Raw genomic sequence first — 72089 nt, 5'->3', positions numbered from 1 at the left:
CCACAACACTCATAAAGATCAAACTCAGTTCCTTAACAAGCAACTTGATAATAAGATGGTTCTCCCATCCAAGAACACATAAAAGCTCCACAAAATAAACTTCATAAATATAATCTCCAATATGATTCACAATATCCATTGGTTCTTAACAAGCAACCAAGAATATCTCAAAATAATACTGATCAAAGACTCCAAAATGGTTGAGTCAAACATGTCACAACATGACATCATCAAGATATAAATCAACGTTTCAGTCCCATCATGGCGACTGGAAGCAATCCGAGGATAACTGATCAATGAATAAAAAATGGTTAAATCAAGTGTCTCAAATACACATAACTAAACTTCACTCAAGAAGACTGATGAACAATAACAATCAGTAAATATAAACATCTCATAGAGCATTCTATCACATAACCATGGTTGGGTTTATAAAGATCAGAATACGACATCATCATGACATCACAATCATAACCCTTGAGTCTTTGGTAGACGTCCTATAACTGATCAACACTAGTCAACCCAAAACCCAAAACAAGAAGCATAGAGAAAACACGATGCAAACACATGTTTTGGTTTATTAAAATCACATAGCTGAATAATATGTAGAGCTTCAGTTTTTTGTTTCAAATATAAATGTGTAAGGTTCTTCATTTGACCTACACGTCAACCCGTTTGTTTCCCCGATAACATTATTCTTTCCATCATTAAAATAATATTCTAAGAATAGCTGAAGGATAAATATTAAATCATTTGACACTTAATAAAATCATTCACTTTATTTTGCTAAAATCAATGTTACAAATTGAATGACTCTTCTTAATGTTACCTCAACTTTTAACATAAATCAAGGATCATTAATCATCTAAATTATAAGAGAGCCAATTACTAGTCTTCGAATAAGAAGATTATAACTTTATTAAAATGATCAATTTAATCAATCAATTAACATAGGTACACCATCCATGACCTATTAACATTCTAATAGTTCTCAATTAAATATTACTAAGTCTCACTATTAAAATATCTAATGTCATTATTCAAGTCATGAGAGTACGACTTGTCAACTTCAATGTAATTACTTAACAACTTCACTAAAAGAATCGATATTAGCATATCAATTAAACTTTATTACATAACTTAATTATTAATTAAATCTAATTAACTCTAATTACTTTAATTAATAATTACATATCCATGGCAACGTTCCAATTAATATTAGTTGACTAATAACTAACTATAATTTTGTAAGTTAAAAGTCAACTGTAATCTAGTACACAAATATTCATATTCATAGTTCAATAATAATAACTTGTTAATATTTAATAACAAGCTATATTGAGAATCATATTAATAAATCTATAATCACCACATTCGTCACTCTACAACAATGTTCCCATTTATATTTTAATAATAAAAAGTTATATTAAATCTTCAATACCAAGTATTATTATCTCAAATAAGTTTCCCTTATGTACGTTGATTCAATTAATTGATACTCTTCCAAATTATTAACCAATTCAATTTGATTAATATCTTTTACATTACTTCAATCATTAACTAATCTCCTCTAGATTAACTCTGATCGTATTAATTGATAACTATTTAAACTATTTATACTATTATTTATTAATAGTTTGTTAGACCCAACAAACATTAATAAATAATAAACTCATCAAAACTATTATTAATCGATCTAAAGAACTTTACATAAGCTTCATTAGCTAACTCTTAATACCATTAAGGTATATCAATAATTTAGTCAATAATATATAACGTATTAATAATACCATAGTAATTCAAATTATAACAATGTTATAATAGTGACTCCATGTCAATTAAATCTTAATCCATTATCATTAAAGTCTCCTCATTTAAAAACGTAATATAAAATTACCATCTCTAAATTATTTAATATATATTAAATAGTATTTAATATACATTATAAAAAGTCCACTATATAAACTATATTAAAATCTCTTTTCTTTTAATTTTCTCTCATTTAAAAATCCATTTACTTAGATTGACTAATAATTAATTACACTTCTTCTACTATTAACTAATCTTAATTAAATTTGATTTAATTAGATTAGATAATAAACCATATAAAACTAATGCATATTAATAAGATTCTAATAAGGGAAGATTGCAATAATATCTTTAATTCATTCTATGCTTTGATATATTATTTTTGTAAAGTTTAAGCATAAAGAACTCTTGGTGTTGGGAAATGGAGAAATATTTGTCTTGGAATAAAATATTCTTAGTATGAGGGCCATATCTCCCTAATGAACCGTTGGATCAGGCTGAAATTGAAATATGTTGGAGAGAGCTAAGTTTCGCCACTACTGACCGAAGCGATCGAATAAATTCAATCACGATAAAAAGTTATGAATGACTGAGTTCGAGTCTATCCAAGAGGCAGCGACAGGACAATTTCTGATGAATTAAGAATTTTCTCTTAAAATAATTGTTCTCTAAATTTAACCATAAAAAGTTTTGTTCATACGCATCTAAAAATATAATTGATAGAAAGATTACATCTAATCATTCAAATTTTTACCATAAAATTTCTATTTTAATTCCAAATCTTGTCTTTCTAATTTAATATAAATTCAAACCCAAACCCGATTCATATCTAATTATTTTTCCTTAATTGGATCTAGGGTTTTTCTATTGTTTTCTTCTCAACCAAATAGCATATCTAGATTCCAATTTCAAAATTGCAGATCCAATCACAGAGAGTATTCAGACACATATAGCAGACATGATGAAGACAGGAAGAGAAAGAGTGCAAATAAATTATGTGATTATCATGAGTGCACCTAGACACTGATGCTAATTTGCCATGCCTCAGAAGTCCATAGAGAATCTTTTCCTTCTCTAACATTCGCAAATCCTCCAAGATCCAAGCCAACCGAATCCTCCAAGTGACTAGAAGTGCTAGAAGAAGCATGGAAGCATATAGAAGCATATGAGCATGTAAAAATATATGAGCATGTAGAAACATATGAGCATGAAGGAGCATATGAGCATGAAGAAGAATATGAGCATGTAAGCTTGAAGCTTCCATTTTTAGCTTGAAGCTTGTAGCTTGTAGCTTCCATTAAGCTTGTCCAAACACACTAGGAGAGCCTCTATTTAAAGGCCTCTAAGATGCATTTAGAGTGTCTCTAGAAACAACTAGAAGATAAGCATGACAACCAAGCATGGGTCTTCTCCAACCTTCTAGATAAGTCTTAAGGTTGTAGAGACCATGTGCTCAAATAAAATGCTAACTTCTAAGTGTAGACAACTTGTGCATTCTTAGAGTACAAACCCCTGTGTTGTCTACATGACAACTCCCGAGAATTTGCCAACTCCTATGTGAGCAAATATTAATATAATATTTAATTTACTTTTTTCAATTTAATTTATTTATTTATTAAATCTCATGCACTAACTTTAATAACTCCACTTTTCAATCTTAATATATTTATATTTTAATCACATGAGATTTAGAATCTTTTAATAATTTTAAATATATTTTCCACTTTTAAATTTCATTTTCAAAACGTAATTGCTAAAATATTTATTAGCTTTAATAATAATATTATTTAGTCATTTATTTAAAAATGAGCTCCAAATATATTATTATTAAAATAAATATTGTCACATTCCAAATTTAATATTATAACTTTTATTTTCTAATTTAATTATTTTATTTTATTAATTTTCCAATTAATTAAATAAAGTAAATATTAAAATATCATATTAATTTTTCATTAAATTAAACCATTAATTAAATCTTTTAATTAGGTTTAATTAATAGAAAATACATCGAAGACTCACAAGGTAAAAATATGAAAATCCATCATAGCCAAAATACATACAAAATCAAACCAAGGGTTAATATCACGAATTACGTCATTCGACGTATTCGGAGGGTACTCAACTTGGATACTTGTCCTAATTTCCAATTAGAACAAATGGCTTAAAGGGTTGGGATTTGGACTTGAGAATTTATCTCCCCTCTCTTATCATTGAGATGATGCGATAGGGTATGCTCATCTTGGCAATTCAGGGAAGTCGATACCCGGTACCTGCAACCTGCATAAAAACCATGCATGTACAAGCACAATATATACTAACTAAACAGGCAATGGTAGGAAGTGGTGCATTGTGTAGATCCCGACTAGTAGGTGACTACGACTCCCTTCCTTAACCACATCAGACACGCTATACATAATAGCAAACACGCACACCATACACATGCAAGTATGGGGTAAGTAACCATAAGAAACACATATGATAATAAAAACCATCTAGCTAATCATCATCAATAACTGAAAGCAATGTAATAATCATCATGCAACCATGAAATATAAAGTACCAAATAATCTCATCACATATCAATGGAATCCATAGCACAATATTTGATAATCTCAAAAGAATGCTGCTAACCAACAACATAAAACTAGCTCTAAAAGAGTTCAACAATGATAACAAAATGCAAACCAGGGGCAGACACTACAACTTAACAATTTTTTTCATGTAGACATAGTAAAACGTTACACTATAGATACACATCTAATATAATGATTCACAATAATAATTGAATCATTGATTCTATTTCAAATTAAAAATTTGTACAAAGTAAGACCAAAATATCATCAAGTTCATAGTACAAGAGTGTAAGAACAAAATTATTAGAAGTAGATTGTTTCTCAAAAACAAACAATTAGGAGTGTAATGAGTCATAATCGTAGATTATACACAATTGACATGCTCAACTTCACAACTTCCTAAGTATAGCAATATCAAAATATGAAGTTTGTACATAGCAAAAATGAAATGACAACACAAGATACAAGAATCTTAATGAGATAAGGAGCTCCTTTGGCCTAAGCTAATTTTGGACCAAGAAAGCAAAGGATGTTCAAAGTGATTTATTAGTTTGCAATGATTCTTTTGTTTGGCCGATGGTGCAGCAAGGTCCTCATCCATTCAGGATATAGGTAAACTATTTATCTCCTACCTTGTGATATTTCATTAAATTAGAGGCAATTTTGTACTCATTTTGTGGTGTTGACTCTTGCCAAGGATCCAACAAGACTAGCAATTGTTATCTCAAGCACCTACATCAATTCTTTTGATTAAACTTGTGGCTAATTACTACAAGAATGCATATGACAAGGGAGCAACTTCATATACCCAAATCATAATTTCAGCGTGTAGAGTCATTTAATAGAGCACAAACTTGGGGGAGGAAACCATATAAAGAAAATGGGAAATTTGGCACTAAAATGATGCCATTGGTGTTCACATGCTACCCAACTTACATAGCACACAAGGCACACATGATCAAAGAAAAATACCAATACACTCTTAAAGAAAAGTATTTCATAAAATATGTGCATTATGTTCATTTCTCTTACCACATGGTTTGGTTGAAGATAGAAATTAAACATAGGACCAACAAAACAATCAATGCCTAGAATGCTTAGGTTTGAGCGAACAAATTTAGGAAGAGAGTGTATAATACTTTGCATGTTTGAAATGATGGAACACAAATTCCCTAAAGAGATGCAGCTTTGAGTAAAGATGTGACACGAGTTATGGCTAAGGAAGGCTGTGACAAGAAAGAAGGTCAAGAACATGAGCAACCTAGTTCTAGGCTTAGTCCACGTGATAGGATGATGGTAGAATACAAAGTTGTTAAGGTTTCAATCCTTAGTAAAACAACAGAGCTTATGTGTCTGGCAGTTCACAACACATCTTCCAATTTGTGTAATGGTTACAAGAATTTTGTTTGATGCATGATGCCCAAAGGAGCTACCATTCATTTAGGTGTGGTTTATAAAGAGAACATAATTGACTTTAAATTTGTAAACAAGGGATAAATTGTTATGGTAAAACCCTCTAAACTAACACAACCAAGCAACAGAAAAGTGATAAAACCCACCGTAAGGATGATGTTTCCATGCACTTCCAAGGGAGCGCATAGATTACCAAATCTCAAACTAAAACACTATGTCTTTGTATCTTTAAGAGCTAATTTCAATGAACAAAACTATTTCAAGATTTCTTTACCCTATACAAGAAACGACATAGTCAAGATCCATATAGGCAAGTTTCCTAGATTACTTCTACAAATCCATAGAGTTCACAATCTTAAAAATCTACACACTTGGTTATGCAAGGCTATAAAACTTAGAAAGAACCTAGATGTATAATAACTCTGTTCTTCCAATTCAGCTTTTGCTTGCCTCCTTCTAGCTACCTCCTAATATCTCCTTCTCTTTTTCCACCCCCCTCCCCAAGATTCAGTTTCTCCAAGGTTTAAAATCTTTTTCTTCCCTTTTGCCGATGAGATTGTGCCTCTTTAATTTCCTTGCTAGTTCCCACAATTTTTTTGGTTGAGTTCGTTATTATTTTATTTATGAAAGAACAATTGTTGGTATTCTTCACATTCTAATTCCATTTGTAAAAGCCGCACATTGTATTTATTTTAATTTTTAGTTTACACATCAATTTTAATTAAAATAAAATAAAATAATGTGGTTATCATTCCATGTGGCAACCAACACATGTTTTTCTTTTCAAGTAAAACAATGTGGGTTGTGACATACCTGCCCACTAAAGAAAATGCATTGTCCTTGATGTGGATTTATAGGAAATTACATTCATATTAAAAAAAATCATGAATTTTCACAATGTCATGATTAGTAATCTAACTTTAGTTATCCATAATAATCCCTATAACAACATTCAAATCAACAATTTTGACTTACATCTAATTATCAACATCAAAATTTTCATTTCCTGAAATGAAACCTTCTTTTCATTTGAACACATTCTAATAAAATCAACACACAAATTCTCAAAGATGGTACCAACACATATTTATGTAGCATAATTTAAAGAAAGATAAACAAACACATTAAGTAGACACAAATAGTAATTAATCATTCCAATAACTTTTCTACATTAGTTTGTGAATTCCATTACCATCCTTTAGTTTTACAAGTTTAAAATTACCTCTCTCTGACAATATTCCCCCCTTTCTAATAATGTGTTGTTCCCTCTATTGCATTATAGGAACAACACCAAATGTCAGTCCATCATATATCATAAATCAAATTGATTTTTTTCCAATGAAATATCAAATCAAATACTTTCTAATCTGAATGATTCTCAAAATTAAGTAACATATTACCTTAAAATCACATGATATCACACAATACCTATGCTTACTTATCATACCTTGGCATCACATAGATTTGACCCCATTGGTAGGTACTTCCTATCTAGCTCCTGCCATACATGTACATGTACACTCACAATACCTTTAGCTTATCCATAATGTCAATAGCTAAAGAAGATAAGTTTTCATTTATAAATATCAAGACCTAACATTTTCCCTGAAAACTCATCTTTAATCACACCTTTATCATGAGTAACAAAATAATCAACCATTGTGGCTTTCACTCTCCCGTTGGGTTTCCAAACAAATAATTTTACGGAAGCCAACGCCGCGTGCAATGTTGTTAATCTGGCTTTTGAAATTGGGGTCACCAATTTATGGCTGGAGGGGGACTCGAATAACATTATTAAGTGCATTAATGGCAATTCATATCCTTCTTGGACGATTGCAAATCTTATCAATGAGATGAGAGAGACACTTGCCAAATCCAAAAAATTCCATGTCACCCATACTTTCTGGGAATCAAACCCTATTGCTGACAGGTTGGCAAATATAGGGGTCGGCACAAACCAAAAAATGACATGGCTTCCCGGAACTTCTTTGCCGGCGAACGTCAAGTGTCTGATTGACTTGGAGAAAATCCAAGGAAGTATAGAGGATATCAAGTTGTAATTATGAATATGAAAGGGTTAAGATATATGGGTACTTTTCATAATAAAAAAATGGGAATTCGTAAATGCAGATATCCTTCTTTGATTAATTGCCACACTTTGTGGGTTGTTTATTACATTCATTTTAGGGGCAACAAGAGAGTTATTGTTCTCTGCTCCTTGCTTAATCTTGGCGCTCCTTTCCAGTTTCATAGTGAAGAGCTTATGAGTAAAGCAGGTGTGCAGAGTGAGGAGATGGTGGGCGAGAGATGCAAAAAGGAGCCAGTGGGGGACTTTGAGAAATGGAGAAGCAAGCTGAAAGTTTGGGAAAAGCTGGATGAGGGTGGGGTAACCAAGTATCTCATGAAGCTGCACGGTTATGATCAGGAGGTGACTAATAGTATGATGGGGTCATGGAAAGAGGGTAGGGTTAAGGTGAACAACATCAACTTACGGATAATAGAGGAGGTAATTGCGACTATCATCGAGATCCCTATCGAGGGTTTCAAATTCTTCAGGGATAAGAAGCTCTCGGCCAATGCATTAAGGGATTTTGTGGAGAGTGAGAAGGAATTGAAAGCGTTAAAAAAGATCGACACCTACTATGTCTCTGACTCCATGAAGAAGCGGTGGAGGTATGTGCTAAAAGCTGTTATTGAGTATATCACTTTGGACCCAAGGTTTGATAGAGCCTGCACCCACCACTTTGTTATTTTAAATCATTTCCGGAAGAAAGCCAAAATTTCTTTTCCTTTTTATTTGTTAACCTCTATGAGTAAGGCGATGGACAACTTCAAAAAGAAGCCCATTGCAAACCCAACATTGCATAAAGGGCTGCTGCTTCTAATCCATAAGCACTTCAAAGCTCGGACCATTAGTAATGCCCCCCCTTAGACCAAGACTGTGGAGCCTGGAAGTTCCAGTTACTCCTCTAACTCGGATGACATTCAGAGCCTTAGTTTTGAGAAAGGCGAAGTCTCCTCCTTAGGGAAAGTTGTGATTGTTAAAAAATCCCCCTCCCCCATAACTCGAAGTAGAAAAAGCCCTAGGGATCTTGGGTAGAAGCAGGCTGAGAAGGCTGAGGAGGGAAGCAACAACGATGAGGAGGATCCAAAGTCTAAGGAGGTGGTGAAGGAGACGCAGGAGGAAACAAAGGTCGATAGTGGAAGGAAGAAGTGCAAGAGGGAGAGCCTGGAGGATGTGCGCTCTCATTATGAGGAGATGTTTGCATTGCCCCTTTCTCTTGTCCATCCCCACCTTGAGGAATAGAAATAGGAGAAAGCTGGGCATGCAGAAGGGGAAGTGCAAACTAGTGGCAGGAGGAAAGCATGGATTAATTTCAATGTCAAGACTGCCAAAATGGGAATCTTTAGGAAGGCCATGAATCCCCAAATCCTAGTGGATAATCAAGAAGAGCAGTGGCTAGAAGAATTAATTGATCCAGTGATTGTGGCCATTTTGGAAAGAGCTAGGGAGACAGGGATGAATCTTTTAAATAATGCTCACAACATCATGATTGATAATTTTAGATCAATCAAATGGCTTTTCCACGAGCTTGAGGAGGTTAAAGACCAGGTGAAAGACATTGGGGCAACAAGGGAAGGAATGGATGCCAACAAGAGGATAGATTCGGCTGATAGGCTCACTCTGGTGGAATAGAGGATACACAATCTAGAAAACTACAATCACAACCTTGCTAATCAAATGTTTTCCTTGTTAAGCTCCATCAACAACAACATCATCTCTCTCATGGGCTAGATCAAAGACAGAGAAACGCACAATGATGAGGATGGAAATGACAGAGATGAGGCCAGAATGGAGGATGACCCTACAAAGGACAACTCCACTCCTTCACAGGACTAGGGGAATCAAAGAGGGCAACAGATGGAAACAGAGGAGAATCAACAAGCCTTTGAGGCTGCTCAAGTGATGTAGGATCTGGAGCAAAAGAACGAGGAATAACTCTTGCCTATTCTTTTATTTTTCGCTGTCTTTTGGCTTTTTGTGCTAGCTTTTGGCCGTGGCTTTTTTTGTTTCCTTTTCTTGGTCTTTTCTCAGTACTTTTTCCTTTGGCTGGGCTTAATGCTTATTATTAGCCTTTGAACTTATACTTTTTTGGCTGGGCTGTCACGCTTATTTTCAGCCTTCTTATGTACTAACTTTTGGGTTTCAGGTTCCCTATAAAACCTGTTTATCTAATCAAAAACAAAATAATCAACCATGCGTACCATACATACCATCTAACATGTGGTTCTTGCTAAGTGAGTAAGTGTGCACATTAATAGGTCAATTACCAAAAAAACATATTTTATTAGCATTTGATTCATCATGAAATATAATGACATACTAATATAAAATCATCAATGTAAGTTCATTAATATTTACTAATCATTATGCATCTAAAATGCTTGCAAAAGTTACAATTTTACATCAAATTGCATCATTTAGTTCAAAATTACCAACATATATTTAACAAATATAATAGAAAGATCAATGATAGAAGGTCACATAATCAATTGAGTCAAGTAACATTGAAACAAGTTCTACATCAATAAATAATTCAACCAAATCCCACACACACATGTCAACCAAAGGGTCTAAGTCTCGTGCATAGCTAAGTCTATGTTGAACAATGTATGGACTAGGAGTCAAACAGATAACTCAAGATGACCAAATCGTTGGTTGCCATTCATTGACCAAGTTGACTATTAAAATGAGTCAACAACTTTCTATAAAGTAGAAGTCACATGCATGGTGAATCATCACATATACATTACACCAATACAAAAATATTATCAAAAGTAAATAAAAGAGGGATCTATATACATACCCTTTTGCATTCTCATAGGAAGACCACATTTTCATACACTTGCCACATAGGCCAAAATGTCAAGTCAGGTTAGTCAAAAGTCAACTACAACAAGTAGATACAATATCTTCCAATTAATTATGCAACTTCATTCTACTTTCCAACTTACATGTCGAAATGATAGGTGTAATAAAAATTACATTTCATAAGCCAATTATCAACCAAATTGTTGAGCACAACATATCATCACATGAATATGACATGCAAGAATATACTAAAGAAGTTGATCTACATGTCAAACTTTATTTCATTGTATGTAAGAACCATGTCCTACTAAACAATTATCACATCATCAGTTGCAAGAAATACATAAATAAGCAAGCAAATCCTAGTTTGAGTAGTCAACAATTATTTCATTAACCATAATCAAGTATTAACAAATAATTATCCATTTAAGAATGCAACATATGACATTATCCAAGGATGATGACCTAAATGCCGTCCATCCATCAAAATGCATGATTCAATAAATACATGAAGTGCAATTTAAAGCATCATACCTCAATGGGCATCATAGAAAATGTCGACCTACATGTCGGACATGGAACAATAAGCACATCATACAAGTGTAATACCATCTAGCATATGATTTGCACCATTAAGTAAATATTCTAGGTATGCTCACCAATCACCTACAAGGATCAGTAAATCTAGTTTTTATCAATTCAGTGACCTAGGATCTCAAGCCCATCTTGTCACCACAGTGTGCTTAACCAAATTATAAGCACAAGTTTTGATGTATGGCCTTCATGCCATTAAATCATCACATAAAATATGGTTGAGATGCTTTCCTGCCCAACCATGAAGCCTTACACTACCTTGGGATCCTACCTAACTCATAGAATACCCAACCCTATAATGACCAAATATTACCAATAAGCATTTCCTTGGGATCCTACCTAACTCATAGAATTACCAAACCCAAAAATGCCCTAGTAATACAAAAGGTACTTTCTTGGAATCCTACATAACACATATAATTCCCAACTATGGAATGCCCATACAGTACCAAAGATAGGAGGTATCTTGTGCAACCATAAAACATATTACCTGACACATATGTCTAACCCCACATATGCCCATATAGCCATAATCATGGATGTGGAAGGGAGATGAAACAAGGGAAACATAGCTTTGGCCAAAGCATTTTGTAGTGCTAGTATTACACTGCTAGGTAGAGGGGAAAATGAATGCATCACTTCTACCCCTCCATGTCTGTCCACATTCGGCACCCACACTAGAAGGTAAGCTTCTAGAAAAATGGATTAATTAATGCAAAATGAAATTATGGGATGTTCTTCAAAATCTACTACTTTCAACATCCGATCAATGTTCCAAAATAAACATGATAGATGACATCACTTTCAAATCACATGACTAGCATCATCAAAAAATACACACACCCTAGCCACCTCAAAATCAAAGAAATCTTGAAAAGAAGATTCATAATTCTCAAGTCAAAGTCCAAAAAGGAGGCACAAAACCAAAAATAAAAGTGAACAAGAGTCACAGTAAATAGGTCACATAAGAAATTGGTGGCTCAGTGGTCAGAAAGAACATAAAATTTCAAGCTAGTCCTTCATCACATCCAAGTTCATGAAACTAAACGTAATAAAATGAAAACCCAATTCACATAAAGCACAATAACTCTTACTAGTCACCAAGAGGGAGTAGATGTTTAGTGACACCTTGCATCCAAGGGCTACTAAGAACATAATCAAACTTCACATGCATCACATACAATTTATATTTGGTAATCAATTATTTCTAAATGCACAATGGAACATGCAATACTTTTTAAAATGAAATCTATGTTCTTCCTACTTATCATACTAGGTTACTCAATGAACCTCATGAATATGGCTCAAAATTAAAATAAATAAATAATTTTGTTGCACCACATGCACATAACATGTCATTTACACAATAAAAACACATTTTAATTGCTATCACAAGCCAAATCTTCATTTGGTAGGCACTCATAGCCTAGTGTAAAAGTCAACCATCATTTGACTATCTCAATAGTTAACAAAATTTTAGACTCTTCATGCATCACACTTGCAAGAAACAAATACTTCAGGTATAATACAAATATATGCATATTATACCACTACATAATTTAAATCAAAATATAATCATAACCATATGAGATAGGAAAATTAGCAACCATTCCAAACTTTCCATTTTGATAATCTTTAAAGGAATGCAATTTCAACTAAAAATCATGACATGCATAAGGAGCATCATATTGTTCTATGTCAAAAGTAGTCATGACTAAGAGACACAACATGCAACCCATGTCATCAAGTCACACAACATAAAGTAAACTAGTTGACTTATAGTTGTGTGCCTAGCATAGTGAACTCAAGGCCCAAGCATGGAACTAGAGCTCTGATACCATATGTAAAAACTACTGCTGCAAAACTAATGGTACGTTAGCAATCTCCATAAAATGGGAAAAATTCAACTCAAGTCAAAGTTAAAGAATATTGACCAATCAATAGTAGTTGGTTAACTATCATTAACTTAAAAAAAATGATACACATACATATATGCTCAAATCTAAAACAAACTATAATTTCATTACCAGAATACCATGATGTACCAATTATGTCGACCATTTTGACAAAAGCTCCAGAACTTGTCTAAGAACACAAGGGAAAGAATATTGTAGGAGTGCTTTACCACCCTACCACAAATTTGTTAAGCTTCCCCAAAATTTTTCTTGACATGAAAGATACCCAGCCCAACATCGAGGAAGTCTAAACAAGAAAAAATAGGAGAGTAATGAAGTAAGTGCTACATGATACATTCACATTCTATCATCAATATAACATATTGACATCTTCAATAACATGTCTTGTAAATATAAGGTTGTTTCGTACATAAAAAATTTAATGCAAGGATTTTCACTCGATGCTTCACTCATCATGATCCAAATTTGCATTCTTCACATATTAAAAATTGAACAAGATTCTTCATGGACTATCTACACATAGTCATACAATTTATTACATGCTAACTAAAATCATGAAAATTTACTAGATACAAATGAATGTATTCAAACAATAGGTATCAATGCATACAAACTTATACATGGCCATTCACATTATGACTTAGTCGCTAAGAACAATTGTATTGTTTTCTCTTTTCCATGCTTATATCTTTTTCTAATATGCATACAAATCTCAACCTTTGTATCCACAAATGACCAATCAGAAGACACATTTCTAAAGCAAGAAGTAACTTCTCCATAATTAACCATTCCATTGTCACATAAGCTAATGGTTTATGTAATCATTATTTCAATTACCATCATTATGTTGGTCAAATTTTTTACAAAATAAAACTCTTCTAGTCCAGGTATAAAAAATCAGAATCGAATCCATTGCTTGCCTGCTAGGGTTTTTGGTTTTTTTGCCTTGCACTTTTAATAACCTTTGAAAAAACCTATGAAACCCTAAGTCTTGCATTCTTTTTGAATTTATTTAGGCGTGAAGCCTTTCAAATTTTGAATGTTCCTTGACCTATTTAAATCTTCCATTGTACCAAGTGCCTTTTACCTATTTTGTTCCCACCGTTTGATCTTTATAAGATCTACGACTATCGTGTCATCACTATGTGAAAATGCAAGATTTTTAATGACAACGACATAGTGATTTTCATGAAATAGACTGGTGGTGTTGTAAAGTGGAGGGTTAGCACCAAAAAACTACATTGTTTCAAAAGGGTTCAGTCACGTGCTTCATGTCAGAATTGTCAAAACTAGAAAAGGAACCAAGTGTAATGAATTGCAAGTAGCATCACCAGAGTCTAGTTTTTCTAATGAGTCACTATGTCATGATCAAAAAAAGTTTGCACCTTGCCAGTAGCAACATAACACCTTATCAGAGAATATAGAGGATGATAGATTTTGAAAATGACTGTGACTATGAATTTCCCAAGTAGTATTGTGGACGTGTGCGTTTATTACTTTGTTAATGGTATTGATTATGGTAATCATGTTTGAAAAGAAGGTATCTTTTTGGCACTAAATTTCAATTGTATTCATGAGGTTGCTATGTTGTGACCGAAAAAGTAATGGATTTCATCGGTAGCAACATAGCGACTTGACGAGAAATGGTTTTGTGGTGGAAAAGTTTGAAGGTGGGTCCCAACATATGCTTCGTCAGAAATGAACCATGAAATCTCCTAGACATAGTGTCATCCTGTTGGAAACACATATGCACTAGAAGTTTTCAGAACATCGAAGGTCGATACGACATGACCAAAAAATCTTTGCACCTCGTCGATAGTGACATAACACCTAGCCTAAAAATGTGCATGTAGCAGGACCCAAATCATGTGATGTCACAACAAGGATTAGAATATTAAATTATATTCTAGTTTTACAAGAAATTTCCATGTCATCAGTAACATGGACCCACACACAAGTCAAAAGTCAAATGAAAGATTGTGATCACTGGATCAAAATTAGATCAATGATCATCACCAAGTTGCTATGAGAAGTTGTGCACTATTTACCCAACGCGACATGGTGACCAAGGGACCCACCATAGTTTATATAACTCTAATGTAGTTTCCTCACCTTTAGATCAAGCTTAGATCTATGATTGTCACTTCGTCGCTATGGAGAGTTGCTTGAGTTTTAAGGATAGAGACATAGAGAGTAAAGAAAATGACTAAGGACCCACCACATTCATATTAAGTAATGAATCAAATATTTGCCAGTCGATCAAGATGGAATCAATGGTTGTATCATTCTTTATGTATAGCGATGTAGCAACTTAGTGACATGTGTCCTCAAGGATTAGTGGGTCCAATTTGAAATGCCAGTAGTGAAGGAAAAGTATAGGTGGAGAATTTTCATTGGATTGACTGCTAGCATGTCAAGTGGAAAATGAGTCATCCTTGTTTTTGCTCCTGAATCGTAGGATTTTTTGAGATCAACGGTGTGAATTTAAATGTAGAAGGTGGTGCCACTCTGTTTCCCTTATAGTTCATTTATGAGGAATGAAAGCTTTGTGTGTGAGAAAAAAATAGAGTATATTGTAGAAGATCTTGCCATTTCCATCCCACATGAACAAGATTTCAAGCTTCTAAAGTAGAAGAAATTAGTGAGAATTTGTGCTGGGCTTGATCAAAACATGCAGTAGTTTCCCATTGTTTGCAAGATATTGTAGAATTACAAAGAAGAACAAGCAAGAAAATCAAGTAAGTTCCTGTATACTATAATCTTTGTAGAAATTTAGTTTTCTACAAACTATATCCAATATGCCTCCCAAGAAGGTGTTCTCTAGGCAGGAAGATTATTTGGCCAGGAATATCCATGATGACATGCTTGAATTGCTCCCCGAGTCTACAAAATGAAACTATGAAAGTGAAAAAGTTAACCTTGTTAAACCCTAGGCTCAAAATCATAGATGGGTTATATGTAAGGGCAATTGGGTCTGGGATGCCACAAATTCTCAAACTGGTCTTTCTTTGTTTAAGAAATGGTTTTCAGAAAGGAATTTATTTGTCCCACATGCCAATATTTGGAACTTTGACTTAGGAAAGTTAGTAGTTCCAAGTGTTTTTATGAATTTTGATCTTTTGGAAGCTATTGCAAATAATTATGATCAAGTAATCAGAGTAGTGAGAAGAATTGATGGCAAAATTTTGATCACAATTAGCCTAGAGGAAATTTGAGAGGTATTTGGTTTAGGGCCTTTAACAGACTATCATGTGCCCATTGACCTACAAGAATTAGAGAAAGAATATATGTCAAAGAAGGATGCAATTAAGCAGGGTGCACTGAGGGAACATATAAGCAAAATTGGAAATTTTCTAGTGATTACAACATCCTCTAGGGAACCTTTCAGAAGGGTGTATTTCAGTACCAGAGTTGTGGAGGCATATAGGACTCTATTTAGAATTTTTGGTGAAAATGAAGAGGATTTTATGCCCATAGGTTTTATGTATATGATCACTTAGATTTCCTCTTTTGTTGTGGATGTTATTTTTTATTTTGCCTCCTATTTAGTAGAAGAAATTCACACTAGCTTGGTTGGGATTGCAAGAGGCAAGGTGGAGAAAATTTTTGGTCATTATTCCTTGTTGATGCATATGTTTTTGTTCAAAGGAGCAACATATTTTGGTGAAATGAAATTGAACAAAGAACAAGATGGGGAAGCACTGCCAGTCTAGTTATGGAGTGTAGATATGACTTGGGAAACAAAAAAGGTGAGTTTTGTCAGGTTTGATAGGTACTTTGCTTCAAAGTTGAGGTGCCTATTATTAAGTGACAATCCCAAAGTGCCTAAGGCACTGGTAAGTCTTATTAGGCCCCTGGATAATCTTGTTGGTTCAAAAATGTCACATAATTGGGGAGACATCATCCCATACTTAGTTTCAACTATCTTTAGGATTTATGGTTTTAGAGGTACTCCTCATGTATTACCTTACCAGGTGCCATTAAAGGTAGGGGTAGTTGAATTTTTGTGGCAGCTAGGAGGATTGGAGGAAACCTATTTGTTGAAAAGGAAAAGAGGGTTAATATTCCCAACTTGCACTATAGCCCACCAATTTTTGATGATAAAAGGGGGTTGGCTTTCTCTATATAAAATACTAGATTAGTACAAGATGGCTGTCTCTCATCCCCATTTTTGTGACATTGAGGGATTCTATAACTTGGCCTTTAGGCACAAAGTCAAGCTTGGAAAAATTGATCATGAATCATATTTTTCCTGAAGACATAATAAGAAATGAGTTCTCCTTGCAAGAATAGGAAACCAAGAAAGAAAAATGTAGAGTGTTCTCAAGGGTTTTGGATTTTATTCATTGTTTTGATGAAAATTATAGTCCTCTAGGTAATGCCATCACGGAGGTAGATAGGATAAATGAACTCATGATTAGTTTCCCTAAAACAATGGAAGCTATGAATGAAAAACAACAATTTTTTATTAATACTTATCCAGATAAGGCTAAGGAGGTAATGAGGAGACTGAGATTCACTCCCAACCTAGGGGTAGGACAATTGATTGTTTAGAAAAGGCTAGGCTATAATATAATTCAAAATGAAAAGGCCACTATGGATAAGGGCAAATAAATAATACGATTCACTAGTGTTTCCCTAGAAGAAAGACCTGATGAGCCCTCTCTTAAGAGGCAAAAATTAATGAAAAAATAGGGTCCTCACATTGAGGAACATTCACCTACACAATCCCCTTTGTGTATTGGAGAGAAACAATTTTCTGAAGAACATATTGAACAACTGGGGTCCCAAGGTGGAATTTTTATCACCTAGGTAGAATTAGATGAGGGAACTCCCCAAGAGCCCCCTATGCCAAGCCTTGATCTAATCATGGCAGATTTCAAGGGAAAGGAATTGGACCCTATGATAGAGTAGGCCAATCATCAATTTTTGTCAGATGACAGTTTTGTTAATTCCAGAGCCTTCCAACCAATTTGCATGGAGGAAAAACATAGGAAAATATGAAGAAAGATGCAATAAATTGAAGGCTAAGCATCTAGAGATTGAAGATGAAGCCATTTAGAAAAAAATAAAAGAGGAAATGATAAAGGAATTTCAAAGCTTGACCCCTGTGGAAGGGAGAGAAATGGTAAGAGTATCAGGTGTTTTATTTCTTCCCAATTGGAATATAGTAGATACTCTAATTTTTAATTTTGTTTCCAATAAATTAGAGATATTGGACCAAGATAAAAAGGAGACCTCAGGTGCTAAGTTTAGTTTATACCAAGCTACTTTGGTTATCTGGTCCATCAGAAAAGAATCTAGAATAATGTCTCTACAATCAGATAATATTGGGTTGATTGGAAATTTGATTGTAAAAAGAGTAGAGGATACAACTTCTATAGAAGTAGCACATTTAGGTGTTGATACATCTCAATTAACTTTGGCTACTACAGAGAAAGATGAGAATAAGAGATTGGAATTGCAAGCCAAGTATGAGAAAGTTTTGGAAGCATATAATAAAGAAGTTCATAAAAGAATTGAACTTGAAACTAAGGTAATGGGGGCATCTTCTAGGACAAGAATCACATATCCCCACCCTATAGTGGAACCTTTTAAATCCAGTCCTCTCATTGAAATACCAGAGACCCCACAAAGGCCACAATACTATACAACAAAAGATTTTGAGGAAGAAAAGAGTAAACTATGGGCATCACATGTAGAGCCGAATATACAATATAAAGACAAATTAAGAAAGGCTCTCATGTATCTGGTAGATAAAATTGAATGGCCATTATTTTATGATCAATTAACAAGAATAATAAACATATGGGAAGAAATAAAGGCTAGTGAAGAGACTTTAAAACCCATCGTTAATAAGTGGGGTAAAAGAAGAAAAGAAATTACTTTTTTGTGTTACTCTGTCATAAGGTTTTCCCATGACCATATTGAAAAGACATTTGATGTTGCCAGTGATCTCTTAGATTTTGATGACAAAAGACATTATAGTTGAAAATTGTTGCTTATCTGAGAAAATATAAAAGTGAAAAATTTGATTTATTCCCTTGTGCTTTAGATAGAAAAAATAAACTAAAGAATAAAGATGAGTGGGCCAAAGAATTGGATGACCTATTTTGTTTGAGAATGAATAAAGTCATCAATGAAAAAGGGCATGCATGGTGGGATACCAAAATAGAGGAATTAGTGAAGGTCTAGATATTCTTTGATTCTTTTAAAAAATATTTTGTTAATATTGACAAGGAAGCTGAGTATGTGTTTAAGAAGCAACATGACATATTGCACTTCAATTGGCCAGATGACACACTTTTTGACAAGTGGATGATAGATATTGCTTTTGATGAATAGTTTGAAGAAGTTGAAACTGATAATGATAAGGTGTTGGAAGATGAAGTACGTATCATTGATACAACTACACAAGACCAAAGGGAAGAAGAAAATAAAGGCAAGCAACCAATTTCAGTTGTAGGTCCAAAGGTCCAAGATGTTGATAGGATTGAGGAAGAAAGAAGAGTAAAAGTAATTTTTTCAGTCCATGATGAAAATAGTGAAAACCCTCGAGTTGAGATTGATTTACAATTGCCAGAACAAACTTCATCATTGGCTAGTCTAGTAGCTGCATATACTGAAGATTCAAAATAGCAGCCAATCAAAAAATCAATAGCACGAGAAGATGTAATAGAAGTGCGACCTACCAAAAGAATAATATGATGTATTACCTTTTTGTTACATGAAATTTTGTCTTTTCTTATTAAGAAAAATGTAAATATCTTTTGTAAAAGGACACCTGTCAATTCTCGATGCCTGAAGCTTGTTGCATCTCACTCTATATAAGTGAGACTCCAAGGCTAGAGAATAGTCCAATTTCTAATACAATTTTAGTTTATATTGAATATAGTTTAGTCCAGTTAAAAGTATGTAAAACTTATGATGTATTCTCTTTGCAAATACTTGGAATACATTGATATTATAGGGGTCTAATTTCTTGTCTAGATTTATTCAGAGTTTTATTACAATCGTATGCAAATCTTCAAAGGAGATAAATATAAAATTGAACTATCCCCATATCTATTCTTGCCAAAGTTTGTCTCCATTGTTATTACCTAGTTATTCTGATATTGTGTGAGCAAAGCTTGTCCACTTGAATGCAATTCACTTAGGTTGTATGTCAATTCATTATTTCTATTAATTCAATGAATTAAGTAAATGCTTTGGTGAATTTGATGGGATTACTATGGTAATAGGAAGGATGTCTATAAGAATGAATTCTAGTAAGAATTGCTAATAATTTTTTTTTGCAATGAAACAAGTTAGATCTATAAATTGGAGTATACTTTGAATCCCAATGGAATAGGCATTGATCTAATTAATCTAGTCTGAAAATAGGTAGACCATGAATAAGTACCAAGTCTAAAATCAAAATTTAACTTTATTTTACTATTTGAAGAGTTTAAGGATGGTCACCACTTGTTTGCATGTAACCTTTAGGCTTTAGTTAGCTACTATTACTGGAAATACTTGCAAATCTAAGAAGAATTGTGACCAAATCTTCTTATAAGGGGTGTATATCATCTTAAAATGTCAAGAAATGGATATATATATATATATATATATATATATATATATATATATATATATTAGAGATAGAAGATGAGGATTAGAATGAAACTAATAAGATTCTCATACAAAAACATTCATTTTGAATCATCCCTTAGGTATACCCACCTTGGTTCTACAAAGCCTAGAGAGTAGAAAACCAATCTTGGTTTTGTTGAAGTTGAACCCAAATGGTATGCACACATAATTGTTAATTGGAATTATCTAATCCCTATATTTGTGAGCATTATTACTTTGGTATTGAGCTTTTGTTGTTCAATAGTTGAAAAACACCAACCCATCACAAATTTCAGATAGATAAAATATACCGAGTGTAACTACATAACACTTTTGCACATGACACCTTATTCAAGCATATATCTCCATAGTGGGATATTAATGATTGGTTATTGTCAACCATTTTAAAAATAATAGTAATCAATTAAACATTAAACATGATGCATAACATTTTCTTTCATGTAGACACAGTAAAACATCACACTGTAGATACACATCTAATAGACTGATTCACAATACTAATTGAATCATTGATTCTATTTAAAATTTAAAATTTGTACAAAGTAAGACCAAAATATCACCAAGTTCATAGTACAAGAGTGTACGAAGAGAATCGTTGGAAGTAGATTGTTCCTCAAAAACAAACAATTGGGAGTGTAATGAGTCATAATTGTAGTTTATACACAACTAGCATGCTCAACTTCACAACTTCCTAAAGTATAGCAGTATCAAAATATGAATTTTATACATAACAAAAATAAAATGACAACACAAGATACAAGAATCTTACTGAGATAAGGAGTTACTTTGGCCTAAGCTAATTTTGGATCAAGAAAGTAGAGGATGTTCAAAGTGATTTATTAGTTTGCAATGATTATTTTGTTTGGCTAATAATGTAGCAAGGTCCTCATCTGTTCAAGATATAGGTAAACTATTTATCTCCTACCTTGTGATATGTCATGAAATTAGAGGAAAATTTGTGCTCATTTTATAGTGTTGATACTTGCCAAGGATCCAACAAGACTAGCAAGTTGTTATCTCAAGCACCTACATCAATTCTTTTGATTAAACTTGTGGGTAATTACTGCAAGAATGCATATGACAAGGGAGAAACTTCATATGCCCAAATCACAATTTCAGTGTGTAGAGTCATTTAATAGAGCACAAACTTGGGTGGGCGGGGCACCATATAAATAAAATGGGAAAATTTTGACACTAAAATGATGTCATTAGTATTCACATGCTACCCAACTTTCATGGCACACAAGCTACACAGGATAAAAGAAAAATACCAACACACTCTTAAAGAAAAGTAGTTTATAAAATATGTGCATTATGTTAATTTTTCCTACCACATGGTTTGGTTGAAGATAGAACTTAAACAAAGGACTAAAAAAATAATCAAAGTCTAGAATGCTCAGGTTTGAGCAAATGAATTTAGGAAGAGATTATAGAATACATTACATGGTTGAAATGATGGAACATGAATTACCTAAAAAGATGCAACTTTGAGTAATGATGTGACATGTGTTATGGCTAAGGAAGGCTATAACAAGAAAGAAGGTCAACAATGTGAGCAACCTAGTTCTAGGCTCAGTCCACACGGTAATATGATGGTAGAATATAGAGTGGTTAAGGTTTCAATCCTTAGTAAAAAAATAGAGCTTATGTGCCTAGTAGTTCACAACACATCTTCCAATTTTTGTAATGGTTACAAGTGTTCTATTTGATGCATGATGCATAGAGGAGCTACCATTCATTTAGGTGTGGTTTATAAAGACAACATAATTGACTTTAAATTTGCAAACAAGGGCTAACTTATTATGGTAAAACCATCTAAACTAACACATACAAGCAATAGAAAAGTGATGAAACCCATCGTAAGGATGGTGTTTCCATGCACTTCCAAGGGAGCACATAGATTTCCAAATATCAGACTAGAACACTATGGCTTTGTTTCATCTATTTAAGAGCTAATTTCAATGAATAGAACTATTTCAAGATCTCTTTACCCTATACAAGCAATGACATAGTCAAGATCCATCTAGGCAAGTTTCCTAGATTACTTCTACAAATCCACAGAGTTCACAATCTTAAAAATATACACACTTGGTTATGCAAGGTTGCAAAACTTAGAAAGAACCTAGATGTATAACAACTCTATTCTTCCAATTCAGCTTCTTCCCACTTCCTTCCACTTGCCTCTTGATATCTCCTTCTCTTTTTGCAAACCCCCTCCCCAAGATTCAGTTTCTCCAAGGTTTAAAATATTTTTCTTCCCTCTTGTCGGTGAGATCGTGTCTCTTTAATTTCCTTGCTGGTTCCCATGATATTTCTGGTTGAGTTTGTTATTATTTTATTTATTAAAGAGAAATTGTTAGTATTCTTCACATTCTAATTCCATTTGTAAAATCTACACATTGTATTTAGTTTAATTTTTATTTTATTCATCAATTTTAATTAAAATAAATAATAAATAATGTGGTTATCATTCCATGTGGCAACCAACACATGTTTTTAATTTCAGGTAAAACAATGTGGGTTGTGACATATCTTCCCACTTGCCTTTTAGCCTTCTTCTATCCAAGATTCTTAGATCTATTTTCTTTTAGTTTTGTTTGGGTTTTTCTTTGGTCTTTCAATACATTATTTTATTGCTTACTCTTCGTTGTATGGCAACTTTCAAGATTTTAAAGCTTTACTAGTTATCTTGTAAACTATACTTCTTTTTTCATTTCTTAGTATCTATATTTAATCTTCCTATTCAAATTTTATAGCCTTAATAATATTTTCCTTGATTTAGAAAGATATTATAAGGTTAAACTTAAAATAATCCAATGGAAAGTATTATTTATGTTCTCAAGAGGATCCTTTTTCTAGTTTTCTTGCATTAGTTTTGAATCATTCTTAGCATGTCTCAATGACATTTTAAATTGATGGCATGCATATAAGCATTTAAGTCTATTCAATTTCACCTAATTTTTAATCTTTCATCTTTATGCTTATTTATGATAATATCTATTTTAATTTAACTATTAAAGAGTTAAAATTAATCTTCGTTAGAATAATATGTGAATTTAGGAAGCATAACAATGATCATATTCTTGACAAGTTAATAGACAATTTTTGTTTTGTTTTTAGTCTCAATTGATAAGAAATTCCATTATAAACAATTTTTTTAAAAAAATATATACCTTGTAGCAATGATCTTAGCCTTTGGTTTTGATATTTAAGGACCCAATCTTCATAAAGCATGCAAGTTCATCGCACAAAAAAATTTCATGGAATAAAAGATTACCTCATTTTAAATTAATTAATACTTATGTAATAGAAGAAATGTCTTTCTAATGGCAAGAGATTTTGAAATAATGTGCAGGCTTTCCCTCATCTAACGGTAAACTTTTATTGTATTTACATGCAATGATGAGAATTGATAGTCAAATTTTGGTAAAAGAATAAATTATGGAGGGAAATAAGTTGCATATCCCTAGGGAATGATATTAAGCTTAGTCTTTAGAAAGGGTGTGATGAGATAAAAATTGATTGTACTAAATTGTAAAATGTTGCCAAGACAATTTTAGAGGGATGGTCTACATTTTTTGAGGTCATTATAGGGGAGAAGAGTGAAATGGATGTTCAATAAAATAAAAACTTAAAATAAATTTTCTCCAAATATTGGTACTCTAGTTTCTAAGGATAATTTTGAGGATACCAATATTAACTTCCTATGATAGTTGTTGATCCTACAATTTATGTTGAGGAAGGTAATAATTCTTATGGGAATCTTAATGACTGGTGGAGACAGTGTGGGTTGCTAAAAAACCTTTGGGGTTGAGAACTTGATTCTTCATGCTTTCAATTTGAAGGAAATAGAAATAAATACTGAAAAAAAAACCTAAATCTAAGGGATCTCGTCACAAGATTTAGTAAATTTTTGAGTAGCTTTAGGAATTATAGATCTAATATTGGAGAAAAATATATTGTTAGAATGATTAGAATAACCAAGAGGGGGGTTAGTCAATTATCCTCAAGCCCACATGTACCAATTCAAATTTTAACAACTTCAAACAACTTAATCAAATGCATAAATCCACTCGATCAAAATAACACATTATTTGTATTCCAACTTATTCATATCAACACTTAGCTCTTTGTTTTAGTGTTTGTTGAATTGTAGAAATATATAATAGTAAATAACATGAGACATGAAAATTGTTAGAAATAATAGTCCACCAATATAACTGAGATGGGGGGTTGGGGGTGAATTTTTTATATGACAATTTAAAACATTTATCCTCTTAAACAATATTGACCATTCAACCAAAGTAAACAACAACCGTAAAGAGATGCACATATACAATTACACTAGATATGTTGACTAGGGAAACCCTTGATCAGAGGGAAAACCCCGGTGGGAATGATGCCCACAAAATGATGTATTAATATGAATATTCATTGTTAGAGGATGGACCCTATTAGGAGTCTTATTATAACATCTAGTACAAAGAGTCCTTGTTAGGAGACTTTGATTCCTTGTTAGGAGTTTCCAACCCTATTAGGAGTTGTGGAAGGTAGCTGCCCATTGTCCAAATAGCTTCAAGATTAGATCAATGAACACACTGTTCAATTGACCTCGATACTATTCCTTTTAGAATAATAGATGTGTAACAAGCTTTTACTTCTTTCTTTGTCTAGTACATCAGACTTTTTCACTGTTAGATCATGCAATCAGATCTCAAACTCTATAATTAGCAATAGTAACCCTTAAGGTCACTTACACACATTAGTAAGTCACTCTTATTTGCTACTTAGTAATTCAGAAGTCTTCTCTTTCACCATTTGTAAAACACAGAAAAAATCTTTCCTTTATACCACACTCGATAAATAAATCCTTGAGTCAGCTTCACACTTTATTATCATACGTTAATTAAATGAAATACATTTTTAATTAATATTGTTGGCTCACAGTTATACATAGAATTTTACATGTGTGACTTTTGTACATGCACACTCTTTGATGTCATCAATAGTCAGTATATTATCTCCAATTAACTATGCAACCCTTCATTACAAGTGTAATGAGCTATAGCAATCACACAATAGAAACTACTTTCCTAATACTCTATTTCCATGTGGTTCTCTATAGATCAACCATAACTTCTATACACTACTAGTTCAAGTTCTATGCACTTGCCCATGTAACAAATACACACTATAGTATGTGCTGGTAACTGCACATAAGCAGATAAGTGATACATGCCCTTAATACAAAAATAATAGTTTGTTTCTCTATCAGTCTTTTACAAACTCATTACTATATTGTCATCAATGACAAACATAGTTATAAATACAACATATCAATGTTCTGCAATGCTCCCCCATAGTATTATCATTCATGCTAACAATCTCCCCCTTTGGCATTGATGGCAACATAGGTGAAAAACATCTAAGTTCCTAGAATACCACATATTCTGATTTCTTGCCAATTAAATGTTTTTCATGTCACTCTCTCCCCCTATTGACATTAATGTCAAAGATAATACACAAATGGTTCAATTTTTTGAACACACAATAATTTATCAATATGGCCCACAAGATAGTCTGTTGCTTTATAACTTTTGCATATAACTCCATAAACAACTCAAGTTTCTAAAGACACTATTATTTACCAATTACTAATTACCAAGAGTCCTTTGTTGACTTTGTTCATCATAGATACTCCCCTATTAAGGAAGCATCAACATTCAGTCTAGTCTAACAATGATGCTATGTACCTTGGACTGATGCACTTTTGCATCTTCTATTCTAAATTAAGCTAGGGCATAACCCCAAGCATACCTCTTAGGTACTCAAATGTATCCTTTGGTGGGGCCTTCATGAAAATATTTGCAATTTATTCCTTAGTGTTAATATATTCCAGTATGATTTCTTTCTTTGAAACTTTCTCTCTCAACACATGATACTTTATAGTGATGTACTTAGTCTTAGAATGCAAAACATGATTCTTAGACATGTTAACCATACTTGTGTTATCACAGTAAATGATAATAGGTTCTTTCAATGTAATTCCAATATCCTTCATCATCTACTTCATCTATATGACTTGATTACAGTTGTTCATTGCTACAACATGTTCTACCTCTGTAGTGCTTTGTGAGGTGTAATCTTGCTTCTTGCCGAGCCAAGAAACTAGTCTTCCTCCAAGAAAGAATGCTCCTTCATTGGTGCTTTTTCTATCATCCATATCTCCATCCCAATCAACATCAGTATAAGTGCAAAGAGTAAAATCATTACCTATCATACCAAATGCCATAATCAAATGTCCCTTTTAGATATCTGAATATCCTTTTTATAGCTACATAGTGATATTCTTTAGAATCAACCTGAAATCTTGCCACAATTCCAACTGCACTAGCTATATCTAGTCTACTATGAGTCAAATACTGCAATCCTCCATTCATAGATCTATACTTCTTTTGTTCAAAAGTAGGTGTCTCATCCTTGCTTGATAACTTGTGACCATTTATCATAGGAGTTGCAATGGGTTTACAATTTTCTAGTCCAATTCTTTTTAGCAAATCTTTCAAATACTTGGTTTGAGAAATATAGATACCTTCTTTGTTTTGAACAATTTACAATCCTAAGAAAAATTTCATTTCTCCTATCATGCTCATCTCAAATTCATTCTTCATGTCTCCTGAGAATTTGTTATTGGATTCATCATTTCCTCCAAAAATGATATCATCAAAAAATACAATGATTATTAACAAAACATTTTCTATTTCTTTCAAGTACAAGTTACTATTTGCTATTCCTTTAGCAAATCCAAGTTTTGCTAGGTATTTATCCAATCTTGCATACCAAGTTCTAGGTGATTGCTTTAATCCATACAAGGCTTACTTTAATCTACAATCCATAACCTTCTCTTCTGTCAAAGAAAAACCTTCTAGTTGCTCAATATAAACTTCTTCTTCAAGTTCTCCATTCAAGAATGTTGACTTAATATCCATCTGATATACCTTAAAAAACTTATTTGCTACATATGCCAAGAACATTTTGACTACTTACATTCTTGTTATAGGTGCATGTGTTTCCTCATAGTCAATTCCTTCTTGCTGAGAGTAGCCTTTGCATACTAGTCTTGCTTTGTTTCTTATTACTTCTCCTTGTTCATTCATTTTATTTTTGAATACCCACTTTGTGCCAATCACATTTTTGTCCTTGGGTCTACGAACTAATTTCCATGTGTCATTTTTTATTATTTCCTGAAGTTCTTCCTCGATTTCTTTTATCCAATGATCATCCTTGATTGCTTCATCTACACTTTTTGGTTCTACTTTAGATATTAGGCATAGTTCTTCATTGATTCTACTTCTTGTCATTACTCATTTTTCTTTACTTCCTATTATTTGATCAGCAGGATGATTTCTAACCCATTCTTATTTGGGGTAGGAGTTGCTACTTCAACTCTTATTTTAGGTATTATGCTCTATTCTTCTCTTACTTCTTTAGTTTTCATATTATTCTACAAGTCATTGTTAGTCTTGAGAAATAATTCATTACATCTATTGGTCATCTTAGAATAATTATCCTCATCAGAGTTATAATCCATCATCTTCTCTTTAGTGCCAAAATTTAATCTATTCTCACATATGTGCACTCTACTATAGTTTTTGTTCTATAGTTGAAACATCTGTAACCTTTACTTTTTAATGAATAGACAAGAAACATATTGTCATCACTCCTTGGATCAAACTTACCGATATCATCATTCATCATCTATTTTGATGTAGTATTTGCTTCCAAATATTATAAAATATTTGAGTAATGGTGAGTAGCCAAACCATAATTCATAGGGTTTTTTGTCCATACCTTTCCTAATTTGTACTATGTTTAGTGGGTATACTATTGTATTGACTGCTTCTCTCCAAAAAGTCTTTGGTACATCATTCTCAAATAACATAGCTCTTGCTTCTTCAACAATTGATTTGTTTCTTCTTTCAGCAATCCCATTTTGCTTAGGTGAATAAGATGAAGATAGTTGTCTCCTAATTCCATGTTCTTCGTAGTAGATATTGAATTCTTTAGAAGTGAAGTCTCCTCCTCTATTAGATCTTAAGCTCTTGATTTTAACTCCACATTCATTCTCTACTTTTTTCTTGAATATCTTGAATTTTTAAAATGCCTCTGATTTTTCCTTAAGAAAAGCTACCCACATCATTCTGGTAAAATCATCAACAAAAATAATAAAATACCTTTCTCCATAGAATCCTCTTGTTCTTGTAGGACCACTCAAATATGTATGAACAAATTCTAGCTTTTTTTTAGTACCAAACTTTTTTCTAGGAAATGAGACTTTCTTCTACTTAGCCAGGATACATTCCTTACAAATAATGTAAGTGGGCTTAATGATCTTGTGTAAATTTCTCACAAAAAGCATATTACTATCTTTCACAATGTTATCAAAGTTTTTGTGACAAAATCTTTTGTGCCATAACCAACTATTGTCAACTTTAGCTACTAAACATGTTATTTTAGTGGAGCTTAACTGAAATACATCATCTCTAGTTCTCGTGCCATTACCAAGTAGTTTTCCTTGTCCTTGACAATGTATGTGTCATTACCAAATTGTAATTGGTAACCTTTTTCCATAAGCTATCTAACACTTAACAAGTTATGCTTCAGTCCATCAACAAAATAAACATCATCAATATTTATTTTACCATATAATGTGATAGATCAAATTCCTGTAATGTGATAGGCTGCATTATTCCCTGCTCTAGCAATTCCTCCATCATGGCTTCTGAATTTGACAAATTTTCTCATATCACTAGTCATGTGATGTGAATAACGACTATCAATGATCCAATATTTCTTTTCAAATTGTGAGATTAGAACACTTTCTTCTCTGATTTCTCTATCAAGATCATCCTCCTTTATAGCTATGAATCCTGATTCATCTTCACTTTTGTTTTGATCTGATTCTTCTTCCTCTTCTTCTTCATCAGCATATAAAAAATTTCTAGGTCTTCTAGATTTGAATCTTCCCTTATACTTCCTTTCTCTTTTAGGACACTTAGATGCAAAATGACCATATTCATTATATGTCCAAAATTTAAAGACATTCTTATCATCTTTTTCTCTTTCCACAAGAAGATCCACTCCTTCCTAGATCTTTTCATCAATAGACTTGCTATTGCTAGCAACGTCTCCTTGCACTTTTGTGTTCCTTCCTAGACCAAGTTTGATATTCAATGCACTAATTTCTATCTCAACTTTTGTTAATTCTCTAGATTGGTTCAAATTGAATATTTTAGCTTCCAATCTACCAAGCAATGTGTATCATCAGCTAAATCATTTGTGTTACTATCTTGAAAGGTGGTGTCAAACTTTTCAAGATCTTCCATATCACTTCATCATCAAATTTAATTCCATCAAGAGATATGATTCCTACAACAATATCATATATTGTGCCAATACAGCTTCTTACATATTCATCTTCCATCATTCTAGCATATTGGAATGCACAATGCAAATTTTGTAATCTAATATTTTTGTGTGTGTATCACCCTCATAATTAATTTCTAAAGTTTTCCAAATTTTGTGAGATGTTTTGAGTTGTTTAACCTAACCATACTAACTTTTAGGTAGAGCTGACAATATTTCTTCTCTTTCCTTTGTGTAGCACATAAATACTTCTCTCTGCTCCTCTGTACAACTTTCAAGATTGTATTCTTCCACAATGTTTTTAGATGTCTAGGTTACAAGCCAATAGCCTTGACCCATGCACAAAAGATGAGTCTTTATTTTATCCTTCTAGCTATCATAATTTGTGCCATCAAATTTTGGACTTTCCTTTCTGAACAAGTTTTCCATGAATCTCCCAAAGTTGTTAAACTTGTTCTTTAAGGACTTGATGCTCTAATACCAATTGTTAGAAATAATAGTCCACCAATATATCTAAGAGGGGGCAAGGGAGGTGAATTAGTTATACGAAAATTTAAAGCATTTATCCTCTTCAAAAATATTGACCATTCAACCAAAGTAAACAACCATAAAGAGATGCACATACACAATTACACTAGATATGTTGACTAGGGAAACCCTTGATCAAAGGAAAAACCCTAGTGGGAATGATGCCCACAAAATGATATACTAATATGAATATTCCCTATTAGAGGATGGACCTTGTTAGGAGTCTTATTACAAAATTTAGTACAAAGAGTCCTAGCTAGGAGACTTTGAATCCCTTTTAGGAGATTCTAACCTTGTTAAGAGTTGTGGAAGGTAGTTGAACCCACTATCCAAATAGCTTTAGGATCAAATCAACAAACCCACTATCCAATTGACCTCAATACTATTCCTTTTAGAATAATAGATCTGTAACAAGCTTTTACTTCTTCCTCTATAACCATATCTTCTACACACTATTGGTTTAGGTTCTATGTACTTGTCCATGTAACAAATACACACTGTAGTATGTGCTAGTAACTGCACATAAGTAGATAAGTGATATGTTTTCGTTAATACAAAAATCATAGTTTGCTACTTTGTTGGTCTTTTACAAAATCATTACTATATTGTAAATACAACATATCAATGTTCTACCATGCTGCCCCATAGCATCAACATTCATTGGCTATCCTAGCAGAATAATGTAAGTCAAGCTCATAAATAGGATACTAGACTATGCCTATCCCCAATATTGCACTTTGTGGAAACTTAAGTTATAGATCTGAGTTCTCCCATCTAGTATGCAAGGTGAAATCAAAATACAACATGAACAATGCAAATAACACAAACCATGGGTTTGGTGGGGCGATCTTCCCCAAGTATGCTTGATTCAATAGTAACTGACTTACAAAGAATAAGCAGATAGGATATAGTATTAACATATAGATTGCCTCCTTATAATGGAATGGCTAAAGCCACTTAGCTACCCTTATTATAGTGAGCTTCACACTCATCCAATTACAACAACCCAATATATATTTTTGACAACCCAGTGAACAAGACCATCTCCAACACTTGATGTCCTCTACTACTTCACTATCTACTACCCAAGATCTAAATTCACTGATTGCTACCTAGATCTCAAATTCCTAATAATCCAACCTCAACTATTGCTTGCCTTATCTTTCATTTCCTTGCCACTCCCTTCCCATTCACTGGCTTCTTGTTGTTAATTGCTTGCTTTCGCCCGTCTTGCCAAACTTCACTACTTCATTTTTCTAGCTCAAATTGACTACCTTCAATCTAATTTGACTTGACTCTTATCAACTTCCTTGTCAACTACACTACCTTTGCTACCTCAAGGATGAATGTTATGCCTCCTTATTTAGTGGAGCCTCTCCAACTAGCTATTACAATTTGTGCCTAGGTCCATTTTAACTCCTCATCCAATATAATAATGCTGGGACCTAAAACTGCTCAAGTCAACTGCCAAGTGAACATTGCTCAAGGATATAATAGAAACCCCACTAGTCCTATTTAGTACAACATGCATCATCATGCCTCAACAATCTCCACACTTAGCACATTGCCCATGGTGTAGACCTAAATCACCTTAGCCTTACAAAGAGTTATTAAGTCAACCATCCAAGTTGATAAATTTAGCCATCAAGTCAGTCTCAAAGTGTAGATCCCTTATATCCTCCCCCACTAAACTAGTGGCATCATCCTTGACATCAGCATAGCCTACTTGTGCTTGAGAGGTCCAAACATGTAATCATTCATTCTACCTGATGGAGTCCCTCCACTAGGGAAATCCAACATCTCTATCTAGAAAGATCTCAGTTCTACCTTTGTCTGACCTCCAATCTGATTCATCCATATGCTCAACCTGATCTTGAGGAGTCATAGGAGTGAGTTGGTCAAATTCCCAATTTCTCACCACCTGACCATATCAATTTGAGACCTCCATATCTCTCTATCACCTCATTCAATCCAAGTTGTTGGCTTCATGTTCATCAAATGCCCCATATTCCAAACTAGACAAAACACCACTATCCTAGATAGTCATGTTCTGATCTCGATGCCAATCATCATGAAAATCAATGAAGTTAGCATAAAATTTCCCCAAGTCAATCTCAATGTCTGGTGATCCATAGTGAGTTAGATTACTTTGAAATATACCAATCTAAAGTGGCATCAAATTTGGAAACACAGTATGAGCAAATGAATCAGCCCCAATTGTTGTCTTATCAACAACACCATCCATCCATCCCAAGGATAAGATATTTTGACCAATATAGCCAGGAACCTTGCTCAAATTTCCTGACTCATCTTCCAATATTGCAACCACTAAGAGCAATCCTCCATATCTAAATTTTTGGTATTCAACATCATGAATTACCCCAACTAGATGTATTAATCTATCTCTTAGAAATTTTCTTGAAACATCTTCCCAATCCACCCATTCCCAATTGTCCAATGCTAGTGAACATTGACCAAATTTTTTTGCATCATCCATGGTAGAACTAGTACTTGTTAAGTCCAAGTTTTCCCCGACATAGAATATATCACCAAAGTGAATCAACTTCAAAAACCTTAATCAAACTCATAAATCTACTTGATCAAAATAACACTTCATTAGTATTCCAACTTATTCATATCAACACTTAGCTTTTTGTTTTAGTGTTAGCTGAATTGTAGAAACATATAATAGTAAATAATATGAGACATGAAAATAAAATCCACACATGTATGACACTAGGATTTAATATGGAAACCTAATTTGGGAAAAACCATGAAGTAACATGCTACCACTTTTTCACTCTTCCAAAGTGAGCATGGTTAAGAGTTAACCCTATTTAAAGTTACAAAAAACACTATTAGGTTTGACTATATTAAAGGATTTAATCACCCTATTAGGAGTGACTTTATTAATGGTCTTAAAAATATTCCATAAGAATGTCACATTGCCTAAATTATTTACAACATGACTATTGGGTCGACCTTGATTAAAGGATTTACAAGATGACTATTAGGTAAACCTTGATTGAAGAATTTTACTACCAAAATGGTAAGAAAGTAATAGCTAGGTTGATTTGATAATATACAACTCACTTTGCATGTTCAAATCTCCATTCAACTCATTCTTGGTTCATTGACTAGACTTCATTATTGAAGTTGATGAAAGATCAACCCCTCAACTCCCAAGACTCACTTGCATGCAAACACTTCTCACAAAATAGAGGCAAAAAGCTACGGAGGTTGGAATTCCTAGATCTACAGATGAGACATTCTTGATGAGAAAAAAGAGAAATTGCTTGTTAGAATTCTTTAGAATAACTGAGAGGGGGAGGTGAATCAATTATCCAAGGTCCAGATGTATAAATAAAACTTTTCATAGCTTAGTGAACCCATAAAAAATTTATCATTATGCATGCATCCATAATATTATGCAATCACTTAAAAATTGTAGGTTACTGTCAAATCAATTTGTAGAAGTATAAACATGAAACATAACATATTCAACAACACACTTAACACAATGATTTACCCGAAAACCCAATTTGGAAAAAACCACCAGTAACATGCTACTCTTTCTCACTCTTCTGGAGTGATGCCATGGTAAAGGCCAACCCTGCTAAAAGTTACAATACACATTGTTAAATGTGACCCTATAAAAGGATTTCAATCACCCTATTATGAGTGAGCCTTGTTAGAGGAGTTTAGACCATTCACTTGGAATTTCACCTAGTTAAAGGATTTACAAATGACTGTTAGGTCAACCTTAATCCAAAGAATTTACCCTATACTAATACAATTATTAAAGAGTAATAGTAAGGCTTGATTTGATAATAACTTACAACTCCATTTGTAGATTACAGATCTCTATTTTAGTCCTCCATTCTACTTGGTGTGGGTCGAGACGTGACTCAAGACAAGCACATTTCAAATTTGATAGCTTGTTTACCCTTCAAGCATCCATACCCTTAGGCCTTCTTGCTTAACATGCCAATGTAGACTACCAATGAAGTCATTTTATGAAGCATTACCCTTGATTCCTTGTCTTCCTTAGGTTCTCACACATGACAATCCTTGCTTCTTACCATTCATCCCTATAAATAGAAAATTAAAATCTTTTGTCATTCATTCTCCATCATCCAGTTTAGGGTTAGGAAAAATTAGGTAGGATTCAATGAATCTACCCCTCATTCAATATCACTTCTAGAAACTTCTCCTTCAATCCTCTTTGAATTAACCTCAAAATGGTTTACCATGAATTCTGTGCCACCAGGTCATCAATCTTATCTTCCACCTAGTTTACATAATCCAAGAAAACAAAACTTGTCAACTCAAATCCATCAAATTCATGATCTTTCTAATAATGCTGACACTCAATGTTAACTTGCTTCAGATGCTCAACACATACTACGTTAATTGACATCCTTTAAGAAATCACTCGGCATGAACTAAAGCTTATTGGTGCTTGACATCAACTAAACTTTACTTGGCATAAACTAACATAGACTTTTACTCAACTCCAACTAATTTTCTACTCAGCTTGCACTGACTTTGCTCGACATCTACTATCCATTTGGTCAAGTTTGGCAGGAAAACCTTGTTTAACTTGTTCTTCTCAACTTTCTTAGTGTAGCCAACCTTTGTAACCTTAAGTAGATTATCAGTGCACTAAAATATCACTTTCTTAGCTAATTCTTAACTCCTTTTTATATCATAACTCATCCTTTCCTCTAGGCGTTATTATTACATCTTTTGATTAAATCCTCTTTATCAATCAAATAAGTGATAATACTTAAATCATATAAGAACTTGTCTTACTAGAAAAATAAAAGGTTTGACATCAGTGAAAAATAATGATTGAAACACATTTATCACACTTGTATCAATCTATTTTCAACAATCTCCTTCTTCAACAATCTCCCTCTTTGGAATTGATGGCAAACCAAACTAATCAACCAAACCGACTTGGTTAAAATAGTAAGACCAACACAATACCAAAATAAAATAATTCCTCATATTGAAATCTCTCCCTCTATCAGAAACTTCCATATTTTTAACTAGTTACAAAACTTTGTTCTATCATCCTTATGAGTCCCTCTTAATTACTTCTTATATCCCCCTCTACATTGTCTTCCTCTTGCTAGGTAGATATAATCAACAAATACACTTTATGCTTCATAGGTCAAAATTTCTCCCTCATGCTATGAGTTAGGATTTCTCCATCTTTGTTTCCTTTCCCTATATCATATATATCTCTATCTTAGGGTTATATCTCCCATTCTTGGCAATATCTCCCGTTTTGACAACAATGCCAAAGACTTGTCATCTTAATATGTAGATATGAACTTCTTTAGTTTCTACCTCCGTCACCTTGCTTGTGACTATTTTTAGTTCCATCTCTTCGATTACTTTAGGTAGCTCCTAAAGAAAGATCCATTGCATCAATTTGTAACATATGGAAATCAAATTGTTTGATGTAGGGCACTCCTTTTGTTACCTAGATAGCCTTTGATAGGGGTATCACCCCTAGTTTACCTCTTAGATACTCATGAACATCCTTAGGTAATACTTTTGTGAAGATATTGGCAATTTTCTCTTTTGTGTTAACATATTCCATCTTCATCTCTTTATCTTGAACTAATTCTCTCAAATAATGATACTTGATTGCAATGTGCTTAGTCTTTGTGTGCATCACAAGATTCTTTGATATATTTATAGCACTTTTATTATCACAATAAAGTATCACTGGTTTAGTAATCTTCCTTCATACCTTTGAGTGGCTATTTGATCCATACAATGTTTGTGCAATTTACTATAGCAACAACATATTCAACTTCAGTAATAGATTGTGAAGTGCAGTTTTGTTTCTTGCTAGTCCATGTGACCAACCTTTTGCCTAAGATAGACATTCCTTTACTGGTGCTCTTTATGTCATCAATGTTTCTAGCCCAATCAGCATTAGTATAAGCTCTTAATTCAAATTTCTCATTTTTTTGTAGTATAGACCATATTCCTTTGTTCTTTTTAGATATCTCATTATTTTCTTTACAACTATCAAATGATTCTCTCTAGGATTAGTAAAGAATCTTGCAACTATCCCTATAGATAATGTAATATCAGGTCTGCTATCTTCTACATATTTTAATTTGCCAATCATAGACCTATATAATGTTTGATTCACCTTAGCTGAATCATCATTCTTTGATAATTTATGTCCTATCACCATAGGTGTACATACTAGTTTGGAATCCTCTAGTCCAAAAGTTTTTCGTTATCTCCTTGACATACTTTGACTAAGTGATGTATATACCATATTTCATCTGATGTACTTGCAAACCCACAAAAAACTTGATCTCTCCAAACATAGACATCTCAAATTCTTTCTTCATTTCATTTGCAAAAGCCTTATATAAAGCATCTTGACCTCCAAATATGATATCATCAACAAAAATTTCAGATAACAAAATACCTTTTCTTTTCTCTATCTTCATGTATAGATTGTCATTATCATGAGCCCTTTCAAATTTGATCTTCAAAAGATAATTATGAAGTCTCTCATACTGTGCTCTTGGTGCTTATTTCAAACCATATAGAGCTTTGTGTAATCTACATACTATGTTCTTATTGTTAACATTAACAAATATTTCTGGCTATTCTATGTAAACTTCTTCCTTTAATATGGCATTCAAAAATGCAGATTTAATGTCCATTTGATAAACTTTGAAACCTTTATATGCAGAATAAGAAAGAAGAGTTCTTACTCCTTCCAATCTAGCAGTAGGAGAAAATATTTCTCCATAGTCAATTCCTTCTTCTTGTGCATATCCTTTACAGACTTATCTTTTCTTGTTCCTTGTGATTTCACCATTTTCATCTAGCTTATTTCTGTACACCCACTTGGTACCAATCACATTTTTGTCTTCTGGTCTAGGAACTAGAGTCCACATTTTATTTTTTTCAATTTGTTCAATCTCTTCTTCGATGGCTTTACTCTAGTGCACATCTTCTAAGGCATCTTTCATGTTCAATAAGAATGTATCATTTCTCAACTTGTTTCTTATCATTGGTCTAGCATCTTTATCTCCAAAAATTTGTATAGTAGAATGATGTCTCTTGACATATTTAGACAATCTTGGTTTAGCTCTAGTTTCTTCATTTTGTCTCTCAACTTTAGAGTCACTATATACATCTCTGTCACATATTTAAGGATCTCTCTCATGTACACTAATCTTAGAATCAGAATGTGCTTTAACTTCATTCTATAACTTGGTGAATGAATGTAGCTTGATTCCTAAATGCAACTTGCCATTCATAATATGTGACTTGGTGTCACTGAAACTTGCTGTTGGTTTGTAGCATCTTCTTTAGCATTCATACCTTCATAAAAGTATACCAATGATTTGTACTCTTCTGGTTCCTTCATAGGTTCAGCCTCATATACTTATGAATATTCATCAAATTTCATATTTGCACTTCTCACAACTTTGTTACTGTTACTATTCAAACATTGATAAGCTTTACTTCTTGTGGAATAACCTAAGAATATACCTTGTTCACTTTTTGCATCTAGTATACCATTCCTAAAATCTTTGAGGATAAAGCATTTTCTTTCAAATACTTTAAAATGTCTTACATTGGGTGAGTATCCATACCATAGTCCAAAAGGTGTTGAATGAGTACCTTTGTTGACTTGTACACGGTTCAAGGTATAGACAACTATACTTACAACTTCTCTCTTGTATTTCAAAGCAACATTTTTCTCCATCATGAGTGTCTTAGCACAATCCATTACACACTTGTTCCTCCTTTTAAAAATTCCATTTTGTGGAGGGGTTCTAGGAGCAAATGTTTATCTTTCAATTCCTTTGTCATTACAAAACATCTCAAACTCATTTGATGTAAATTCTCCTCCCTTGTTAAATCTCAAACATTTTATACTTTTACCCATTTCCTTCTCAACTCTTGCTATGTACCACTTAAACATTTGGAAAGCATCAAATTTCTATTTTAGAAAAAAAACTATCATCATTCTAGAATAATCATCAACAAGCAGTATAATGTGTAACAATTTGGTATAGCTATAATATCATGAAGAATTTTCCTTAGGGAAAAATAATGCCAAGATCAAGAAGCACAAGACTTAGCACAATATGGACCAAATTATGTATGATCATAAAAATATTAGAATGAATAACTAATGTACAATACACACTAGAAGTGCTTGCATATAAAGGCATCTGGAATGACTAGGAGTCAACAAAGTGATAAGTATGACAACTAAGAACACATCCACCAGACATGGATTATCCTCCATTATGCATGAATGTATGTGCAACAATGAAAGGAAAGTATGACAATATGTATCATGCATAGAGATGTTGTATATACCACGTGCTTAAATTAGTTGCTAACTCCTATGTTGTCAATAAGACAACTCATATGACAACACATACTCGTAGGTATCTAGATAATGCATTAACCTAAGTATATTTAAGTAAAGTGTACATTGTAATTAAATTAATTTGCATTAACACCCCCCCTTAAGTGCAACTTAGGAGAATGCACTTAAGCTTACAAAAGCTATGATGGGTCCCAACTACTAGGCCATGTTAGGTACCCATGTACAAATGAAATTCTATACATAAAACGCAATGAAATCTCTCTGAAAATGGAGAAAGAGGGAAAACCTCATGGGAAAAATCCTCACTCCAAAAGAGAGATAAGTACAATAAAGAAGATGCATGTATGGATGGAGTAATCAAGACCCCTCCATTATGACATACATCATGCATATACAATAGAGAATCCTTCCATAAGAAGGAAATATAGAGAGAGGAAATCCCCTTTTAGTGAAAGATCTCCTAATGATGAGTGGTTGAAGACAAAAGAGAATCCAATGCCTACAAACAACATTTCTCCCTTTAGGAAGAAGATACACCAAGTATAGGTGCAAGTATGCTTCCCACTATGGATAGGAAGATGGAAGAGGGATCCATATGTAGTATGCTATGAATGTTTCCTTTAAAGTCTACTCATATGTTGACAAGTCCTTGATGACTGTAGATGTCACAAGCCAATTTGGTGGATGCCCAACAAAAGGTGGCAAACAAGGTAGCATGTACATGTACAAAAGTGAATCAACCTCCAAAAAAAATGAAGCATCTATATAGGAAGATATGGGAAGAGAATCAATGTAGCCTCCCCTCAATGATGAATTCAAACCCATGAACAAAGCTCCTTGATGACTAAATAAGCTGCACCATGAAAACTAAATGAAGTTCCTCCTTGTAGGAAGAAATGGTGCCATAAGTGTAGTAGAAAATTCTCCCCAACTAGTAGGAAGAATTCTCAGAAGATATAATGTCTAAGGAAACTGAAATACAATCTCCAAAGACCAAGATGTCTCCTTTGAAGTGAAAGAGTTCTCCTCCAACTATTGAAAAGAAGTGTCCACAATCATGTCATTCTTGAAAGAAGGATTATGTGGTTGAGGGTCAGAGTGTTCCCTGACAACAAGTGAAGAAGAAGTCTCCTCAACAAAGAGAAGATGGCTATCATCAATGGTGTGTCCCACATCTTCAATGTAAGACTCCACATAAAACACTATAATGTCTAGAAGGAAGTCATCCCATTAAGCTGAAATAAGAAGACATGGTGTTTCCTACTGCATTGAATCAGGAGCATCTATGGCTAAAACTAGATCTATAGAAACAATAGGAGCATTATGAGGTATGATCTCAGTTGGAGTTGAAGGTACCATAACTAGAGTGACTAGAGGTAGAATGTCCTCTGGAAATGGAGGAACTTTTGGATCTCCATATGCTTTCCAAAGTTGCATCCAAATGTCATAAGGATCAGTTGCCTTTCTAATGACATCAAAACAATCAACACTAATATTGGAAAAAATGACTAACCCAATTATAAAAATAGGTGTCAGATTAGTATAAGAGGGCAGTTCTTTGGAACACAGAAAAGGAAATACTTCCTTATGCTCTCTTAGATGATCAATTATCAAGGCACTCTATTTTTGATAGTTCCTTCTTGTCAACCTCAATCTTATACCAAACTGACATTTGAAACATGACTCGAAGAGATCAATAAATGTATGCACCCCCAAAATGCTAAAATGATCAAAGAAATCCCCCTTAATGTATGATTTGGCACTTTATAGTTAGTGTGATTATAATAGCCACTTGCCAATTTAGGCCTATTTCTAAAAGTAGTATTTCTATTTATAGAAGCCTATAATTTGATTGTAGATTTGGAAAGTAGATGAAAAATTATGCACTTTAAAAAAAAATGGAACTTGATTATGTGTCCAAATGAGCCTGAACTAAGCCTTTGAAGTCGCAAAAATTGGGATTTGCAATTTGCAGAAAAATTTAGGAACATAGATCTCAAACATCTTGTACCAATGTGTAGATCACAAAATTCTACCCCAAAACAAAACAATTGCTTGAAAAAAGGAGTCCATATGAGGGAGATATCATTGTTTGAAAATCACCTCTATAATTTTTTTTTCTTGAATCACTATTGTCACACCTTCAAAAATCAAATAATTCTAGATTTCACTTTAAATGTTCAATTTTGGTGAAATAAAAGTTGATTTGGGGGTTTTTTGACCTTGTGAATATGATGCCAATATCTAATTTGCACCAAAAAGCTCCAATCTTCACCTATAAAAAATCTCTCCTACTGACCTAATGGCAAAATTTTTTTTGGAAAATAATGCAGATCCAATTTTTTTTTGTAGAGACATAAAAGAAAAATGTAGATTTGAAAATCACTTGTATAGATCTAAAAAGATCATACCAATTTTACAAATCGGGCCTTCGGATGCCAGTTTGCAAATTTTTTTTGCCTCAATTTTGACTATAGCCTAGGATAGGTAGATCTATAGTCAAAATTCACCGAATCAACACTCCATATGGACCAAATGATGTATGATCATAATAATATGAGAATAAATAACTGATGTACAATACACACTAGAAGTGCCTATATATAAAGGCATTTAGAATGACTAGGAATCAACATAGTGATAAGTATGAAAACTAAGCACATGTCCACCAGAAGTGGATTGTCCTCTAATATGCATGAATGTACATGCAAAATGGAGAGGATACATATGACAAGATGTAGCTCGTATAGAGATTTTGTAGACACTATGTGCTTAAATTAGTTGCTCACTCTTGTGTTGTCAAACAAGACAACTCACATGACAATGCACACTCCTAGGTGTCTAGATAATGCATTAACCTAAGTAAACTTAAGTAAAGTGTAAATAGTAATTAATTATTTACACTAACATAATGTACTTATCTCCTTTGTAGCTTTACACTTTAATTGGTCTGCACAAGTCAGTATGAACAATCTCCAATATTCCTTTAGAAGTATGAGTTTTACTCTTAAAACTTGACTCTGTCATTTTGTCTAATTGACATTGTTTGCATATTACATTATCAAACTTTTTCAACTTAGGCAAACCTCTAAATTTTCTCATGTTATTGATACTAACCAAGTTATCAAAATTAACATGACATAACCTTTTGTGCCATAGCCACACATCATCAAAATTTTTAATTAGACAAGTACCATCCTCTATATCAAGGTAGAATAGATTACTTCTAGATTGATCAACTTTACCAATCAGTTTTCCATCAGTATGATATATCTTAGCAATCTTGTTTTCAAACTCAACCTTACATTTTGAATTATTCCATTGTGACACACTTAATAGATTATAGTTAAGTCCTTCAACATAGTAAGAATTTTCATATAAAATCTTTTCTATGAGTTTGATAGAACCTTTTCCTTTTATCAAACATGGTGCATCATTACTAAATCTTATACTATGTCCATTAAACAATTTAAGGTAATGAACTTACTTTTATCTCCAATTTGTGATGTGAATATCCACTGTCAATGATCCATCTATCAATCTTGTTAGCACAAGACACAAGTGTAGTTGCCTCATCTTTATCAGATTCATCCTTCATTGTAGTATACACCACTTCATCATCATTTTCATAATATTCATATCTTGTTTCCTCTTCAACAATGTAGAAGGTCTTCTTGCCTTTTTCTTTGTAATGTTTGCTATCTTCATCTTTGTAATTGCCACCACCTCTATACTTCTTCTTCTCTAGACATCTAGCAACCATATGACCAACTTCATTACAATTGAAACAAATGATAGGTAATTTACCTTTAAGCTTACCTTTACCTCTGTGAAATCTCCTTGCCAATAGTGCTTCAAGTTGATATACATCCTCCTCATTTGTATCACTATCACTAGACACTTATTTTATCTTTTTCTTCTTCATACTAGGTTCTTTTAATGATAGCTTGGCCTTGAAAGAAAATTCAATATTTTCAAGTTTGTAATTATTAAATTTAGATAGCTCAAAAGTAGTGAGTCTACCTACTAGACCTTCATGAATTAGATCATTTCTTGGTATACATCTTAGTTCTTGAATTGTAAAAACTTGTCATGCCCAAAATATATATGGGCAAAACACACACAACATTTAAAAAAATAAAAAATAAGAACTTTAATTAAATGAGATGATGCAATCAAAAAAGATTTAGATGTTTAACTATAAAGGAACTAATTTTTCGGTTAGTTTAAAAAATTTAGATAATCATAGGTACTTTGAAGCTAGATGCAAGTTCACCATTGATATAAATAGGGTTATGACTCAGTTTGAAGCATATCATAAAATAGATAGTTTGGATGAACTTAATGTTTCTTAGTAAATCAATTTATTTAATTTAAATGACTAATTCATTTAACTAAATTCCTAATCCATCAATTTGTTTTAATAATTCCTTAAAATATTTCCTCCTCAAGATGACAATAGATTAACACAACCACTTATTCAAAATGCCAAAATGACCTACTAACTAAAATGACATCTATCTTGTAATTACATAACTTGTTTAGCATCAATTTAATTATGATCAACATACCACTAACCTTATAATGAACTAATTAACTAGTCCCTTCCATTAACTTAATAACTTGAATGGCATTACAAATTTAATCATTCACTTTAGGCTTAATGTCATTAATTAACCTCTTTCAACTTCATTCTAAGATAATTACATCCCAATCCATAATCTATCCTAAACAAAACTTATCAATTACTAGAATACTAACATTAAGAGAATTTAGAACTCTAAAAGATCAATTAAATTTAACTATTCAACTCATGCTAACTATGTTTTAAAATTTTAATCCAAAATCTAAACTAACCTTAGATATACATATACAATAGAGGTAAACTTTATTTTCAAATGTACTATCTACATTTTGATTTATAATTCTCTCCAACATACTTATAACATTCTAATTTATTAATCTATCAATTACAAATAAAATTGAAGACTAGAATTATTTCAATTAAATCTATAAGTGAAACTAAACTTTATTTAAAACTATTATAAATCTAAATCCACATTAATAATGCCAATATAAAGTTCAATCTAACTAATCTCACAATCTATAATGTAATACACTAATACTATAATAAATCTAAAACTAACTTAAATCAAAACTAAAAGAAAATAAACTAAACTATATTTAATATAAACTAACTATCACATAAACTAAAACCAATCTAAACTTTACTAACATTAATTAACTAATATTAATTCATGATTAAAATTTACATATTAAAATTCTACCAATTTTTAAAAATAAATTTACATTTAACCAAAATTTTACTAAACATTAATTAAGAGTGTAACATGTATCGATTTGCAAACAGAATATCACTAACTACATTTTACTAATCTGATTAAAATTAATTAATATTTATAAACTAAAACTAAACTAAGTAACTAATCTCTACAATTAACTTTAATACAAACTGAGATTCAACTTAACAATTACTAATTACTAGAACAATGATACTAAATTACTTCTTTTAACGAATCAAATCAACCAACATTACTTAAAGAAAATATTATACTAATAATGGAAATTAACTTTTCTAATTACTAGCCAATATTAAATCGATTTGAACACTAAATTATTCAATCATTAAAACAATTATAGGTCAAATTCTTTTCTAAATAACATTTAAAATAATTTCCACTATTAACTTATACTAATATCACTTAATTAGAAGCTAACACTAAGAAAATCCAACATTTACTCATACATTATTACCTAACACAATAACTATTAAAACTTAAAATTTAACCTAACCTAACATCAACAATACTAATCTAAATACTAACTAAAACTAAAAGAAATGAATTAACAACTACTTAAACTAACCAACCTTTCAAAATATTCTAGCACAAAATTCTAACTAAATTTCAACCAAACTATTAACAAAAGACTAGACTAAGCTATCTAACCATCCCTAACATACACTACACTACCCTAACTCCCACTAACTCCCCACTTGGCCACTTGGCCACACTCTACCCAAAGCTCTCTTGGGCAGATCCCGTGGCCTGAGCACTAACCAAGCCCTACCCTTGTAGATCTATCCCCTCACGCATAAAGCAAAAGAGGCTCCAAAACATACACTACAAAAAGGTAAGAAGGAAAGTGTTTAAAAATCCAAACTATCTACCAAACCTTAATGTCCCTCTCAACTCCTCCATCACTAGTCAAATCACATAGTCAGATTTGGAGTGGTGGAAAAATGCATGGAGAGGGTACAACCCGATTTTTGTTAAATCGATACTCAACATTATTTGTTTTGCCAAGCTTTAATTTGATTTCAAAAAGATAAGTCAGACACGGCATGGAGTTGGCAGAAGGGTGAACATTGAATATATAAAGTTTTCTTGGTTATAATAGATATTAGCTTAAACATCTAATATAAGTACTATTATTATTATTATTATTATTATTTTTATTTAATCATTTTATTACAAAGCATATATATATATATATATACACATATATACATATACATATACATATACATATACATATACATATATACATAAAAATATATATATATATATATATATATATATATATATATATATATATATATATATATATATATATATATATATATATATATATATATATATATAGAGCATATTCTTTGTTTCAAGGGGGAATTTATTTCCCCTCATACAAAATCTAGAGAGCTTTTTGGCTCCTGGGAGTGTACATTTTTGTCAACCATTTTTTTTTTTTGCTAAGTGTTGATTTGCAATTGATTTTATAACAAGGGTAGTATATTTTCTTCCAAATTTTGGTCTTACCAATTACTAGTTCAACAAGGAGGGCAATTAATTATTTTATCACAATGAGAGATTTATTGCATCACCCAATACATATGAATTTAATTGAAATTTCAACATAACCAATTTCTTCCTTAACATAATTAAAACTTGGAAATTGCATAATTGAGAAACATTATCATTCATTCTATCATTCATTCTATCCTTAACAATACAAGAAAGCTACTTGGTCTTTTCTCTTTTATTAATTAACCTGGTTCAAGGCTCCATTGGGAAAAAATCAACAAGAAAACCCAACGTCTTTGCCAAATACATCAAAATTTAAAATACATTTTTACATAAGGTTACAATTCAAATGAAATCTCTTCTAGGGCTTTCACAAGAGATCTTTTCAAATGTCTTCAATGCATCAAGGGAACCATGGGAAAGACAAGGACCAACATGGAGGTAAAACAACATAATAAGATGAACAATTCAAGCATACATTCCCAACCTGGTTTTGCATGATAGATAGGGGGGAGGTGGATTTTCTCAATAGGAGACATCAATCACCATACCATAACATAGCCCTTTTGAGGCTAAAATTCAAGAACTTTTGTTCTTCTACAAATGCCCTTTCGAGGCCAATAACATAAGGATTTTCATTTCTTCATTTCTCAAGAATTCAAATTTTTAGACAAGGTATGTGATGACAAGTAGGGGCCCATACACCCTACCCTCTTTCCCTCTTCTCACCATGAGAGGAGACTCTACACTATTGAGGTCCAACTAAGGCCCTTCCCCCATACATGACCACTTCTTCCCTATCCAAGGGTGAGTGATGCCAAAACAATCCCCATGAAAATCTCTCAAAAACAAAACATCAAGGCAAGCATAAGAAAAACATCAAAGGAAAAACAAATTAAGATCCCTCCCAATCAACCCCAACACACAAGCAAGCAATACAAAGAACAACACAATGCCTTATGCATGATTCAAGCATGAACAACATGAAGAAACAATTTAAAAGAGAGAAGAACTCCTACCTTCACAAAAAGTTATGGCAAAATGGTGGGTTGAGAAGAGCTTTTCTTTTTCTTTCTTCAATCTTTAAACTTTCTCCAAAAACTAGAGATTGGGTAACAGCCCCAACACTACTCCAAATTGCCTCTAAGTATGATCCTTAACTCAACTAGACTTCAAGTAACCTCAAGATAGAGTTTTGAGTCACCAACTCAAGTAGGAGACAATCAATTTTCGTAATCAACCAAAAATAAGGTTTTTGAGTGACCCTAAAAGTCAACCAAGGAGACTAAGGGGTTGGAAAGTGCTCCCCACTCATGTCCTTACCCCTAGGTACTTAAATTTAATATTTTTAAACCTTAAAGACTTAGGAAACAAACAAAGGCTAGGAGAATAGTAAGACCAATTAAAAACCTTCAAAGAAAGATCATGCAAAGATAGCACAAATTAAATGGGGGTTTTAGTTCCATCTTTCCATTGGGTTTCCCTGCTAAATTTCTTGCACACTCATTGCACACATCAGTAGTTCAAGAAACACACACACACACACACACACACACACAAGAATACATATCAAGAAATTCATGTAGATTAAAAAATCCATTTTTCTTCAAATCAATTGTTTATCTCATTATATTCATTAAAATTGGAAAAATCAAAGTGTTAGTTTTGCATTCATTCACTTCATCATCGTACATGTTCATAAAGAATCAAATGACGAAAAAAAAAATATAAAAGTAAAGCATCACACATCATAAATAGCATAATAATGTTTAGTGCATCAAATAATATTATGACATATTGAGTCCTAAGTATCAAAGTAATAAGGTATCAACTATGCTATGAAAGGTTAGGGCGAGGCCTCACAAAACTCTAATAGCATATATAGGCAACAGTGTTCTTAAAACTTTGCTTAGTATAGTATCATCATCTATTTTACGAGTAGCTCCTCTTATTGCATTAACATATTTTATCCTTGAGTAATATTGAGCAATATTTTCACCTTCTTGCACTCTCATATTATCAAAATTACCTCTAAGACTTTTAGATTTGGTTGTTAGAACATTCTTGTCTCCTCCATAAATGGTGTGTAAAGAATCCCACATTTTCTTTGCACTATCAAGGCTTTTAATATCAAAAAATTCAACATAGCTTAGGGTAGAGGCAATCTCCAACATTGCCTAGTTCTGTTCTTTATTTTTTTTAGATCCTTAGTAGTTAGGGCTCTAGTAGGATCAATATGCTTAGTAGTAATGGTAGATTATGCATGATCTCCAAGTCCTTCAAGTTGTAGATTCATAAGATTTTGTCATGTAGAAAATTTATCTCTATTAAGCTTGGGTACTTCTCTTTTTAACATCTTGATCTTTGTGCTTTTAGTACCTTCAAAGTAGTTCTCTTAAGCAAATGGATTTGATACCAATTGTTGAAATTATTTAGAATAACTTTGGGGGGTGTGTGTGGGGGTTAATCAGTTATCCAAGGTTTAGATGTATAAATAAAACTTTTCATAGCTCAGTAAACCCATAAAACATTTATCATTATGCATGTATCTATAAGATTATACAATCACTTAAAACTTGTAGGTTACTATCAAATCAATTTGCAAAAATGTAAACATGAAACATAACAAATTCAACAATACAATTGACACAATGATATATGTAGAAACTTAATTTTGAAAAAACCACCAGTAATATGCTACTCTTTCTTACTCTTTTGAAGTGATGCCTTGTGAAAGGCCAACCCATTTAAAGGTTACATTACACATTGTTAAATGTGACCCTATTAAAGGATTTCAATCACCCTATTAGGAGTGAGCCTTGTTAGAGGACTTTAGAGCATTCACTTGGAATGTCACCTAATTAAAGGATTTACACTTGACTATTAGGTCAACCTTAATCCAAAGGATTTATCGTAGACTAATATAATTATTAGAGAGTAATAGTCAGGCTTGATTTGATAAAAACTTACAACTTCATTTGTAGATTAAAGATCTTTGCTTCAGTCCTCCATTCTACTTTGCTTTCACACATTTAAGCTCTGATAGCTTGTTCACCCTTCAAGCATCCATACCCTTAAGTCTTCTTGCTTAACATGCTAATATAGACTGTCAATTAGGTTACTTGATGAAGCAATACCCTTGACTCTTTGACTTCCTTTGATTCTCACACATGACAACCCTTGCTTTTGACCAATCATCCCTAGAAATAGGAAATAAAATCTTTTGTCATTCATTCTCCATCGTCAAATTTAGGGTTAGGATAGATTAGATAGGATTCAATGAACCTAGCCCTCATTCCATATCACTTCTAGAAACTTCTCCTTCAATACTCATTGAATTCACCTCAAAATAGTTTACCATGAATTCTATACCACTAGCTCATCAATCTTATCTTCCACCTAGTTGACATAATGTAAGAAATTTTTTTTGTTAGCTTAGATCCATCAAATTCATGATCTTTCTAATAATGCTAAGACTCAACATTAACTTTCTTTTGATGCTCAACACATATTTCATTACTTGACATCCTCTATAAAATCACTTGGCTTGAACTAAAGTTTACTAGTGCTTGACATCAACTAAACTTTATTTGGCATCTACTATTTTGCTCGGCATACACTAATATAGACTTTTACTTAGTTCTGACTAATTTTCTTCTCAGTTTGCACTGACTTTTCTTGGCACCTACTATCTTTTTGGTCAAGCTTGATAGACAAACTTTTTTTAACTTATTCTTCTAAACTTGCTTAGTGTATCCAACCTTAAGTAGATTATCAATGCCCTATGATATCACTGTCTTAGCTAATTCTTGTACTCCTTTTTATATGATAACTCAACCTTTCCTCTAGGTGCTATTGTTACATATTTTGATTATATCCTCTTCATTAATCAAATAAGTGGTAATACTTAAATCATATAAGAAATTGTCTTACTAGAAAAATAGAAGGTTTGACATCAGTGACAAAAAAATGATTGAAACACATTTATCACACTTGTATCAATATATTTTCAACAATATCCTTCTTCAAAATTTCTATTATCAAAAGTAAATTAATAAAATTACAAAGAGATCAATCCTTATAAAAGGAGATCAAAACCCTAACAGGTAAAACCTAGATTGCATGATAATAATTAATAGAATAACTAATTATTATATGCCTAAAGTTTAGCTTAAGTAAACTAGAGATAATAAGTGACTTAATATTTTTTTTAAATTATTTAATTAATAAAGTAATATTTTATTACTCTAACACCCCCTCCCCCCACCTAAAATAAACTTAGCAAGTAGCTAAAAACCTAGAAAATATTGCTAAAAGAAAATTTGGGTCCTAGCAACAAGGCATGATGAGGTACCCAAGAACAACCAAATCTCTATAAAGAGGAGAAATAGAGAAAACCACATGAAAAAAAAATACTCCAAAAAGAGATGAAAATAAAATGTTTTAGAAGATAGGAATAAAAAGATGATTATAAAGTACACCACTAAAGCATGAAGCTACAAACATTGCCAAACTGCTAATCTAAAGAACCTCCACTATATAGAATATGACTAGGTAGAGAAGACTAATTCTAAAGAGTTGATCAATCAAAGATGAAAGGTATCTTCATGGCCTCCAAAAATAGGAATGAAAGAATGTTTATATGATAAATGATACATCTCACCAAAATGCATAGGTATCCATCCATTGTAATCACCTAGTATGTAGGATCAAATACTAAATACAACTCACTCTATCAAATCAAAAAATTAATAGAACCAACATAACCCCCCTATAATGCTAAGAGGTAAGATATGAACACTAAAATTGAATGCAATAAACCTTATAGAAAGAAGAACCAAGAACATCAAGAGTGCAAAAGAAGTATAAATACCTATAATGAAACGTGTCATTATCACATCATGAGGCTGATGTAGTGGAAGGAATACTCACTTGACAAAAGAAGATGGAGAATATGGCCAATATGAAATCCCTTAAGGAACTTTATAATGTAGTGAGAGTACAATAAAACACAAAGATGTCCAAGATTCTAAAATGCAAAAGAGTGGCACTTTATCTCAATGCATTTGCAAAAATATTATAAAGGATAACAAAAAAGATCAAAAGAGACATAAGGATGATACAAGAGATAGTACAACCCATGAAAAATTATCTGAAACAAATTTTTTTTGATCTTTAGACTTGAAACAACCAAGATATCCATCAAAAAGGAAAAAAGAAAAAAGCTGAATGGGATGTGCCTAGAGCAGAATTTGGAAAATAGAATGCCTATAGATATGTCTCTTGGAGTACAAAATAGAACCTCTAACTTTGACTGCATAAATCAAAAACTAAATAGCATAAAAAATCTCAATAAACTACACCATCATGATGGTTTGAGAACCAACTTTTTGATAATATTTCATTTGCATAAAATGGAGTCTGAATGAGCAAGTTATGAACAAAAAACCATAGGTAGGTCAAAAAAGCACTAGAAAAGTAAAACAAATCATTGCCTTAGGATCCATGGCAAACCAACTAGAAAGATGTATCTACTATTACCAAAAATTTCCTTGAGAAGCATGACAATTTTGTACCAAAACTATCTCAATTTGCATGTTAGAATATATAGTCCACTTATGTAACTAAGAGGGGGGGAATTAGTTATCCAAATATTATCAAAATCATTAAATTTAAACAATCTCAACCATATGAGTAATGTTAACTAAAACCACAACAAAATACTCATACATAATTAACACTAGAAATGTTAACTAGGGAAACCCTTGATTAGAGGGAAAACCCTGGTGGGGATGGTACCCCCAAAATGATGTACTAATATAAATATTCCTTGTTAGAGGATAGACCCTTTTAGGAGTCTATTAAAACATTCAATACATATCAACCCCTATTAGGAGACTTTGAATCTATGTTAAGAGATTCTAACCCTATTAGGAGTTGTGGAGAATTATCTTTGTATTATTCCTTGAAGAATAATAGAACTAAAATACACTTCCTTCCTCTGTCTCTATCCTATAAATTAGACTTCTTCTTCTTTAGATCTTGTAACCAAATTTGATACTATGCATCCAATGAACCCTTGGATCACTTATACACATTTAGTAAGCATTTTTCTCATTCTTACACTATGCACTAATACTTTGCATTCCACATGATCCTCTAATCCTAGTTTCACAATTTCAAGCAAGGAAAATAACTTTACTTTATACTATATCGTCATAATAATTCCTTGAGTCGGCCATAAGGCTTTCCTAATTAATTAAAATAAATAAATAAATTAATTCACAATTAAAATAGCACTGTCTATCATAGTTTATACATAAATTCACACATGTGAAACCACATCTTTCACACACACTTGTGTCACCACATGATTTTCTTCTATTATTGTGTAACTGTGCATCTCTTCATTACATCTCAGATGAAAGATAGTGATAGATCATCAAACCTCTATTTTCTAGTACTCTATTTCTACACTACTTTCAAAAAATCAATTGTAACTTCCATACACCATTGAATCAGACTTAAGTTAACCATGTCATCATGATAACCTCAAGAACATGTCCTCCACTATACATCATCTAAAACTTCCTTACCTTCTATGCGTCATAATATTACTAACTACTATTTTTCCAATATTTATGTAAGTACTACTATGTTGACATCAATTACAAATACAATCATGAATGCAACATATCAATACTCTTCAATGCTTAGGATACTCCCCTATTGTATTCTCATCAACATTCATGCTAACAATCTCCCCCTTTGGCATTGATGGCAACATAGATGAGAAACATCTAAGTTCCAAGAATACCAAACTGTACTCTATTGCTGCTATTGTTGTCATCTTCTCAAATCCTCTTCATCAATCTAAAATCTTCTAGTGTTGGTCATGAGTTTTTCATGGTGAACAACTTACAACACTTTTCTCGCAGCATATCTTCCTCATAAAGATATCCTTTTGCACACTAACATATTCTTCTATGCACTTACATGAATATTTCTAAATCTCCCTAAAAAGATAACGCTCCCCCATTAACAACTCAACAGGTGCCTCTTTCATATTTTCTCTCCCCATTGCCTAGGAGATACTTTTCATAAACACATTCTCTACCCGATTGACATCAATATCAAAGGTATAAATACAAGTACATAATACCAATTGTATAATATACTTATTCCAACTCCTTCAATCAGCTCAAGTGTCCAAAGACACTATTTAATAGAAAATACCAAAATACCAAGAGTCCTTAATGACTTAGTACATACCAGATACTCCCCCATACGGGAAGCATCAAAATTTAGTGTAGTCTAACCATGGTGCTCTATAACATTAGATTGATACACTTCTTACATCATCTACTCTGAAGTAGGTAGGGGCATAAATCCTAGTATACCTCTTAGGTACTCAAAAGTATATTTAAGAAAAGGTTTCATAAAGATATTTGCAATCTAATATTTAGTACTTACATAATCCAACCTTATCTCTTTTTTAGCTGCCCTTTCTCTCAAAACATGATACTTAATGGATATGTTCTTTGTCTTAGAATGCAATAGTGGATTCTTAGACATATTTACTATACTTGTGTTATCACAGTATATGATAATAGTTCTATAAACTCAATCTCAATCTCCTTCAACATTTTTTTCATTCACATAACTTGATTACAATTATTTTTTGTTGCGACATACTCTGCCTCAGTTGTACTCTGAGATATATAGACTTATTTCTTGGTCAACCAAGAAACATATCTTCCTCCAAGAAAGAATGCTCCACCACTAGTGCTCTTTTTATCATCCATATTGCCTGCCCAATCTACATTAGTATATGCACACAAGGTGAAGTCACTTGATCTATCATAGTGAATTCCATAATCTGATGTACCCTTCAGATATTTGAATATCCTTTTTACTACTACATAATGATACTCTTTAGGATTTTCTTGAAATCTTGCTACAATCCCAACTACATTTGCTATATCTGGTTTGGTGTGAGTCAGATATTGCAATCCTCCAATCATAGATCTATACTTCTTTTTCTCAACTATAGGTGTTTCATCTTTACTAGATAACTTATGACCAATCATCATGGGTGTACCAATAGGTTTGCAACTTTCTAAACCAAATATTTTCAACAAATCTTTTAGATACTTGGCTTGTGAAATAAATATCCCATCTCTACTTTGTGCAATTTGCAATCCTAGGAAAATCTTCATTTCTCCTATCATGCTCATTTCAAATTCATTTTTCATCTCTTTAGCAAACTTATCACTTTTTTGATCATTTCCTCCAAATATTATGTCATCCACAAATATTACAATGATAAATAAACTATCATCAATTTTTCTCAAATACAAATTACCATATGTTGTACCTTTGATAAATCCAAGCTTAGACAAATACCCATCCAAGCTTGCATACCAAGTTCTAAGTGCTTTCTTTAGACCATACAATGCTTTCTTTAATATGCATACTAATTCTTTTTCTTTTGTTAGAGGGAATCCATAAGGTTTCTCAATATAGACTTCTTCTTCAAGTTCTGCATTCAAAAAAGATGACTTGAAATTGATCTAATAAACCTTGAAATTGTTGCTTATTGCATATACCAAGGACATTCTTACTACCTCCATTCTTTGTACATGTGCATAAGTTTCTTAATAATCTATGCCTTCTGGTTGTGAACAACCTTTGCAAACAAGTCTAACCTTGTTTCTCACAACCTCTCCTTGCTCATTCATCTTATTTCTAAATACCCACTTAGTCCCTATAACATTTTTGTCTTTAGGTCTAAGAGCTAATTCCTATGTCTCATTCTTCACAATCTGATCAAGTTCTTCTTTCATTGCTTGCATCCAATGATCATCCTTGCATGCCTCATCTCTTCTTTTAAGTTCTACTTGAGAAATTAGACACAATTCCTCATTCACTTTGTTCCTTGTCATCACACCTTTATCCTTGCTCCCAATTATCTGCTTTGGAGGGTTATTATTTTTCATGTTTCTACTAGAGGTAGGAGTTGACATCTAAACTATTATCTATTCTCTAGGTTCAAGTCTTCATTCTTCTCTATGCTCAACATATACATCATTCTACAAGTCATTGTTAGTCTCAAAAAGAACTTCGACATTCTATCTAACAATTCCAAAATTATTCTCTTCTTCACCAGAATTATAATCTACCATCTTCTCTATAGTACCAAACTTTTCATCAATCCTTACTTTTGTACACTCAACTATTATCTTAGTTATATAGTTGAAACATCTATATGCTTTAGTTTTCAATGAGTAACCAAGAAACATACCTTCACCACTTCTAGGATCAAATTTACCAATATCATCATCTCTCTTTATGTAACACTTATTTCCAAATTTTCTAAAATACTTGATTGATGGTGAGTGACCAAACCATAACTCATAGGATGCCTTGCTCATAGCTTTTCTGACCTCTACTCTGTTCATAGTATATACTACAGTTTTAACTGCTTTTGCCCAAAATGTTTTTGAGACATCATTCTCAAATAACATTGCTCTTGCTGCTTCTGCTACTAACTTATTCCTTCTTTCATCAATTCCATTTGGTTCAGGTGTTCTAGGTGAAGTTAACTGTCTTTTGATTCCATTCCCTTAATATAACATGTTGAATTCTCTAGAGGTGAACTCTCCTCCTCTATCTAATCTCAAATATTTAATCTTGACACCAGACTCATTTTCAACTCTATTCTTAAATATCTTAAATTTCTCAAAAGCTTTAGAATTCTCTTTAAGAAATGCTACCCACATTATCCTAGTGAAATCATCAACAAAAATCATAAAGTACCTTTCACCATAGAATCCTTTGGTTCTTGTAGGACCACTCAGATCTGTGCGAAAAATATCTAGTTTCTATGGAGTAGAGAACTTCTAGCTAGGAAAAGACAATTTCCTCTACTTAGCCGAAATATATTTGTTGCAGATAACATTAGTAGGCTTAATAATCTTAGGCAGATCTCTCATTGCAATTATATTGCTAACTTTCACAATGTTATCAAAGTTTATATGACAAAAGCTTCTATGCCATAACCAACTATTGTTAACCTTTGTAACCAAACATGTTATTTTAGTAGGATTCAACTAAAATACATTACCTTGAGATCTAGTTCTAGTACCGATCAACTTACCATCTTTTTCTTTGATAATGTAAATCTTCTCTGTGAATTACAATAGATACCCCTTGTCTACCAACTATCTAACACTTAACAAACTATGTATCAAACCATCAACAAAGTAAACATCATTAGTATTAATTTTACCATCAAGAGTAATAGATTAAATCCCTGTGATATGACAGACTGCATTGTTACCAACTCTAACAATAGCTCCATCATGATTTCTAAACTTCAAAAATTTGTTCATATCACCAGTCATGTGATGTGAACATCCACTATCAATTATCCAATCTAATTTCTTCTCAACTTGGGTCACTAGAGCTCTCTCTCTCTTCTCTAATTTCTCTATCAAGATCATCTTCCTTGATAGCCACAAATCCTAATTCATCATCACTTACACTTTGATCTTTTTCATCAGATTCTTCATCCTCATTAGCATATAAATAATTTCTATCCTTACCTCTTCTAGGCTTAAATTTTTATCTAAACATTTTCTCTCTTTTAGGATATTTAGATGCATAATGACCATATTCATCACAAATCCAATATTCAAAGATTTTCTTACCATATTTTTCTTTTCTTACCAGAAGGGCTATTCTTTCTTCAATCATTTTATCTTCTTTAGATTTGATACAACTAGCAAAGTCTCCTCTTGCACTTGTACTACTTGATAGATTAAGTCAAATGTTTAGAGCACTGAAAGCTGTCACAACTTTGGCTAGTTCTCTAGTCTATCTCATTTATGCTTCTACATATTCTAATCTTCCATGCAATATTTCTTTGTAAAATCTTTGGTGCATGGAATTACTAGCTAAATCATCTAAGGTATTTTCTTGAATGATAGTGATAAAATTTTCAAGATCTTCATATGACCTCATCATCTTCTTTAGTTCCACCAGGAGACTAGATTCCTACAACAATTTATGATATTCTTCCTACATAACTTCTCACAGATTCATCTTCCATCATCTTAGCATCTTGAAATGTGAATATCCAATTTTGTAATCTCATTCTTTTTGCATGATCATCAGCTTCAAAAGTAACTTCTAACACTTTCCAAATTTTATGAGAAGTTTGGAATGTCTTTAACTAATTGTATTCATTCTTTGGAAGAGCTAACAATAGGGATTCTCTAGCTCTCATGTTACACATAAACATATCTTTTCTCCCTCATTTCATTCCTCTAGCTTTGTTTCTTCAACAATTACCTTCTTAGCTTTCATCAAAAGCCAAAATCCTGGACCCATGCATAGCAGATGAGTCTTCATCTTTTTCTTCCAACTATCATAGTTGGCCCCATCAAACCTTGGACTATCCTTTCTAAACATATTCTCCATCGATCTCCCAAAGCTATTAAGCCTATCTTCAAGGACTTGATGTTTTGATACCAATTGTTAGAATATATAGTCCACTGATGTAACTGAGGGGGGGATTAGTTATCCAACTATTATCAAAATCATTAACTTTAAACAATCTCAACCATATAAGTAATGCTAACTAAAACCAAAACAAGAAACTCATACACAATTAACACTAGATATGTTAGCTAGGGAAACCCTTGATTAGAGGAAAAAGCCTAGTTAGGATGGTACCCACAAGATGATGTACTAATATAAATATTCCTTGTTAGAGGATAAACCCTATTAGGAGTCTATTACAACATTTAGTACATACGAGTCATTGTTAGGAGACTTTGAAGCACTATTAGGAGATTCCAACCCTATTAGGAGTTGTGGAAGACACCTGGACCCAATACCCAAACAACTTCAAGGTTAAGATCAAAGAACCCAATGTCTAAATGATCTCTATATTATTCCTCATAGAATAATAGAACTGAAATGTACTTCCTTACTCTAACTCTATCCTTTCAACTAGACTTCTACTTCTTAAAAGTTTGTAACTAGATCTTATACTATGTATCCAATGATCCTTTGGATTGCTTACACACATTCAATAAGTATTCTTCTCCTTCTTACACTATGCACTAATACTTTGCATTCCACTTGATCCTCTAAATCAAGATCACTACATAAGAAAGGAAAACAACTTTTCTTTATATTGTACAATCATAATAATTCCTTGAGTCAATCTTGTGGCTAAAATAAGATAATTATTTAATTCAAAATTACAAGCACTGTCAGCTCACAATCTATACAAAACTTCACACATGTGAAATCACATCTTGTGCACATGCTGGCATCACCACATGATTGTCCTCTATCATTGTGTAATTGTGCATCTCTTCATTACGTCTCAGATGAAAGATAGCAATACATCATCAAAACTTTATTCTTTAGTACTCTATTTCTACATTGCTTCTAGTAAATCAAGTGTAACTTACGTACACCATTGACTCAAATTTAATCCTCTTAACCATGCAATCATGACAACCTTAGGAACATGTCCTTCACTGTGCATCATCTAAAACATTCTCAAATTTTGTGCATCATAAGATTAATAATTTCTATTCTTCCAATCTTTAAATAATCATTGATATGTGTAGAACAAGATTTAGTGTGCAAAGAACATTAACAATAAGGAAAACATTCACAAACTAAAACTATATTCACATATAAGATTAGACAAAAGAAGGTGTAAGAGAGTGCAAACTAAGAGGAATATCACTCCAAAAGCCTCCTTGATTTTGTAGATGTGTCCTTTGATGTAGATGCATTGTTGGATGAAGATGTGTGCTCAATAATGTTGCTCAAGCTTCAATGAAAAATATGGATCAAAGTGGATTTATGGATGGATTTTTGCATTATGATGGTATTTTGATAGTCCTTAGTCTCTCAAAATAGCATTATAACATTAGCATAGAAGTGGATGATGTTTGTGAAGGGAGAGACTTCTATTTATAGGCCAAGGGGTGGAGGGATGGACGATCAAGATGCAAGGATGGCAAGTTGGTGAGGGAGGGCTAGGATGCACTCAAATGGGAGCACATGGATTGTGCTTGTTTGAAGCCAATTAGGAGGTGACACAAGTCATAGGGTGATTGGATGTGAGAGGGTAGGATATGGGTTGATCAAAGGAGTAATGAGGGAGGTTGAGCCATAAATGGGGATGGTTGGGTCATAAATGGAGATGGTTGGGGGGAGAATGATATTGTTGACTTTGGCTTGGGTTAGCAAGTCTTAACCCATGTTTATGATTGTGCACATGATTAGAAGAGGATTAGGCTTGGATTAGAGGGGGATCAGGGGGTAAGTGGCTTAGATTTGATGGGATGGGTTAGTTAGGTGGCTGAGTGAGGTTAGTATGTGAGAATGGGTTGGATTAGGGGTTAGGATAGGGTTTAGGGAGGCTCTTAGGATTTTAGATATTTTATTAAATGATTTATTTAATAAAATGTGGATATAGAATTAAATTGAATACATTTGAGGATTTATTCAATTTAATAGAGGAATAGGGATTTAATTGATAAATTGATTTTGGGTGATCTTTTAATTTTATCAATTGGACTATAGTTAATTATATTAACTAATTAACTAGGGGATGACAATAGATTAATTAAATATTAAATAATTAATTAATGATGCCTTAGGAGATGACTAGATATGATTACTTAAGTGATGTAATTAGATTTAGGTGTCTACATTTTGCCCCTCTTTGAGATAGTGTTGGAACAATACTATTTCAAAGAAGTTTGAAGATAGATGACATGAAGAAAACTTTGAAAGAAAAATGATTACCCCAGTCTTAATAGAAGAGGAGAGAGTGGACTATGTGATGCCCCCTCAAGAATATGGTGGGAAGAGAAGGTGAGGCTCGATAGTTTCTTGAAAGGTACAAGGATCTAGGGCAAGCAGGAGGATTGAGAGTGGCAAAGAGAGGTGGTTCAAGGAAGCACATACTCTCACTATGGGAGAATGATATAGAGGAAAACCTTGGGTGCAAGGATAACCAATGGGGAAGAACAATAGCTGTAGGGAGAGGGGGGAGGGTGAGTGGTTTTCTAAATTGAACCCATGGAAGTGATTTGGAAGATGGGAGATTTAGGGAGATTTATGATTTGAAGATTTATGATTGGTGATGACTAAGATTTCAATTGATGCAGGAGCTATGATTATGATTGAAAAAGGAGCTATGATTATGATTGATAAAGGAGCTAAGACTATGATTAATGAAGGAGCTAAGATTATGAGTGATGAAGGAGCTATGATTATGATTGATGAAGGAGCTATGATTATGAGTGATGAAGGAGATATGATTATGATTGATGAAGGAGCTAAAATTATGATTGTAAGACTAATTGGATGGGATGCTTGGATAGGATGGAATGTTTTGATAAGATGAGAGTATTAAGTATTCCATTGAAGCTTAAGCATATGGGTGTTCCAAAGTGGAGCACCACCATGTAGTTGAGCACTTATTTTGATATAGGAATATTGGGAATATGCCAAGGTTACTAAGAACATCAAGGCCTTTTTACCAATATTACATAGGACTGACATGAAACAAACACATAAGGATTACCCAAACATCACACATGAATCCCAAAATAATCAAAGTGGAAATGATATCAGGTAACCCACAAGAAAACAATATTTCCCAATTGGACCATGTAACCACAAGTGATCACATGTTTGGACTATGCAAGGGTCATATCAGACTAACTCACAAGCAGAAAAGAAAAAGAAAAAGACCTAATCAAAACCTTGCACTTGAATTTCCCCATTCATAACACACCATGATAGAAAAGATCGTGGATACCATGAGGAGGGAACAACCCAAATCACTTGGAAGAGATACTTTAAGAACCAAATGTGAAATCTTGAAAAGAAAATAAATCGAAAGAAAATGTAAATCCATGAAAAGTAACCTTTTGCCAAAGAGATCTATAGGACTGGATACTGAGAGACCAAGATTAGACGAGAGGAAGGATGCATCCTACAAGGATCTATCAGTAATATCAAGGACTGGGATCAAATGGGAAATTAGAACTATGTAGGACAACATTTTGATGACAAGGGATCCTATATGAGGATTTGCTAAAGCACCTAACCAAGAGAGCAAAAAATTTATATTTATATTTTAATTTTTTGATCAAGCAAGAAGTGACGCAAAGAGATGAGAGATATATAATGATACCAAGCAAAGGACAAACATGCAAGGATGGTACAGTGGAAAAACCAAAGTATTTACAAGGAATTACCATACAAAAGCTTAGCATGATAGGATAAAGGCAGGAAAGATGAAGATGAGAAGGCTAGTAGAAGAAAATCTAGGGATGAGGAGATAGTGTGATGAAAAGCATGAGATGAGAAGCTACTAGAAAGAAATAGGATATAGAATACTGTTAGGATAGGGGAGGGGAGGTGTGGAAAGGACAGAGGTAGTTGCCAACTTGAATATTATGATGGTTGCCAAAGATATGGATAGTGTGTAATGGAAGCGATGGAGAATGTTGTTGGTTCTATAAAAGGTGAGTGAATTTGATGAAAGCCCAACAACAAGAAGTGTTATCTAAAGCATAAGAAAAGTGTGAGCGAAGAATTAAGTTGTGAGTGAAATACCAATGGTCGATTCCTAAGAGCAGAGCCAAAAAATGCCAGAGGTGATAGAAGGAGGAACAAGGGGATGGAGTGAAGAGGAAAATGAAAGCTAAGGAGAAAGGAATTGGTTGCAATGGAAAAAGTGGGGTGTAAAGCAGAGCCAACAAGAAGGAAGAGAAACCTTGCAAAATTAATCTAGCACAAAATCAGCTAGAAGAGGAAGAAGAAGATCCAACCTTGCTGCAACTATTAGTAGAAGGTGTGATGCAACAAATAGAGTCAAGGGAAAAAGAGAAGGAGACAAACTTACCAAGTGTGGGAGTATTGTTAGAGGGAGCAAGTGCAGAAGATCAGCCATCTGTAGAAGAGACTCTTCTAGAAGAGGAACAAAGATTCATGATGTGACCAACAACGGTTGTATGGAAGAAGGGAAAAAGTAGTTTAGGGGATATGATGCAGAGCTTTGGGAATAAAAGGGTGACCCAGTGTTGTCTGCATTTCGGCCATTTCAAGCATTGCAATCCGATGCTACAGTACGAGTGGCTCATGATGCAGCAGTGGTGATGAAGAAAGCATTGGTAGTGGAAAAAGAACAAGCTAATCAGGCGAAGAAAGATGCAAATTTCTTTCAAGGCCTGATTGAAAGAGCACAAGAGGATGGTGCATGAATAGAAGCTGAGTGCCTAGGGATGATGTTAATGATGGAGCAAAAAAGAGTGTAGATTGTGGAGGTAACTTTGGCAGTTGAGAGAGCGGTGATGGAGAGATGTGAAAATGAATTAGTGCTCCTGTGGTCACAAGTAGAAATGTTTAGAGAGTTAGCAATGTAGACCAATAGTTTAGTACAAAGGTCACAAGAGCAGCTGAATGCAAGTAATGCACACATTACATGGTACCAAAATCAGTTGAATATAGTGAAAAATAAGAGGGATTCAATGAAAATGCAAGTGAATAGATATGAAAGAGAACGTGATATTGCATAGAGGACAACAACTATTCCAAGAGTAGAAAGACTATGGGCAAAAATGAAAGATGTCATGGAGCAATTAGTGAGGGTTGCGCTAGAGGCAGCATACTACATGGGATTATATCACTAAGTAGTCCCTTTGGAGCAAAGGAGAGGAGTTGTATACTCTAAAAAACATTTTATGGAGCAGATAAGCACACTCTTGAGGCATGGTAACATCTTGATCCCCATGGATACACTTTGGGAAGGTGTGAGGATGACTCTAGGGGCATCATCATCTGGGACTGGGTCTAAAGGAGAATAGAAAGTTTGTGCTTGTTTTTGTGGCAATTAAAGGGACAATAGATGTTGTTCACAGTGTAATCTTATGTTTTTCACAGTGTAATCTTATGTTTTGTTGTTGGGATTTTATGGAAGATATATGGATATTTTTGTGTTTTTGTCAAATATTTAAATGTTTTTGGGATGTTTGTTATATATTTGAATGATTTTTTATTTTTTTGATAAATAATGAAATAGTTTGACTCTTGTAAAAGTGGGAACAATACAATCTGTAGAGTAAGGGTAACCATGACTTGTAGGCGAGAATGTTTGTGTAGATTTAGCAAGTATGATAGATAATAATAAGAAAAAATGTGAGGACATTTTCTCTAGGTGTGTGATGAGATGGATGTTTATGAGGCATGGAAAAGGCATTGGGACCTATGCAAGGCTTGTGATGGCCAAAAGAGTTCAAGCAAGGTCTTGAAAAGGCCAAAATAGGGCCTTGAAAAAGGCATGTGGGCTAAAAAAGATGTCTCAAGGGCTTGAAAAAGGCACTTGAGCCTAAAAAGGCATCTCAGAGGCCTAAAAAAGGCACTTGGGCCTATGAAGGTGCTGTCAAGGGCCTGAAAAGGTCAAAATAGGGCCTTGAAAAAGGCGTTTGGGCTTAAAAAGGTAGTTTGAGGGCTTAAAAAAGGTGCTTGGGTCTATAAAGGCATTTCAGGGGCCTGAAAAAGGCGCTTGGGCCTATAAAGATGTTTTTGGGGCTTGAAAAGGTCAAAATAGGGCTTTGAAAAAGGCGTTTGGGCCTAAAAAGGCATTTTGGGGGCAAGAAAAAAGGCGCTTGGGCCTATAAAGGCATTTAAGGGGCTTGAAAAAGCATTTAAGGCCTAAAAAGGTGCTAGAGGGGTCTAAAAAGGACACTTGGGCCTTGAAAAAGGCTTTTAAAGGCTTAAAAAGGTGCTTGAGGGGTCCAAAAAGGACACTTGGGCCTTCAAAAAGGCTTTAAGGCCTCAAAAGGCACCAGAGGGGTCCAAAAAGGACACTTGGGCCTTGAAAAAGGCTTTTAAGGCCTAAAAAGGCACTAGAGTGGTCCAAAAAGGACACTTGGGCTTTGAAAAAGGCTTTTAAGGCCTTAAAAGGTGCTAGAGTGGTCCAAAAAGGACACTTGGGCTTTGAAAAAGCAATTTAAAGCCTAAAAAGGCATTTCAGGGGTCCAAAAAGGACACTTGGGCTTTCAAGATAGTATTGATATATTTGTTGAAGGTGGGTAGACTAATCGTGGCCACTACAACTTAAATAAGACTAAAAATCCTTCTTAATTCACATTAATAATGGTCGCATGAAAGGAAGGCGACGGTTGGTGTTGTGACATCTCTTTCAATATCTGAGTTGTGTTGCATTTTCCTAAGCCTAGAATTATGTTTCAAGACATTATCACACTTCTTCTTAATATCAAAAATTGAGAGGAATTTTGGGGTGGTGTTAATGTTTCAAGCTTTTATGGCCATATTTGGCAATTATGACCCCTTTTTGAATGCTTTGCATTTTTAAAAATTTTTTTTTTCTTTGTTGATATTTTTAGACAATTTTTTGAATTTTTTTTGCTATTTTTGGATGATTTCTGAATTTTTTTGGTATTTTTGGGTAGTTTCATTGTGCGCCACAAACAGGAAAGCTATTGCCTTGCTAATTCCCATCGCTGTGTCAACTATTAGTGTTGTCTTTCCCTCCATCCTTGTGGGTTTGATTTTGGGGTGGTTTGTGCATAATCCTATGGCGATTCAATGGAGGACATTGAAGAGTGAGTTTGGCTTCATTTTCTAGATGTATTGATGGTTGGTAGAGGAGTGATGGGGTTGGTTCTCCTTTTGTGGTGTGAGGCAACTAGCATGGGCCTCACAAATGGTTACAACTCCAAAAGATTCTCTTCGAGAGGTCTATGTGAAAGAGTTGTAAGTCTATTGGTTTCTCATTGTGTAGGGTCTGTGAAAGGTTTTTGTCTCATGTCAAGGTCTTTATTGTGGAAAGTAAGGTGTGTGTGAAAGGATTGTGAGAGGAGGAAGCTCTTTTTTTTGGGGTATTTTTGGATGATTTTTGATTTTTTTTGGTATTTTGAGTGATTTTTGAAATGTTTTTGGTAATGTTGAGTGATTTTTGAATGTTTTGGTAATTTTGGATGATTTTTGGGTTTGTGGGGGTGAAATAGAGGATGTGAGTGAGATTTGGTGGAATACAGGGGTAACCAAGACCATGTGAGGTACCTAAAGAGGTAATGAAGGGAGTTTATGGATGACATTGGAGTATATGGGGATAGCTGAGAGCTAGATACCAATGACAAGGGATGTACCAGGCAAGGGAAAGATGAAGAGATGGTGAGAAGTGTAAGGATAGAAGAAAAGGGAAGGAGTGGTTTTGGGAATGACAAGAGAAAAAATAGGGCTAGGATGTGGGGAATAGAATGATGAACATGACATGATCTCCAAGGAATATAGTGCCTCTAGTCTATGTGATTCAAGGGGAGGGTTTATGAGGGAAGTGATAGGATGGAAGATTGGTCAATAAAAGGATAAGGGAGATATATGGAAGCTAGGAGGAATTTTTTATGAGGGGTGTGATAGGATAGAGGGGTGGATGGTGTAGAGGGAAGCTAGGATAGAAAAGGTGAAGGAGAAAGGAAAATAGGGGATAATAATATTCAGTGGATGAGGATGAGGGAGGATTTATATGGATGAAAGCGGGGGTGGAGAAAGGATAGTTGGAGACAAACTTCAATGAGGAATGGATGTCAAAAGGATGACCAAAAGCATCTATCTTGTGGTGGACTTTATTTTTATCAAGATCCGAAGGAGGATGGAGGGTGAAATGCATAATATGTGGTTGGTATGGTGGGATGAGATGGGTATGGTGGGTGATGGAACATGCCCCAAAGTGTATAGAGCATTTGGATAAAGGGATTATGCATGAAGCTTGTTTGCCAAGTTTTCATCATGGTACTTATCCATGGTGCTTTAATTGCCAAGTTTTCACCAATGGATGATTTTTTAATTTATTTTTTAATTCTTTTTTCGATGCATTTTGAATCATAGATGTTGGTAGGAAGGGAGGGAGTTAAAAAGGATTGGATTATACAAGTAGAATGATAGTTGAGAGTTGGCCAGTAAGGGATGGAAAGACATGAGGCTTGTGGGTAAATGAATGAGGAAAATGGAAAGATCTTCATCGGCACACACCCTGAAAGGTGATGAAGTAGTGGGAAAGATGGTATTGAATGAGGTGAATGAGGTGAAGGAGAAAGACAAATATAAGGACTACAAGTAAAGTTGGAAGATGGAGGATGGGCAATTTAGGGATAAGAAGCATATGGTCTAATAGTGGATTGGGGGGATGAAGGATGTATATATGGAGATTTGGATAAAGGATGAATGGATGAGGCTTTTTGAATAGCATGAATGGATGCAAATTGATATTTTTCTTCGAGATGAAATTATTTTATGAGCATCTTAGGTATCCACATGATTTTTGACTTTTGCAGCTTGGGCCTTTGTGGCCTCTTGACTTTTTCTTTGATTGGGATTAAATTTTTCACTTTTGGAACATGTATTTTAGAAGGGACATGTTGAAACTTGGATTTTTGGATTTATTCATTTTAATTTTGGCATCCAATTTGCTTCTATAAGCCATGGTATGGGAACAAGAGCATGGGGGATATGGAGGGATTATGGATGGAATGATAGAATTTGAAGGTTGGAAGGGATTCAAGGATGAGTACCTTTGATGATCTAGCTTATGGATATGAGGTGATGGAATGATGGATTGGAATATAGGATATGGATGGATATAATTGCCCAAAATGGATGGAGGGAATGAAGGATATGGGCCTAAAATAGATGGAAATGGGGAAGGAGTAGGTCCCAAAATAGATGGAGGAGATAAAGGTTTCATATTAAGTATATAAGGACCCAAAATGGATGGAAAGAGTGGGGGATTGAGATAAGGGATATACGGACCCAAAATGGAGGGTTGGAAATAAGTAGTAGGACAAGGGCCCAAAATAGATGTAGAACAAGAACATGTAGAAAAAGATGGATGGGAAATTTGGGGTAAAGATGGAAGGACTTGGGACCATGCAGGGATAGAAGGGATACCAACATCTAGAGATACACTTTTATTTATTTCTTCAAGATGATGTTAATTATTTGAAACACAAGATGTGAGTCCATTACTAGCTAAAGGAGTCAAAGCTTCAGGTATGATAGTAAGTGTTTCTTCTATAGATCTATCACCAGGAAGTATAGGAGATGTATAATCATGAAGCAAAGGGTATGGAAGGAGAGTATCTTGATTTGGATCGGCGGATGGAAATGGATCTTGAGATGGATTAGGTATGATGGTAGGATTTGGATATGGAGGGGATGGTGATTGCTCATTGGATGTAGTGAATGGTAAAAGTAGATTATGTAGGGGAATAAGTGGGATGGTGGGATCTTCTTTTGTGTTGTAGGATATTTCAACATGCTTTTGGACAAGATCCTGACAAGGATGGATGGGAGTAGATGGTATGATAGGAGAAGTATGGATGGTTTCTTTAAGTGAGGTAGATGAATGGGTGGGAGGTTCTTCAATGGAGATGGGTTGATGGGGTATGGACTTATTATATTTATTACATGGGATTTGGATAATGCTAGGAGGAGGGGATGTGGATGGGATTTGGAGGGATTCAATGGATGGGAGGTAGGAGATGGAAGGGGTTTGATAAGTGGGGTGGATGAAATAGGGATGATAATGATAGGATGATGTAAGAGGAATGATGGGTGTAGGAGATGGATTTTCTTTGGGTTTCCTTGTAAAATGCCTTAGAGATGTGTGTGTTGGACTAGGGGGAGTAAGGGAATTGGGGTGATGTGTTGTATAACTAGGAATAATCAGAAGATTTGGGAAGTGGTTTGGAAGATATTAAGATGGTGGGTGTGGACTAGGGATGTAGCTACTAGCATTATTCTAGAATGGTGGAGACTAGGATATGAAGGTGGAGGAAGATGGATATATGACTGATGTATAAGAGGAATATGTGGGCACAATATAGGAAGGAGGTGAGGATGAGGGTAATAATGGATTTCCCTTGTCAAAGGCATGATAATGAGTACTTGTGGGTATGTTTGGAGGAATGATGGAGTAGTTTGGAGGAATGTTTGGATTTGGGAGGATGTTGGGAGTAATATCTCTAAGGCTTTCAATATACCCAGCATAGTCAACAAGATCTTCATCATCATTAGAATAAGATGGAGTGGAAGAAAAGGTGGGATGACCAAACTAATCATAATAGGATTATGATAACATGTTTTGATGATGAGTTGGATGGGGATGAATGATGTATATGGATGGATTTGAAAATGTAGATTAGGATAAGTTGGTAAGCTTAGATTTGGATTTGGATTAAGCTATTGATATAAGGAAAGACTAACTCCAAAGGAGAATGACTAAGAAGACTTAGCTATCTTAGGATAAGGAAGACTTGATGGAAGACATAGAATGATGTAAGAAAGGATGTGATTAGGATGACAATATTGTGGAAGTTTTGGATGAATCTTGGATGAGGCAGTGATTATGCTAAGTATGCCTTTCATTTGGGTTGAATGATTTATCACTGTATAAAGAAGAGCAAACTAGATGTATAGTTGTTGTGAATGGACTTGCTAACAACTGTTATGAATGGTGTATAAGTGATCTCTTTAGGAAAAGGACTTTATTGTTTTTGAAACATGGGGAGGATTTTGAACACTCAAGCACATCAAAACATCAATAGCCCTATAAGGTTTTTGCTAGGATATACAAGCTTAGCTAGGGGTGTCCTTGATATACACAAGGTACATGAGGCCAAAATCTATAGATAAAAGAAAATAATGCCACTTAGCCAAGAGGAGATGGTAACCCAAATCTCCACCTTCACTTCCCAAAGGTATAAAGTTCTTTGGGGCTTAGCCAAGAGTGACAAGATTATGCTTCCAAGAGAGGTGTCTTTCGATTCACCTCCCAATATTTATATTTTTCTAGAATGCTAGAGTTGAGGTCATCCCAAGGGGTGATGAAATCCCCAAGCAGGCCTCCTAAAAGGTGCAAAAGAAGACCACATAAGTGATCTTGGGTTTAAAAGACTCTCGTTTGTTTCCAATTGATGATTTAGATTTTGTAATCTATGATTGAAAACACTTGTGATTATGGCATACAATATTCATTCCAACTTGACAACGTCAGCAACAAAAGTAAAATCGAGTCAACAAAAGTAAAATCGAGTCAACAAAAGTAAATCACACATGTAAAAGCTTTTAAAAAGGAGGGAATAAGAAAATTTTCACATTAGAGCATTCAAGATTGAATGAAGTTCATTTTAAGCACCAAAGTTGAAGTGTGTTGACTTGCAATGTTCTTTAATACCCAAAATCAAATGTTCATCACATTCATTCTTTTTAACCTTTAGCATCCAAGATTGTGTTGATCATGCATTCCAATGAAAATATTATATTTTAATCCATGGCATTCAAGATTTGATTTTAGCAACATGCATTCAAAGACAAGTGTTTAAACATTCAAGATTTGATTTTAGCAACATGCATTCAAAGACAAGTGTTTAAACATTCAAGTTCATTTTTCAAAAGCTTTAAACCATGTAAGGAGAACTTACAAGAAACATGGTTAGTGGTCTCATAGAAGTCTTCAACCGACAATGCATGAGTTAGCAAATATCCCTGCAAAAATCACCAAATTTTAGTCATTGATAGTGAAAATAAGTATCTAAAAGGCTGAAAAATATGATAAAAACTAATACCATCATGACGGGCTTGGAACCAGCTTTTCAATGATATTTCATTTTCTGAAAATGGAGTCCGTATGCTCAAGTTATGAGCAAAACACCAAATGTTGCTTCTCAAGGCTTAAAAAGGCATGTAGAAATGATGTCGTGCTAACATCATCAAAGTGCAAGTTTAAATTTCATGGCCATATGGATATCATAGGCATAAAAAAAATTTGACCTGCTAACATTGCAGATCCAATGGGTGTGGACTATGCAGGATTAGATAGTGACTTAATATGATGATGTTTTAGTACAATGGTTAGAACCTAATGAATGAGTGCAGCGGTGTTGGTGGTCTTCACAGGCCACGAGCTGTGACTAGGAATGGCATTGTGGTGGCTACCAGGTCGGTCTAGATGGGTATGGATGGGTATTTTACACTTTTTTGAATTTAAAAAAAAAAAAAAAAAAAAAAAAAAAAACATATATATGAATATTTTTACCAAACTTTCACAAAAAAAAAAAAAAAAACTTTTTTTTAATTTTTAATTTTTTAATAATAAATATAAAAGAAAATTTGAAGAAGACAGAAGATGAGATTTTTAAAAAAATTTTTAATTAAAAAAAAAATAAAAAAAATTTACCTTGTGATTTGTGGGTGTCCCACCAGGCGTGCCAAAATGTAGAACAATATTTAGTGTACAAAGAACATTAAGAATAAGGAAAACATTCACAAACTAAAATTATATTCACATATAAGATTAGAAAAAAGGTGGTGTAAGACAGTGCAAACTAAGAGGAATATCACTCCAAAAGCCTCCTTGATTTTGTAGATGCATCCTTTGATGTAGATGCATTGTTGGATGGAGATATGTGCTCAATAATCTTGCTCAAGCTTCAATGAAAAATATGGATCAAAGCAGATTTGTGGATGGGATTTTGCATTATGATGGTATTTTGATAGTCCTTAGTCTCTCAAAATAGCATTATAACATTAGCATAGAAGTGGATGATGTTTGTGAAGGGAGAGGCTTCTATTTATAGGCCAAGGGGTAGAGGGATGGATGGTACAAGGATGGAAAGATGGTGAGGGAGGGCTAGGATGCACTCAAAGGGGAGCAATGGATTGCGCTTGTTTGAAGCCAATTAGGAGGTGACACATGTCACAGGGTGATTGGATGTGAGAGGGTAGGATATGGGTTGTTCAAAGGAGTAATGAGGGAGGTTGAGCCATAAATGGGGATGGTTGGGTCATAAATGGAGATGGTTGGGGGGAGAATGAGATTGTTGACTTTGGCTTGGGTTAGCAAGTCTTAACCCATGTTTATGATTGTGCACATGATTAGAAGAGGATTAGGCTTGGATTAGAGGGGGGTCAGGGGGTAAGTGGCTTAGATTTGATGGGATGGGTTAGTTAGGTGGTTGAGTGAGGTTAGTATGTGTGAATGAGTTGGATTAGGGGTTAGGATAGGGTTTAGGGAGGCTTTTAGGATTTTAGATATTTTATCAAACGATTTATTTAATAAAATGTAGATATAGAATTAAATTGAATAGAATTGAGGATTTATTCAATTTAATAGAGGAATAGGGATTTAATTGATAAATTGATTTTGGGTGATCATTTAATTTTATCAATTGGACTATAGTTAATTGAATTAACTAATTAACTAGGGGATGACAATAGATTAATTAAATATTAAATACTTAATTAATGATGCCTTAGGAGATGACTAAATAGGATTACTTAAGTGATGTAATCAGATTTAGGTGTCTACAATATGTTGACATCAATGACAAGTAGAATCATGAATGCAACATATCAATACTCTTCAATGCTTAGGATACTCCTCCAATGTAGTATCATCAACATTCATGCTAACATTATGCACCAAATGTCTCAATTTGTGTGTCAAAAAATCTTAATTTTTCTGCAAACAATATGGGTCTATGAACCAAAAAATCTTAGTTTGCATGCCAAAAATCACATTTTGAGCTAAAAAATCTTGATATGCACGTAAAGAAATCAATTTATGACCTAAAAAATCTCGAGTTGTGTGCCAAAAATTAGAAAATTGTTTCATGGAGAAACATGTCCAATCTAGAAGCAATATTATTTTGCCTCAGATTCCAACTATGTCCAAATTTAACAAATTTTATATGAAAATAGGACTTTTTGGGTGCTCTAAGCTCAATGGTGATGTCCATTTGGGCTCAAAGTACAACAAAAATTAGTGACCCCCCATATTCAATACAAAAATCCTTTGAAAGACATAGATCTAAAAACTTATGCGAAATCTCTCAAGAATAGAACAAGTGCATGAAGATCTGGAGCTCTTATACCATGTTAAAGTTGATGAAAGATCAACCCTACAACTCCCAAGAATCACTTGCATGCAAATGCCTATCATAAAAGATAAGCAAAAAGCTATGGAGG

The sequence above is a fragment of the Cupressus sempervirens genome, chromosome 10 (genome assembly GCF_028749045.1).
Source record: "Cupressus sempervirens isolate cs-2001-9-10 chromosome 10, ASM2874904v1, whole genome shotgun sequence".
In the NCBI taxonomy this organism is placed as follows: Eukaryota; Viridiplantae; Streptophyta; class Pinopsida; order Cupressales; family Cupressaceae; genus Cupressus; species Cupressus sempervirens.
This window is presented reverse-complemented; position numbering follows the sequence as displayed.